General features: G+C 45.3%; 1 protein-coding gene and 2 pseudogenes across 1 annotated transcript; 1 reads left to right on the forward strand and 2 right to left on the reverse strand.

The window, feature by feature from the left end:
* Positions 1–538: 538 nt before the first annotated feature.
* On the forward strand, positions 539–10,163 carry LOC122911831 (class I histocompatibility antigen, Gogo-B*0103 alpha chain-like). The gene is made up of 3 exons (XM_044256906.1): positions 539–1,399; positions 2,161–2,366; positions 9,622–10,163. Exons 1-3 carry the CDS (start codon positions 855–857, stop codon positions 9,969–9,971), a joined length of 1,101 nt encoding a protein of 366 aa, XP_044112841.1. The 5' UTR covers positions 539–854; the 3' UTR covers positions 9,972–10,163.
* Positions 10,164–11,181: 1,018 nt separating this feature from the next.
* Positions 11,182–54,832, reverse strand: LOC122906416 (annotated as a pseudogene).
* A 14,797-nt stretch (positions 54,833–69,629) lies between these two features.
* LOC122906475 lies at positions 69,630–70,153 on the reverse strand (annotated as a pseudogene).
* Between the last annotated feature and the right edge of the window lie 1,936 nt (positions 70,154–72,089).

Below are 72,089 nucleotides of genomic sequence, written 5' to 3' on the forward strand. Positions count from 1 at the left end.
TTTAGATAACCTTGTCTATGTCTATAAAAAAACCTTACTGCGATTTTGGCAAGAAGTGCATTAAACCTATAGATCAATTCGGAGGGAACGGACTTTTTTACTAAATTGAATCTTCTTTTTTTTTTTTTTTTAAAGATTTATTTATTTATTTGACAGAGAGAGATCACAAGCAGGCAGAGAGGCAGACAGAGAGAGAGAGAGGAGGAAGCAGGCTCCCTACTGAGCAGAGAGCCCGATGCGGGACTCGATCCCAGGACCCTGAGATCATGACCCGAGCTGAAGGCAGCGGCTCAACCCACTGAGCCACCCAGGCGCCCTAAATTGAATCTTCTTATTCATGAACATATTATGGCTCTACTTGAGTTCTTTTATTAGCATTTTGTAATTTTCAGCATGCAGATCCTTTATGTGTTTTGTTAAGTGTATACATAGTATTTCATTTTCTTTGTAACAATTTTAGATAGTATTGTGTTTTAAATTTTGGTTTCCATGTAACCTGTGTTAGTATATAAAAACATCCATTTATTTTCAACCTGCCTGTGTCATTAAATGAGGTTAGTTTCTTTTCATTTCAAACACCAAACCAAACCACACCAAACCAAACCGGACAACAGTTTGACGTCACGATTACACTGTCTGACAAAGTACAATTTAGGGGTTTTGTGAGCCTTTACTGCGGTGTTGTTTAGACATTTCTGTAGGAAGGGGCAAAATCACTTTACGGATTAGGTTCTGATGTTCAGGGGTTATCAAGGTTGTGCTACCACTGTAGTTAATTGACAAAAAGGAAACTGCTATCTATGGGAATCTCCAGCTGGGGCTTTCTATGGTGACTTCAAACTTATAGAAAACCCATGTGCCTTCATCTCCATTGCTCACTCTCTGGCATCCAGTTTCTTGGGGGTAAGTTTTCCTTTCGAAGAGTCCGGAGGAGAGGTAAGGAGCTCAAGTTGAGAAATTCCAGAAACGGAAAGGGACAAAAGGGGCTGATCTCTGCCTGGTGTTTCTCCCTGGTGTCTCTTCCAGAAAGACCTTGGGCCAGGCCTGGGAAGCAGGTGGAGAGGAAGCAGGGGTTTCCCGGAAGGCCTGGCTCTGAAAGTCCCAGGTCTGAGATTGGTGTCTGGGGCAGGGAAGCCGAGGCCGTTATTCCCCGGGTTTCTCTTCTCCCTCTCACAACCTGTGTCTTATCCTCCTGCCTGGATACTCATGACGTAGTCCCAGCTCTCACTCCCATTGCGCGCCCGGTTTCTAGAGAAGCCAATCAGCGTCGCCGCGGTTCCCGGCTCGTCGGTTCCAGGGAGCCGCCGGGACTTAGATTCTCGAGACCCCAGGAATGCGGGACGAAATACCGCAAATACTCCTGGTGCTGCTGTCGGTCCCGTGACCGAGACCTGGGCGGGTGAGTGCGGGGTGAGAGGAAAGAGCCTCTGCGGTGGGAGCTAGGGGACCGCCGGGCGGGAACGCGGGATCCCGGGGGAAGGCGCCTCTCGGCTGTCCCCGCCCCCGCCCCCACCCGGGCCTGTGCACCCCCGTCCCTCCCCGCCTCCGCCCTGCTCTCTCCCACTCGGTGCTCCCTCCCCCTGCCCTCCCGTCCCCCTCCACCTGGGCCCCGGCCGGGCGCTGGGAGGAGGGTCGAGCAGGGTCTCAGCCCCTCCGCGCCCGCAGGCTCCCACTCTCTGAGGTATTTCCCGACCCAGCCGCGGGGAGCCCCGGTACTGGGAAGTCGGCTACGTGGACTACACGCAGTTCGCGCGGTTCGACAGCGCTGCGGATAATCCGAGGATGGAGCTGCGAGTGCCGTGGGTGAAGCAGGAGGGGCTGGGGTTTTGGGACCAGGAGACGCGGGGCGCCAAGGACTCCCCACAGACTTTCCGAGTAGCCTGCACACCGTGCGGGGCTACTACAACCAGAGCGAGGCCAGTGAGCGAGCGGGCCCGGGTCCAGGTCGCAGCCCCGATCCGCACTGACCGGGCTGCGGTATCCGTCCGTCTCCCCGCGGATTAGAAGAGCCCGCGGGCACTTTACTTGCCTTTCAGTTTGGGCTTTAAGCCCTGGGGTTCGCGGGCGGGGACCGGGGCTTCAGGGCGGAGGGTCTCACACCACCCAGTGGACATCTGCCTGAGACGTGGGAACCGAAGGGCGCCTCCTCCGCGGGTACAGTCAGGACTCCTACGACAGCGCGAATTACCTCGCCCTGAACGAGGACCTGCGCTCCTGGACCGCGGCGGACGCGGCTGCGCAGACCTCCAGGCGCAAGTCGGGGGCGGCCCGTGTGGCGGAGCCGCAGAGGAACGACCTGGAGTTCACGTGCGTGGAGTGGCTCCGGAGGTACCTGGAGATGGGGAATAAGACGCTGCAGCGCACAGGTACCGGCGGCCGCGGGACTTAACACGATTTCCCTTCAAGCCGAGGCCAAATAACTTACTGGTGAATTCGGCTTAATTAGCTGATTCAGACTCAAGTGGTATGGGTTATGGCTGTATCTGAGAGATCATATTCAAAGGAAAAACTTGCTGCATTTGTTTCTCCACAAAGTACACTGGGAATCAATCCAGAGGGTTAATTTTATTGGAAGCGCTGTCTTACATCATTCACCTTTCTTTTGTGATCCATTTTTACAGATTATAATGAGACCTTAATAAATGTATGTAAGAATTTTTCACATTGGAAATTATACAAACATTTGATACAATAAAACCTTGTTAGCTTGATATTTCAAGGAGATAAAATCAAGTAGTCTTACTGGAGACCTACAAATCGGTCCCCGTCCTATCCCTGCCCCCCACCTTTTGATTGATTTTGATGTGTGAAGCAGAAGCACCTACCTGGAGGGAATGTGCTTTGTCACATGAGAGAGATGAAATTTTTACAAATTACATCTCATTGAGGTTTCAGATTCTTTGCTGTAGGCCAGTTTGTTTTCATCATCTAAAGTCCTCTAGGAGATCCTGGTGACCTAAGCCAAGCTGCATTCAACATACCCAATGTCAAGCTGATAGGGTTTTGTTACAGTTGGGGTTGTTTGTTTTCATTTTGTTTTTCCATTAACCTGAAGGAAAACCTGTTTGGGGCTTCTAAACACTAAAGAAAAAATTTTGGCTTAGACTAGTATTCAGTCTGGTGCCAAACTTCAGTGGAATTTAAATCCACATAATAGCAGTTTTATCCGTAGAGGCTGTCCTAATAAATTAACCCTTCACTTTGAAAAAAAAAAAAAAAAAAAAAGAGGATAGGAAGACATGGGATCCACACCACTATATGGCCCATCCATGGTTCGGGTCTGGAGACTAACTCTGCCTGGGTTTACAGACCCGGTACCAGAGTGGCTCTAAGGGTCCGCCTTTCTCCTAGGGACTATTGAGGGTTACAGTTTCTCCAGGTATGGAGGAGGAGACCATTTCTGAAACAACTGATGAGCGTTTCCTTTGACTCACAGTGCCTTTGGGAACCTTGGGGGATTGTCTTAAGGCTTTGTTCTCTGCCCCATACGCCATGTGTTTGGGGTCTGACTTTACCTATTCTGAGTCACTTGGCCTCCAGCCAGTCTAGTACCAGAAATTCCTTTTCTCACAAAAACCTGCCTTCTACACTGAGCCATCTCACCCTAATTCTAGAACTTTCCAAACAAGAAGAGATTATGTGTTCAGGCTGGTGTCTGGGTTATTGCTGTCTTTCCCCACCCCAGTTATCCTCTTCATTCTCAAGATGGCCACATGAGAGCTGCTTCAGTGGGCCAAGACTGATGTAAAGTTCTTGAATTTTTTTTCTTTTAACAATTTTTTAAAATTTAAATTCAGTTTACTTAACATATACTGTATGATTAGTTTCAGAGATAGAACTTGGTGATTCATCAATTGCATGTAACACTCAGTGCTCATTACCTGACCTGCCCTCCTTTTTTTTTGTTTTTTGAAGATTTTATTTATTTATTTGACACACAGAGAGAAATCACCAGTAGGCAGAGAGACAGGCAGAGAGAGAGAGAGGGAAGCAGGCTCCCTGCTGAGCAGAGAGCCGGTTGCGGAGCTGGATCCCAGGACCCTGGGATCATGACCTGAGCTGAAGACAGAGGCTTTTTTTTTTTTTTAATATTTTATTTATTTATTTGTCAGAGAGAGGGAGAGAGAGCGAGCACATGCAGACAGAGAGGCAGGCAGAGGCAGAGGCAGAGGGAGAAGCAGGCTCCCTGCCGAGCAATGAGCCCAATGTAGGACTTGATCCCAGGACGCTGGGATCATGACCTGAGCCGAAGGCAGTCGCTTAACCAACTGAGCCACCAGGCGTCCCTGAAGACAGAGGCTTTAACCCACTGAGTCACCCAGGCACCCTGACCTGCCCTCCTTAATGCCATCACCTAATTATCCCCCCCCCATCTTCTCTAGCAACCCTGTTTTCTAGACTTAAGAGTCTCTTATGGTGTGTCTCCCTCTCTGATTTCATCCTACTTTAATTTTCCTTTCCTTCCCCTATGTTTATCTGTTTTGTTTCTTAAAACCCACATGTGAGTGAAATCACATGGTATTTATCTTTCGCTGACTGACTTATTTCCCTTAGCATAGCCCTCTAGTTATGTATGTAACCCTCTAGTTACATACACATTGTTGCAAATGGCAAGATTTCATTCTCTTTGATGGCTGAGTAATATTTCATTGTATGTATGTACCACATCTTTATCCATTCATCTGTGGATGGACTCTGGGCTCTTTCCATAGTTTGGCTGTTGTGGACGTTGCTGCTGTTAACACTGGGGTGCATGTGCCCCTTCAGATCACTATGTTGATATCCTTTGGGAGATACCTAGTAGTGCAATTGCTGGGTTGTAGGGTAGCTCTATTTCTACCTTTTTGAGGAACCTCCATACTGTTTCCAGAGTGGCTGTACCAGTCTGCATTTCTTTCTTTCTTTCTTTTTTTTTAAGATTTTATTTATTTTTTTGACAGAGAGAGAACACAAGTAGGCAGAGGGAGAGAGAGAAGCAGGCTATCTGCTGAGCAAGGAGCCCGATACGGGACTCGATCCCAGGACTCTGGGATTGTGATCTGAGCTGAAGGCAGCCACTTAACTGACTGAGTCACCCAGGCGTCCCGAGGATTTCCTTTTCTTTGCATTCTCACCAACATCTCTTGTTTCCTGAATAGTTAATTTTGGCCATTCTGACAGGTGTGAGGTGGTATCTCATTGTGGTTTTGATTTGTATTTCCCTGATGCCAAGTGGCGTTCAGCATTTTTTTCATGTGTCTTTAGCCATCTGGCTCTCTTTGGAAAAATGTCTATTCATGTCTTCTGCCCATTTCTGTTTTTTTTTTTTTTCCCCCAATTTGTTTATTTTCAGAAAAACAGTATTCATTATTTTTTCACCACACCCAGTGCTCCATGCAAGCTGTGCCCTCTATAATACCCACCACCTGGTACCCCAACCTCCCACCCCCCCGCCACTTCAAACCTTCTGCCCATTTCTTGACTGGAGTTTTTGTTTTTTGGTGTTGGGGTTGTTTTTTATAGGTTTTGGATAGTAGCCCTTTATCTTATAAGACATTTGCAAATATCTTCTTCCCTTCTGTAGGTTGCCTTTTAATTTGCCAATTATTTCCTTTGCTCTGCAAAAGCTTTTTATCTTGATGAAGTCCCAGTAGATCATTTTTGCTTTTGTTTCCCTTGCCTTTGGAGACTAGCAAGAAATTGCTGTGACCGAGGTTGAAGAGGTTGCTACTTGTGTTCTCCTCTAGTATTGTGATGGATTCCTGTCTCCATGTTGGTCCTTCATCCATTTTGAGATTATCTTTGTGTATGGTGTAAGAAAGTAGTTCAGTTTCATTTTTCTGCATGTGACTGTCCAGTTTTCCCAACATCATTTTTTGAAGAGACTGTCCTTTTCCCATGATGGCTATTTTTTACTGCTTTGTTGAATATTAGTTGACCATATTGTTGAGGGTCCACTTCTGGGTTCTTTATTCTGTTTGACTGATCTGTGTGTCTGTTTTTATGCCAATACCATACTGTCTTGGTGATTACAGCTTTGACATAGAGCTTGAAGTCTGGAACTGTGATGCCTCCAGCTTTGGTTTTCTTTTTCAACAATTTTTTGGCTATTTGGAGTCTTTTCTGGTTCCATACAAATTTTAGAATTATTTATTACATTTCTGTGAAAAAGGTAGAGGTATTTTGATAGGGATTGCATTGAATGTGTAGATTGCCCTAGGTAGCATAGACATTTTCACAATATTTGTTCTTCCAATCCATGAGCATGGAATGTTTTTCCATTTCTTTGTGTCTTCCTCAGTTTCCCTCATGAGTGTTCTATAGTTTTCTGAGTACAGATCCTTTACCTCTTTGGTTAGGTTTATTCCTAGGTATTGCAGGGTTTTGGTGCAATTGTAAATGGGATCAATTCCTTGATTTCTCTTTTGTCTCCCTCATTGTTGGTGTATAGAAAAGCAACTGACTTCTGTGCATTGATTTTATATCCTGTCACTTTGATGAATTCCTGTATCAGATCTAGCAATTTTTTGGTGGAGTCTTTGGGTTTTCTACATAGAGTACCATGTCATCTGTGAGGAGTGAGAGTTTGACTTTCTTGCTAATTTGGATGCCTTTTATTTCTTTTTGTTGTCTGATTGCTGAGCCTAGGATTTCCAGTACTATGCTGAACAACAGTGGTGAGAGTGGACATCCCTGCTGTGTTCCCGACCTTAGAGGAAACATGCTCATTTTTTCCCCATTGAGGATGATATTCACTGTGGGTCTTTCATATATGACTTTTATGGTATTGACATATGATATTCCCTTGATCCCTACATGGCAGAGAGTTTTTATCAAGAAAGGACCCTGAAAAAAAAAAAGAAGAAAAGACACTGTATTTTGTCAAATGCTTTTTCTGCATCTATTGAGAGGATCATATGGTTCTTTTCTTTTATTGATGTAGCATCTCACACTGATTGATTTGCAGATGTTGAACTACTCTGTAGTCCAGGAATAAATCCTTTTAATGTACAGTTGAATCCTATCAGCTAGTGTCTTGGTGAGAATTTTTGTCAGGGATATTGGTCTGTAATTCTCCTTTAAAATGGGGTCTTCAGGGTGCCTGGATGGCTCAGTCACTGGGGATCTGCCTTCAGCTCAGGTCAGGATCCCAGGATGCATTGAGACCTGCATCCAGGTCCCTGTGCAGCAGGAAGCCTACGTCTTCCTTCCCCACTTCCCCTGCTTGTGTTCCCTCTCTCACTGTGTCTCTCTCTGTGAAATAAATAAATAAAATCTTAAAAGAAATAAAATGGGGTAACAGATATATATATCTGTGAATATATATAGAATATATCTGTGAAGTCTGTCTGGTCCAGTGTGTCATTCAAAGCCCTTGTTTCCTTGGTGTTTCTACCTAGATGATCTGTCCATTGCTGTGAGTGGGGTGTTAAAGTCCCCAAGTATTATTGTATTACTATCAATGAGTTTCCTTCATTTTATTACTAATTGATTTATACATTTGGCTTCTCCCAATTTAGGGGTATAAATATTTACAATTGGTAGATCTTTTTGTTGGATAGATACTTTTATTATGATATAGTGTCCTTCTTCATCTCTCATTAATTTTTGGCTTAAAGCCTGGTTTGTTTGATGTAAGGATGACTACTCCAGCTTTCTTTTGATGTCCATTGTCATAATAAATGGTTCTCTACCCTTTCACTTTCAGTCTGGAGGTGTATTTAGGTCTAAAATGAGTCTCTTGTAAGCAGTATATTGATGGGTTTTGTTATTTTATCCATTCTTATACCCTATGTCTTTTGATTAGAGCATTTAGTCCCTTTACATTCAGAGTAATTAGTGAAAGATATGAATTTAATGCCACTGTATTAACTGTAAAGTCGCTGTTCTTGTAGATTATCTGTGTTCCTCTCTGGTCTGTGTTACTTTTTGACTCTCTCTCTGCTTAAAGAATCCTCCTTTAATAACTCTTGCAATGGGTGATTTAGTGTTCACAAATTAATGTAGTTTTTGTTTTTCCTGGACAATCTTTATCTCTCCTTCTATTCTGAGTGACAGCATTGCTGGATAAAGTACTCTTGGCTGTATATTTTTCCCATTTAGCGCCTTGAATATATCATATAGTCCTTTCTGGCATGCCAGGTCTCTGTGCACACATCTACTGCCAGCCTTATGTGTCTACCCTTGTAGGTTAAGGACCTCTAGTCCTGAGGTGCTTTCAGCATTTTCTCTTAATCTTTTGCTTTCAGCATTTTCTCTTAATCTTTGAAATTTGCAAGCTTCCCTATTATATGTCAAGGTGTTGACCTGTTTTTATTGATTTTGAGGGGAGTTCTCTGTGCCTTCTGGACTTTGGACCTGAATACTGTTTCCATCCCCAGTGTAGGGGCGTTCTCAGTTATAATTTGTTCAACTAAAACTTCTGACCTTTTCTTACACTCCTCATATTCTGGGACTCTTATAATATGGATATTATTTCACTTTATGGGATCACTGCATCCTCTATGTCTCCCTTCATGATCTAATCATTTCTTTTCTCTCTTCAGTTTCCTTTTTTCAAAATATTATCTTCTGTATCACTGACTCACTCTTCTACCTTGTTCACCTTCATTTTTATTGGTTCCATTTGGGACTACATGTCAGTAATAGCATTTTTATTTTTATTTTATTTTATTTTTAAAGATTTTATGTATTTGAGAGAGAGAGAGAGAGAGAGAGAGCACAAGCAGGGGGAGAGGCAGGCTCCCCACTGAGCAGGGAGCCTGATGGTGGGGCTCAATCCCAGGATCCTGGGATCATGAACTGAGCTGAGGACAGATGCTTAACTGACTGAGCCACCCAGGCACCCATTTAATGTAATAGCATTTTAAATGCCTGACTAGATTTACGTTCTTCTATTTTTATTTTTTTTAGTTCTTCTATTTCTACAGTAAGAGATTCTGTAGTGTCTTCTATGCTTTTTTCAAGCCCAGCTAGAATCTTTATAGTCTTTTTAAATTCTAGTTCAAACATCTTATATCCATATTGATTAAATCTCTGGCAGTAAGTACTGCCTCCTGTTCCTTCTTTTGGGGTGAATTTCTCTAGCTCATCATTTTGTCCAGAAAAGAATAGAAGAATGAGAGAAAGAAACAGCAGTAACATCAAAAAATCACAAAACAAACTGTGCAGTGGTTCCCTGTTTATGGCAACCCTGAACATAAAGTGGGCGCCTACCCTCACTGACTGCAGCCGGCTTCCCAAGCCGATGCCTGGGCACTTTGCGCACTCAGGCACCCCGTTCTTTCTGTGACCCTGGGAATCCTGAGACCACGCTCTCCCACCTCAGATTCCGCCCCAGTCTGACAACTGACTATCTTTAAGCCAGGGACCTCTTGCACTGGAGCAGATTTCTAATAGTCCCAATTTTGTGCTCTGCTGTTTATAATACTTGGCATGGCAGCTGCCTTCTGAAGCAAGTCGCTTTCCTTTTTGTAGCCTTGCGGCATTTCTTTCGTCACAGCTCCCATTGATTCCCATGTGTTCAGAATGGTTTGATAACTATCTAGCTGATTTCAGGGACCAGATGAAATTTGGGTCCCCTACTCCTCCACCATCTTAACTTCTCCCTAAATTCCTGAGTTTTCTGGCCCTTCTCTTCAGATGCCCCGAAGACACATGTCACCTACCATCCCATCTCTGATCATGAGGTCATGTTGAGGTGCTGGACCCTGGGCTTCTACCCTGCTGGGATCACCCTGACCTGGCAGCGTGATGAGGAGGACCTGACCCAGGACACAGAGCTTGTGGAGACCAGGCCTGCAGGAGATGGAACCTTCCAGAAGTGGGCAGCTGTGGTGGTACCCTCTGGAGAGGGGCAGAGATACACATGCCATGTGCAGCATGAGGGGCTGCCCGAACCTATCACCTTGAGATGGGATAAGGAGGGAAACCTGGGCACAGAGCCTGCTGTCAGGGACATCAGGAGCTGTTGCGCCTCAGCCTTGCTGTAGGGCTTGTTAAACAGGTGATAACTTGACCTTGTGCCGAATACTCAGAGTCTGTGGGTCTGGGGAGAGGGCCATGTGTTCTGTGAGAGCCCTGCGAGCAAGCCTGGTGCTCTGCCGGACCTGGAGCTGCTGAGGTCAGAGAGGAGAGCAGGCCAGGGTGGAAGGGACATGAAAATCGCATTTACGGGGCCCCTGCATGGCTCAGTGGGTTAAAGCCTCTGCCTTCGGCTCAGGTCATGATCCCAGGGTCCTGGGATCGAGCCCCGCATTGGGCTCTCTGCTCAGCAGGGAGCTTCCCCCTCTCTCTCTGCCTGCCTCTCTGCCTACCTGTGATCTCTGTCTGTTAAATAAATAAACAAAATCTTTAAAAAAAATAAAATAAAATCACATTTACTATGTTTTTTTCCCCTCATCAAGAGAGGGAGGATGTTTGTTGTCATGAGGTGTGATGTGTGAGATTTACAGAATTATTTCATCATGGGGTGTCATCAGGGGGAGGATTAGGGAGCGGTTCACAGCTGGGATGACGAGCATTTCTGAACACTTGCTCTCTGCAGCTGTTCCTCTGAGCAAACCCTGGAACCCAGCCCTGCTCGAACTTGGACAGGAGGTAGTGCACACACACACACGTATGCACACGCATCTTGTGTGGATGTAATGTGTTCCTGGGGGACGGTCATGGAACAGGCTATGCTGTGCAGCCAGGAGCACAGCTGTAGTGGCCGGTCCAGCTGTGTCTCACACGGGAACCCCGGCCTCTGCCACAGTGATCACCACTAGCACCGCTGACTCAGTTGGGTTGGAACAGGGGCCACTGTGGCCGCTCCTGGGCCTGGGCCTGCCACTCATGGCCCCCGTCAAACACACCATGCACAGTGGCAGCCTCTCTCTGTCCCCAGGTCGTGAGTCGGGTCCAGGGTTTGCTCCCCTGTCTGGTAGAGCGTCAGGACGGGTCCCACTGGAAGATTGTGGGGGAACCAGGTCTTCCCCTTCTGTGGAGAGAGGTGGTCTCTTTGGAAGCCCTGATGTCAGAATTCTCATGTCGGAAGGCCACTGGGGTGCTGGTGGTGAGGGATGGAGAGAGAGTGACTAACTGTCGTTCTCAGAGCACGGATCTGAGGCTGAAGCTCGACCTGGTGCTCTGTAGGCTCTCAGGTTTGGCCGAGGGAGCAAGTGGCTAATAAGTGACAGCCGTCCTCTCGTTCCCCTGACATTACGTGAGCAGACCCAGCTGTCGTCCACTGCAGTTCTCGCTCACAAACACGGGCAGTGGCGAGGTGGGCTGGTGGCCTGATGGCTCGGGGCAGATTTGCCCTCTTTTGTTCTTGAAGGACAAGAACCCCGGGTCTGCAAGATGTGAGTGGTCTGTGTGCACCGATGTGTCGTGTGACTGTGTCTATTTCCTGTGTGTGGCGATGTTCTGGGGAGAGACTCTCTAGCATCTGTCAGTGTTTACATGACCGCTGCCCAACTTGAACAACAGTGCCAGGGACATGGGAACCTGAGAGCTGAAGCCGCAGTAGGTTGAGTATGACGTTTTCGGTGGTGTGTGGCATCCATGACTCCATGCTGGGCCGCGGTCTCCTTTCTCAACAGGACCCTGAACAGCTGGTCGCAGACGGATGGACGTGATAGACGGGCTTTCGTTCTGCTTATCCTTTGCTCCTGGACCAGATGAGACACAGGTTACTTGCTTGCTCTAACTCTCAATTTCTCTTTGTGGAGTGGAGAAGGTTTCTTCCCCCAATTGACCAGCTCTCTGATTCCCTGTCACCACCTGGGTGTCCTCTGATTCGTTCATGTCACACCTGACCCTGTCAACCTGGGGTGAGCATGGGAGGCACAGGTGGGAGGACTCATCCTGCAAGCTGCCTTCAGCTCATGGGCAAGTCTCAACTCTCAGGTTCCCACATGCCCAGTACTGTTGTTCAAGTTGGCTACAAAGTTGGGGGTACCCTGGACGTTCAGTAGTTTGCTAGAAGGATTTCTAGGTCTCAGAAGAACTCCATGCTGACTGTTATGGTTTATTACAAGGACCTGCATGAGCAGCCAGATGAAGAGGCTCAGGACCGTGGGAGTGTGCAGGTCCCGGTGCAGGAGCCTCTGTCCCCATGGACTTGGAATGTGCCCCCCTCGGAGCACGTGGACATGTTCACCATTTCAGAAGCTCTGTGAACCCTACTGTGGAGCAGTCTTCGTGGAAGTTTCATGATACAGGCACGCTTGATTCAGTCACTGGCTGTTGGGGACAGAGGGCAGACTCCAGAGCCTCTCCACAGAGGTCGGGGAGTGAGACTGATGGCTCCAACTCTCTAGTCATGGCTTGGTCCTCCTGGTCACCAGCCCCAACCTGAACTGTCTAAGATCCTCGGCCCAGTCATCTCATTAGAGTACCAGTGACAGTCTTAATCACTCAGGAGATCCCAAGGACTGGGGAGCTGGGTGCCAGGAACTGGGGACAAAGACCACATATTTTACTTATCCCGCAGTCACGCTGTGGTCTTTGAGCACAGATCCCTTGTAACAGTGGGACCAGAACTACAGAGATGCTGGCCCAGTACTTGTGTCCCATCCGGTCATTAACAGTCAGCCCATCTTCCTACTGGAGGACAGCATCTCCCAGGGCCACTCAGGTCTGCTGGGTCCATTCAGTGTTGCCAGGTTCCAGAAGCAGGAATGTTCTCAGAACACACGGCTTTCTCTCTCAGGATCTGGGATGACGGAGCTAAGAGACAGTGTCATCTCTTGCTCACACTTCTTCCGAGGCGCTAATGTACCATGGATTTCCCTCATGACATAGCAAATGTATCCCCTCCTTTACCCTCAGCTACTATTTCTACTTCTCTGCATTTATACCTCACTTTCTGCCATTGGAAGGGACATTATGTGTGGCTGCTGTGCTTGTCCAAACTGTGGGCAGCAACACGAGTCTATGCTCTGTTTTTTGCTTGTTTCAATAGCACTCTGACCATTTGCATCTACGACTGGGTGAGCAAAGCACAATCCAGAATATGCATTCCTGTCAAGAGCATTTTTTGCCCCTTGGGGTTACCGTTATGGCTCTGACTTGCCAGCTATGTTCAAGGATTTCCTACTGGGGGGTCAGCCTCCTAGCTCTCTGTGGTGTTTGGTTGGCAGCCAGAGCAGTTCTGTTTGGGCCACAGAAGATGCAAGTGGACTGTAGAGTTTCAGCCTTTCCCTGCATTGCCACCGTCCCCTCAGTCCCCTTATTTCCCTGACCTAGGTGGCTACCATAAGAGAGGACACCAGGAAACACACTCATGCATTCCAATCCACTTCCAAACTCAGAAGGTCGTTCTTGTGATAGGCATCAACATGTCCTCCTTTGATGCACGCCTCAAATTCCCATAATGAGCAAGGGCCCAACCCCATGTGGCTATTCCTTTAATAAACCATGTTTCCATTGTCCTTCTGTCTGACCATGTGGTCTGGCTGTTGGCCACTGGCCATGAGTTGGTAAGTCCAAAACAAGGGGGCTTTTCCCATTGTTCCATTTTTTCACTGCTGTGCATCAACATAAACATTAGAACTACCCTATGAGCAACAGACAAAATAATCCTGAGCCTGATACAGCCATGGGGTTTTGGATAATGTTGGAAAAACACTCTAATGGAGAGGACAGTGCCCAGAAGAATTCTATTAAAAGGTGACAACAGTTAAAAAATACTTCTTAAAAAACAGTATGACAAAATTAATAGCACATCCTATATAGTCTTCTGTAACTTTGACTTTAAAAACACAGAAGTGAACAGCTCAGTGAGCTGACCTGCATGCAGTGATTTAACAGTTCTCCTGTAGTGAAAGCTGTTTTTAGAAAGCTGGTATTAGAATCCTTAATATAATGATTTTACTCAGCAGTGGCTTCACCTTCAGCTGGACCCCTAGTAAGTTTTTGAATTCCTCGTTTTGCTGCAGGACCTTTTCGTTTTGCAAAACTTTGCTGTGTGCCTGCTGCTTTGGGTGTCCTCCTTCATAGGATGCCAACTCATCTCCATTTTCTTTCTTGATCTTTCTTTTCTTTTTAAAAAGATATTATTTATTTGAGAGAAAGGGAGAGAGCACAAGCAGAGGGGAGGGGCAGAGGGAGAGGGAGAAGCAGGCTCCCTGCCAAGCAGGGAGCAAGACGTGGGGCTCAATCCTAGGACCCTGAGATCATGACCTGAGCTGAAGGCAGACACTTAACTGTCTGAGCCACCTAAACACTCTATCTCAATCTTTCTAATGATGTCCATTTGTAGTTGTCTCTCTACAGTTTCTAGCAGAGGAATCTCACAGCTAGAATACATCCGTTCTCATACTGCATGTGTATCCCGGCATTGAATAAATTATAAAAACTATAGACTTCATATTGTCTCCTTCATGGGAATATTTCCACAGGAAGAAATGGTAGCACGCTGAATCCTTGGGACTCCTCCTTGACAGTCTTTCAGTTCTGTCTTTGTTGTGTTGGCCAAAATTATCATTTCATCTTTTATATCTATTTCCAACTGCACGTAGTTGAGCTGTCTGTTACTTTTTCCAAAGTTTGAAAAGCTTCTCAAGAAATAGGAAACGTGGGGCGCCTGGGTGGCTCAGTGGGTTAAAGCCTCTGCCTTCAGCTCAGGTCATGATCCCGGGGTCCTGGGATCGAGCCCCGCATCGGGCTCTCTGCTCAGCGGGGAGCTTGCTTCCTCCTCTCTCTCTGCCAGCCTCTCTGCCTGCTTATGATCTCTGTCTGTCAAATAAATGAATAAAATCTTTAAAAAAAAAAGAAATAGGAAACGTTACACCTTGTAGCATTTGATGCTGCATGTCCACACCCACATCAGTTTGTAACTCATTTATTTTAATCTGTTGTGATTCTTCCTCAGCTGCGGTCAGTGGGAAAGGAGAAGATTATGACAGAAGATTGTGTTTTTTATATCTGTGTAATGATGCATCTTTCTTTACTGTTCCAAACACTTCATCTGTAATGTGGCCCCCTCCAAACTCCCTTTTCAGAGTTGCACTTGTTCCTGCATACAACATATTTTGATGATCATGAGAATGTTCTGGAAACCAGGCAGTGGATATCCAGTCATATACCTGGGTATTCTGAGAGTCTAACCTGAATATTATGTAGCACAGCTGTTTGTCCTCCAGGAGGGGTAAACAAAGGAATCATAATCCTTACCCCAGGAATTGGAAGACTGACTACAGGATCCAATCACAAGTGTCTCATTTTCAATAGATATTTTTAGAACTCAATATTTTTGATTTCTCCTCTGCCAAAAGTAGCTTTAACATCTTCACTTGCTTGGAGGTGGGTCTGATGGGACGTGGGCTCCTGGCTCTGGTGTTAAGTCTGTGCAGAGACATTTTGGCCCAAGTGGCACTTGAGTGTCACCCAGGTGCCAGGAGCAGCAGAGACAGCAGTTCTAACTGAGGCTCAGTTGTTCTGCTTCAGAGGAGTCATGACATCAGCACCTTCAGCTGAAAACTTCCCCTGTTTGCTGTTCAGGGAGACATTGCTTTGGGAAATTTCCCTGGTATTATCCTTAACTAGTCAATAAAACCCTTCCTTTTCCTATTCTTTGGCTTGATTGAGTCTTTTGCTTTGAACCTGCCAAGAGGTGATCCCAATTGTGGGTAACAGAACTGTCAACCTCAGAACCTCAATTGCGTTTCTTTATTTTTTTTTAAAAGATTTTTATTTATTTATTCATGAGAGACAGAGAGAGAGAGGCAGAAGAAGAAGCAGGGAGTCTGATGTAGGATTTGATCCCAGGACCCAGGGTCATGACCTGAGCCAAAGGCAGATGCTTAACCATCTGAGCCACCCAGGCACCCCTCAACCACATTTCTAATAGAAATCTCAGATTGAACATGTCTCTCTCTCTCTCTCTCTTTGAGATAGATAGCATGTGTGCATGCAATCAGGGGGATAGGAGCAGAGAGGATAAGGGAGAGAGAATCTTTTATTTTTAAAGATTTTATTTATTTATTTGACAAAGGGAGAGAGAGCACAAGCAGGCTCGCCACTGAGCAGGGAGCCTGAGGTGGGGCTGGATCCCAGGACCCAGCATCATGACCTGAGCCAGGAAGACTAGAATGGTTTCAGCTCCCAGGCAACCCAAGGGAGAATCTTAAGCACACTCCACCCTCAGTGAGGAGGGCCTCAGTGAGGATGAGCGGCTCAATCTCACAATACTGAGATCATGACCTGAACTGAAATCAAGAGTTCCATGCTTTGCAGGTGGGAGATCGGAAGACTTGTGACCTGCCATCTGCCCAGTGTCACTGGATTGGCCTTGCTCTGGTTGTAGTGGTTCCTGTGTGGCTTCAACCTACGATAGGACTGTACATCCCATTCCTGCCTCTGTAGCCTCAAGCCTGTTTTGTGGCCTTCCAACATAACATCACATTAGAAAAAAGTTAGATTCCATTGTTTGCTCCATAAAATTGATTAGGAGAATAGTTCCAAGGAGTAAGCATTCAGAGATGTTCCTTACACTAAACTGTGAACCACTTCACACCTGACTATATATACCTCAAGGTAAGAAAATGATATGTATCTCACAATATCACATGTCATTTTGAAAACAAACATCCTCCCTTTCTCTCCAAAGGGGAAAAAACCCCCATACTTACATGTGATTTATTTTTTTTTTTAAAGATTTTATTCATTCATTCGACAGAGAGAAATCACAAGTAGATGGAGAGGCAGACAGAGAGAGAGAGAGAGAGGGAAGCAGGCTCCATGCTGAGCAGAGAGCCCGATGCGGGACTCGATCCCAGGACCCTGAGATCATGACCTGAGCCGAAGGCAGCGGCTTAACCCACTGAGCCACCCAGGCGCCCCCTTACATGTGATTTAAAACCTCACCCTGCCTCTGTCCTCTCCGACCTCAGCAGCTCCAGATCCAGATGAACACGAGGCTCACTCATGGAGCTTCTCACAGAATGCACAGGCCTCTCTCCACACCCACAAACTCTGGAGTATTGGGCAGGAGGCCAAGGAATCACCTATTTAACAACCCCTACAGGTAAGGCTGAGGCACAGCCCTGGGGGGAATCCCAATCTACCTTCCTGCTGTTAAAAGTTCAATGAGAAGACCAGCAGCAGCCACATCTTGGTGAAAATACAGAATCCCATACTCTACTCCACACTTTGTGAGCCTTACTAAGATGTCTGAGAGTTCTCTGAACAGGAAAGTTTGGGACTCCTTGGTCTATGTGCCTTTAAATGTGAAGCTCCAGGACTGTGCAGACTGCTGTGAGTGTGTGGTCTGATCAGATCTTTTAGCACTGGGAAGTCCAAAGTTTGGTCCTTCTTCCTTTCTCTTCTATGGCCCTTGCCCCCTTGGTGACTTCATCTATGCTAAAGACTAAGCATCATTCACATGGTGTCACTCCAAAATCTTTTTCTCCAGCTCAGACCTTTCTTCTAAATTCCACCTTCATCCACATTTCTCTGATGGCCAAGCCAACTCCTTCACTTACATTTCGAATAAATATCTCAGCTCATCATATCTTCATGGAATGCTTGTGATCCCCCCCCCCAATATGCTCCCTGCAGAGTCTTCCTCATCTCGGCTGACAGCAGCTCCATCTTTCCGCTTGCAGAGTCCAGAATTTGGGGGGTCCTCCGTTACTCCTATTTTTCAAACTCAAGATTGTGCTGAAAAGTCCGTCTATAAGTTGTATCCAGAATCCCATCAACCTCCCACTTTTTCCACCGCTCACATCCCAGTAGAAGGAACAGACATCTCCAGCCTGGAACACTAACCCTGTTTCCTACTGCTCTCCCTAGTGCCTCACCTGCCTCCTGCCTCCCATTCTGTTCTCAGCACCGCAGACAATATGATCCTTTTAAAGGACGAGTTGTACCATGTCCCTCTTTTGCTCAAACTGTGTTGTAATTCCCATGACACTCAGAGCAAAGGTAATTCCCATCACACTCAGAGCAAAGCACACTCAAGCAAAGCTTGACATCCTCCAAACTTACAGGGTCTGTCCGTACCTGTATCTCATCTCAGTTACTCTCTACTCCAGCCATACTGGCCTCCTTTCTCCTCCCAGAACACACAGACACACCTGCCCTCACGCATTCACACTGGAATTTCCCCTGTCTGGAAAATCTTGTCCCAGACAATCTCATGGATAATTCCATCAAATCTTTTCTTAAAACTCACCTTTTCAGGGATGACCACAGTGAGCCCCCCAATTAAAACAGCCATCTTTCGACAGAAGACATTTTTCCAAAGAATACGAACAGACGGCCAACAGACACATGAAAAGATGCTCAATATCACTCATCATCAGGGAAATACAAATCAAAACCACAATGAGATACCACTTACACCTGTCAGAATGGGCAAAACCAACAACGCAAGAAATAACAAGTGTGAAGGGGATGTGGAGAAAATGGAACTCTCATGCACGGTTGGTGGGAATTAAAATTGGTGCAGCTGCTGTGGAAAACAGTGTGGAGGTTCTCACAGAGTTAAAAAATAGAATTATCATATGACCTAGTAATCCTATTATGGGTATTTACCCAAAGAAAATGAAAACACTAATTTGAAAAGATACATGCACCCTTATGTTTACTGCAGTACTATTTACAATAGCCAGGATATGGAACCAGCCCAAGTGTCCACCAATAGCTGAATGCATAAAGAAGATGTGGCATAATTATTTAGCCATCAAAAAGAATAAAATTTGGCCATTTGCAATAACATGGTTGGAGCTGGACAGTGTTATGCTAAGTAAAATGAGTCAGAGAAAGACAAATACCATATGATTTCACTCATATCTGAAATTTAAGAAAAAAAACCCAGATGAACAAAAGGAAAAGAAGCATCCAAAAAAACAGACTCTTTTTTTAAAAGATTATTTATTGGGCGCCTGGGTGGCTCAGTGGGTTAAGCCGCTGCCTTTGGCTCAGGTCATGATCTCAGGGTCCTGGGATCGAGTCCCGCATCGGGCTCTCTGCTCAGCAGGGAGCCTGCTTCCTCCTCTCTCTCTCTGCCTGCCTCTCTGCCTACTTGTAATCTCTCGCTGTCAAATAAATGAATAAAATCTTAAAAAAAAAGATTATTTATTTGCCAGAGAGAGAGAGAGATCACAAGTAGGCAGGCAGAGAGAGAGGGGGAAGCAGGCTCCCCACTGACAGAGAGCCCAAGTGGGGCTCGATCCCATGACCTGAGCCAAAGGCAGACACTTAACCCATTGAACCACCCAGGTGCCCCTAAAAACAGACTCTTAAATACAGAGAACAAACTGGTGGTTGAGGGGAGGTGGCTGGGGGAGGGATGAAAGGTAGGAAGGGGATTAAAAGGACACTTGTTATAGAGACACTGCCTCTCCCATGGCTCAGGAGACAAGGCATTAATTAAATATATAGCATTGCTGAATGTTGTTTACCTGATATTAATATAACATTCTATGTTGATTATACTTTAATTTAAATAAATGAATAAAAGTTTTAAATTAAAAAACTTTTTTGAAGTTTCTTTGTTCATATACTGCATTCCCATATATATTTTAAAAAACAAAAAGTCACGTTTTCTGTCCCCACACACCAACTCAGGATCACCTTCCCTCTGCATTTTTCCCATAGCACTTAGGACTTCCTGACCTAACCCCTCCCTCATTTTCTGCTGATGGTAGATAGTCTGCCTCTTCCCACTGGAACGTATATTCCACAAGGCCCGGACTGTGGGATCATGAAATGAGCTGTTGGCAGACACTTAACCGACTATGTCACCCAGTCGCCCCCTTGTAGTTTTATAAGAGGTGCTTATGCTTTTGCCATTTTTTCTACATTTTCAATTCTGTGATTTTTTTCTTTATATCATATCCATAATATATATTCAATAATATATATTTCTATATTTAAATGATATCCTAGTTATGTTATAGTTTATGTCTTATGATTCCAATACTGAATTTTATGAGCTTTTTTGGCTACCTATTCTTCCTAAAGTTATTCACTCACAGTATTTTTTTCCATTTTATTTTTATGTTCCACTCTAGGAGTTGCTCTTTTTCTTTACTGTAATTATTGGTGTAAATTGTTGTCACCCAGATTAAATATAGGATCTGATAGAGAAATTTGTTTCTTTCCTTCTTTATAAAGATTGATTTATTTATTTGAGAACGAGAGAGAGAGAGTGGGGAGAGGGACAAGGGGAAAGAATCTCAAGCCAACTTTCTGCTGAGCATAGAGCCCTACATTGGGCTCCATCTCAAGACCCATGAGATCATCACCTGACCTAAACCCAAGAGTCAGATACTTAAATGACTGAGGCACCCAGGTGCCCCTGTTTCTTTCTTTTAAAAATAATTTCTTAAAAAATTTTTTTTATTTACTTATTTTTGCTCATCTGTTTATTTGTTTATTTTTAATAATTTGTTTATTTTGTTCATTTGTTTATATTTAATAAGCTATATGTTCAACATGAGGTTTGAACTCAGGACCTCATATTCAAGAGTCACCTGCTCTACCAACTGAGCCAGCCAGCTGCCCTGAAATTTGTTTCTTTCTTACAATTTTTGGGTCATCACCAATCCAGGACAATTATAAACTAAACTAACTTTAATGACTTAAAGTTATTTTGACCCAAAATGGTAAAGCAAATTTGGACTACAAATCACAAAACAGTTAGTCTGTGATTGCAATTTTTTTTGCAATAGTTGTTTGCTCACTTTCTGCTGTCTCAAAGGTAAATTTCCTTAGAATACTCTTGTACTTGAAAATAGAGAGGATTTTAATATGTTTCAACCTTTTCTGAGGATATGAACTTAGTTTTTCAAATTTTCAGAGAGGCAGTGTTTCTCATGCTCCTCACATGAATAAGCTCTGGACATCATTTCCTGTCTATTAAGGTCATGAAACTGAGAAACCAAGTGAAGATATTCTAAATTTGAAAAATGTCCTAAGGACCACCTAGCTTGCTGGAGATCTGTTCTCAGTAGGGACCTTCCTCTCCGTCCTATGACTGCTGGGCATCAGGTCCCCATCACCAGAATTACCAAGATGAAAATGTGTCCTTCATTTCCACAAGCATTTGCCACAGACTAAGTGTTAGTGATCAGCTCCAGAGTGGGCAAGTCCATGTGTGAGGATGGTATTTCCCAGTAACAAGGCAGGACAGTCTCCAACCTAGTAAACCTTCCAGAGGGACAAGAAATCTCACATCTCCCCACTCCATTCCCTACCTGAGCGCTTCTTCCTCCAGATGACAGCTCCAGTCACCACAGTAACTGCCAGGAGAGCCCAACCAGCAATGATCCATGTGATGGAGAGGGTGGGAGGAGGCAGCTCTGGAAAGGGAAGGGAAGGGAAGGGCCCCAGACCTCTGGTTTGAATCCTGAAATTCTCCAGAAGGCCTTCTGCTTTCCCTGAGAAAAGGCTCTACCACAAACCGTCCTTACCCTATCTCAAGGTAATGGGCTCGGGCAGCCCCTCATGCTCCATATGAAACATGTATCTCTGTTTCTGTCCAGAAAACACTACCACAGCCACCCACTTCTGGAAGTTAACAACCCCTGCAGGCCTGGTCTCCACAAGCTCTGTGTCTGGGTCCGTTCCTCCCCCATGATGTTGCCAGGTCAGGGTGATCTCCACAGAGTAGAAGTCCAGGGCCCAGCACCTCAGGGTGACATCATGGTCAGATGTGGGGTGGTGTGTCACATGTATGTTGGGGGTTCTGAGGAAAAGAATCCACACTTGGGTTTATATTTACAAGCCACTGAAAGGGCATTCATGTGACCATCTTGAGGTGGACAAGGCCATTGGTTCAGATGGAAGAAGCAAAAGACCAGTCACCAACCTAGCCTTTTGGGATCTTCTAATCCTGGAAAGTTCTCGGGTAGGAAAATCCAGGGTGTCAGGCTGCAGGTCTTAGGGTAAGATCACACTAAATGATCCTGATTGAGGTGGAGGGTGAATGAGGCAGAAAACCAGAAGTCAGACCTACAAAGGTGTTCACGGGTGGAGAAAAAGGCCTTGAGAGGTTAAGTCATGGTTTCCAAGGTGGCTGCCAGGATCAAAGTGAACCGCTGATGGGTTATTGCAGGGATGGTCTCCACTTGCCTCCTGGGAGAGACTGGATTCCTCCATTGTCCTTCAGAGAAAAGTGGCTCTCTGGGTGAGTCACTCTCTAGTAGGAACATGAATACCCAGGCGGACCTCCCTCTCCCCGGTGTTCTGACTTGAGACCATTTCCCCTTCCTAGTGGGAAGCCAGAGCCAGGGGAGGGGAGATCAGGGAGGCCCCACGGCCACTTGTACCTGAGCGCAGTAGCGTCTCCTTCCCGTTCTCCAGGTGGCTCCGGAGCCACTGCACGCACCTGCCCTCCAGGTAGTTCCTCTCATGCTCCGCCACAGCCGCTGCCTCCCACTTGCGTCTGGAGATCTGAGCCGCAGTGTCCGCCGGTCCAGGAGCGCAGGTCCTCGTTCAGGGCGAGGTGATCTGCGCCATGGTAGGAGCCCTGATAGTACCCTGATAGTACTCGCGAAGGAGGCGCCCATCGGGCCCCACGTCACAGCCGTACATGCTCTGGATGGAGTGAGACCCTGGTCCTGCCCGGACAGATAGGGGGTTAAGGTGAAAGAGAAAGGAAAACCGCCAAAAGTTCCTGCGGGTCTTCGGGCTTAAGATTGCGGGGCGGCGGAGGGGTAGGGGGAGGGTCCCTCAGACTCGGGTGACACTGAGACCTGGATATCGGAGAATGGGGGTCGTGACCTGGACCCGGGCCCTGTCGCTCACCGGCCTCGATCTGGTTGTAGTAGCTCCGCAGGGTGTTCAGGTTCACTCGGTAAGTCTGTGCGGTGTCCTTGGCGCCCCGCGTCTGCCGCTCCCAATACTCCCGCCCCTCCTGCTGCACCCACTGCGCCCGCGGCTCCATCCTCCGACTGGCAGAGTCGCTGTCGAACCGCACGAACTGCGTGTCGTCCACGTAGCCGACTCCCCAGTACGGGGGTTCCCCGCGGCCGGGCCGGGACACGGCGGTGGAGAAATACCTCAGGTACTGGGAGCCTGCGGGCGCGGAGGGGCTGAGACGCCGCCCGACCCTCCTCCCGGCGGGGGACCCGGGCCCAGGTGCAGGCGGCCTGGAGGGCAGAGGGAGGGGCACCAAGTTGGGGAGAGCAGGGCGCAGGCGGGGAGGGACGGGGGAGCACAGGCCGGGGCGGGGATGGGAGCGGCGGAGAGACGCCTTCCCCGGGGGGTCCCGGGTTCCCGCCCGGGGGACCCCTCGCTCCCAAGACGCAGAGGCCCTTTCCTCCCGCCCCGCACTCACCCGCTCAGATCTTGATCACGGCCAGGGCGCCCCCCCCCCCCCCACAGCAGCAGGAGGAGGGTTCGGGGCTTCACAACCTGATTGTTCAGTGTCTGCTGAGTCCCTGAGCCGCAGCTAAACTCGGAGGCGGGTGAGAAGACTTTATAATCCGGAACCGGGGTGCGGCTGATTGGTTTCTCCAGAAACCTGACCCCAAGGGGAGTGGGAACCTGGATCCGGTCTGGAGTACCCAGGCAGGAGAACCTCACACAGGTTGGGAGAGGGAGAAGTGAATCCTGGAGAGATCCAGACTCCCCAACACTGGGCTTCCCCACCGCAGACACCGCCCTGGGGCATGAGAGGCGACCCAGGGACCTGGGACTTTGCCAGGACCCCTCACCTGCACAGAGCTCTCTTTGTCACACTGTCCCCCTGAGTCCTGGCCCCGGAGCTCCATGAGTCAGTGATTCTCAAGCACTCTGTTCACAGGGTATCTACACAGTCTCACAGATGACTGAGGATCCCAAGGATCATTTTGTGTCTCTGGGTTATCTCTGTCAGTATTTACCATAGTAGGAATAAAACAGGTTAAAGGTTGATATCCAGGATCTATAATGAACTCCTCAAACTCAACACACACGAAACAGGCAAACACATCAAAAAATGGGCAGAAGATATGAACAGACACTTCTCCAATCAAGACATACAAATGGCTATCAGACACATGAAAAAATGCTCATCATCATTAGCCCTCAGGGAGATTCAAATTAAAACCACATTGAGATATCACCTTACACCAGTTAGAATGGCCAAAATTAACAAAACAGGAAACAACATGTGTTGGAGAGGATGTGGAGAAAGGGGAACCCTCTTCCACTGTTGGTGGGAATGCAAGTTGGTGCAGCCTCTTTGGAGAACAGTGTGGAGATTCCTCAAGAAATTAAAAATAGAGCTTCCCTATGACCCTGCCATTGCACTCCTGGGTATTTACCCCAAAGATACAGATGTCGTGAAAAGAAGGGCCATCTGTACCCCAATGTTTATAGCAGCAATGGCCACAGTCGCCAAACTATGGAAAGAACCAAGATGCCCTTCAATGGATGAATGGATAAGGAAGATGTGGTCCATATACACTATGGAGTATTATGCCTCCATCAGAAAGGACGAATACCCAACTTTTGTAGCAACATGGACGGGACTGGAAGAGATTATGCTGAGTGAAATAAGTCAAGTAGAGAGAGTCAATTATCCTATGGTTTCACTTATTTGTGGAGTATAACAAATAGCATGGAGGACAAGGGGAGTTAGAGAGGAGTAGGGAATTTGGGTAAATTGGAAGGGGAGGTGAACCATGAGAGACTATGGACTCTGAAAAACAATCTAAGGGGTTTGAAGTGGCGGGGAGGTGGGAGGTTGGGGTACCAGGTGGTGGGTATTATAGAGGGCACGGCTTCCATGGAGCACTGGGTGTGGTGAAAAAATAATGAATAATGTTTTTCTGAAAATAAATAAATTGAAAAAAAAATTACCCATGAGAACTTTGAAACAATTAACCATCAGTTTAGTCATCTTTTTGCTAACAAATTGCACGAGGTAAGATGAGGTTATTTGACCTTCAGTAAACCTTGATAGAATAAAAGCTTCACATTTACTGCTGTTATTCAAAGACATGTCTATCTTAATTAAACCAACAAACTTAACTTAGTTTAAATACTGATTTATGTTCCACTTGGGACCACCCCATTTTCAGTGTTTACCTGAGACACAGGTGGGGAAATCTGGAGTGGGGGGTGTTAGTCCAGGGGTTGCTCTTCTTGCTCCCTGACAGTGAAGAGAGGAGGAGCCTTGGTCCATGGTCTAGAGGCCAGTCATGCAGCAGTACCCACATTGGTGCAGAAACAGGAGAAGGGGGAGACAGAAGAACAAAGTGCTGCCAGAAGGCAGTGAAAGAATTCCCGGTTTTAGAGCTCATCAGCTCCAACAGAGGAGCAGATGCCATGCTTTCCAGCCAGCAAGGGGGAGGGGTCAGGCAGTCCAGGTCCGGCCAGAGGAAACAGGGAATTTCCCCCAAACCAAGGGAGTTTCGGCAGCTGCTTGGGAATATTCCTTAAAGTCTCTGTCTCAAGTTAGACTAACCCCATTTGGCTGCAGTTATAGCCTTTAACATGGGAAATGAGGGAGGGAGAAGACCCCACATCTATTAGGAACATAGAGAGATAAAGTCAGAGTCCCCTTAGCTAGGGATGGCCTGTGTATCCTCCAGCAACGTGGGTTTACTAGGAGAAGGCTTATTTACATAATTATCATCCAGTATGTCAGGAGGGAATTTATTGGCTGACTCATTCAGGCAAACACATTCTGTAAAAGGCCCTTAGGTCGGGGTCCTGTTGTACAACAATGAAGGCCTCAGTATGAGCAAGGAAGGTGTCCTAGGTCCATTTGCCCTGTTTCCTGCAGAGGAGATCTAACTGATAGATCCCACTGAGGCCATGCAGTTACAGGAGCTCAGTCCTTTCCTAAGTTTTGCAATGCAAATTATTTCCAGTGGGTTAAAAGGCACCCCAAGGTAGAGTCCTTGGGAACTGAAGAAACCTACTAAGGCCATGCTCCCAGAAAAGTAAAGAAGGTCCATTACCAAATCCCCCCTGACACGTGGGTGGTGTCTCACGCAGGTTGTGTCAGAGGTTCCCAGGTGTCAAAAGCGACCAGAGGTGTCCCTCAACAAGACATCACTAATGATCATGACCCTGCCTTCCCCCAGGAAGGCATTCATGCCGTAAAAGCCCTGGAGGGGTGCCGGCGCCCCTTCCCTTCCCCATCGCATCCTAGACTGCTGATGGGTGGCTGGTGAATAGTCCAAAATACTGTGTAGTGCCATGCCATCATCTGTCCTGAAGATTGCAGACTGTTTTGCCATTTTAACCCATGGCAATACTAGAAAAGTTTGTCAAGGGTAAATTACCCAATTTCGTACCTTTAAGTAGTTTGTAGAAGACACTGACAAGAAACAGTAAAGACTGAAATCCATCATGGTCTATGTGACATTCCAACACATGTGGTCCTCATAGCCAACTTTCCTAGTAAATGGTCCCCAGTTGCGTTTTAATTCAGTTGGGTACTGGTTTTGGCCAGCTCCCATTGGAGGTCCCGTGACCAGAAGTGGCTAGACCAGGGATGTGAAGGGGATCACATTAGATCCATCAGGAGGAAACCTCACATGGGAGTCTTAAAGATTGGCAACCGTTCTGGTGACTTAGGTGGCTGTCTTGTGCCCAAGGGAAACAACTTTATATAAGAACAGGAATAAAGAGAGAGCATCAAGTTTCTGAGTCTTATTACCATTTGGGCCAGGGTACTAACTTCCAGCCAAAAGGAAGACATTCTCCTCCCCATAGAGCAGCCACGGGCTAGAGGATTGCAGCCTGAGCAATCAACATGAAAGTGTTCCTGAAAGACCACACTCCTTGAAAAGCCCCTGAAATGAGACTAAAGAAAAGGAGAGAAAGTACTCACCAATTTTGCACCGAAACACAGAGTCCAAATGTAAAGACTCACAACCCCACGTTGGGTGCCAAATGATGAAGTTCTAGAACATAGGTGAGGTTTGGTGGGGTGAGGTCTGGTGCTGATGACCAAGAAACAATTCTTGAGACATCTCGGATGCAAAATCGTGGTTTATTAAAAGCACGGGGACAGGACCCGTGGGCAGAAAGAGCTGCTGCTCTGGGTTGTGAGGGGTGGCAGGTCCTGTACCATGGGGGTGGGGAAAGTAAGGGAAAGGGAGGTTTCAATAGAACTTTCATATGCTGAAGAGGACCTCCAAGATACCGGACACCAGAGGCCTTGCCATTGCCAAGATTCATTTTGCCTTCTAGCAAGGTATTCACATTAAGATGGGGGGGGGAGATTCCTAAAGAATGTCACCTATGTCCCACCCAGGAGTGGGGGGGAGGGGAGGTTGCAAGGTGTCAACTTTTGTTTTGTCCTCAGTCAGCCTTCTGTTCCCTCATCAATCAGGTATGTAGAAGAATGGATGTTCAGGCACTTTGACGCTGAAAATAAACCAAAACACTTAATTGGGTTTTTGTTTCTCAGAGCCTTGAGTGCAAACAAAATAAATAAGGAATTCCTAGGAGGACTCTGGAGAGACATGTGACAGAATTCCCCCTGACCCATTTCAGGCCTCATCTGGGGAGCCCACAGGACTGGTCACTTGGCATTCTGAGACTATCCCTGGACATCATAAATGACCTTGGGGTTTCTGAGACATGTAAAAAGATGGAGATTAGTCCTGGAGGTCAGAGTCCCAAAGTAGCACACAGCTGCCCACAAATCCCTGGATACCAGTTTGCAACCTTGACTGTGGCTGAGCTGCCTAAATGTTATTTCACTGGGTGATAGTCCAGGGGAGGGGAAGGATTAGGTGCCGGGTGCAGGTCAGAGTAGCTATTTCTGCTGGCATGAGTTTCCACGTCCTACGGTGTTAGGCCAATCTCACTCTAGGATGGGTCATCAAGGGACACCTTGGTTAGGGGACAGAGAGCTGATATGCAGGGATACCCTCATAGGCACCTGTCTATGACAGGTAGGAGAAAGTACCAGATTCACGAGATGGGAAATGGACCATTTTTGCAGGGACTCCTCTGGACTATGTCCTGCAAATTTGGGTAATTTCCCCTTGTGAACCTTTTCTAGTGTTGTTTCCCATGGGTCAAACACAGTGGGTACTTCAAGGCATGATAAAATAAGGTGTGACCTTCATAACAAGGCAAGGTTTCTTCTTAAGTTCCCAAGGATTCTCTCCCTTGGGGTGCCTTCTGACCCACTGGAACAATTTCGATTACAAAATTTAGGAAAGGACTGATCTCCTATAACATTGCATGACCTTAGTGGGATCAAACAGTTAAATATCTTCTGCAGAAAACAGGGCTCTTCATCAGGACCCCGACCTGAAGGCCTCTTGCAGAATGTGTTTGCCCCAATGTGTCTGGCTAGTCAACTCCCTCTTGACATACCAGATGATAATTATCGAAGTAAACCTCTTCAGAAGAAACCCAGGTTGCTAGAAAAAACACAGGCCCTCCCTGGCAAAGACTCTTACTCTCTCCGTACCTCCTAATGGATATGGGGCTTCTCCCTCATTTCCCAGGTTAATGGGTATCATTGGAACCCACTGTCTCTGGTTAGTCTACCGCAGGAGGGGGACTTTAGGAAATGTTCCCAAGCAGCTGCTGAAACTCCCTTTTTTTTCAGGGAAGTTCCCGGTTTTCTCTGGCCTGACATGGATTGCCTACTTCCGCTTTGGTGGAAAAACAAACAAAAAATCTGTGTCTTTTCATCTGTCTGAACTGTCAGGCTTTAGAACGGGAACCTTCTTTCTCTGCTTTCTGGGGACACTTTGCCTCTTCTGCCTCCCCCTCCTCCTGCTTCTGAACAACCTGGATTGCAGATTGAACACACTGCTCATTTCAGATTTCCCAGGTAAAACTTGACAATGGGAACACACTGATTGATTTCTAAAGGAGAATCCAAGTGAAATATAATGGGTATTTAAACTAATTTATGTTTGTTGGTTTAATTAAGGTAAACATGTCTTTAAAGCTATCAGCATTAACTTTTCATTTAATTTATTTTATTTTATTCTACCAAGATTTACTGAAGGTCAAATAAGCTTTTGTGATCTCTGTTATAATTTTTTAACAGAAAGATAACTTAAAATGAGAGTTAATTTTATGCCTTGGCGTTTTCATGGATAATTGTTAAGATAGCTTTAAAAGTCTTTGCTAAGCTGAAACTTTAAAGCTTTGCTTGCATAGTAATTGAGATTAAATTCATTGGACATGTAGGTCTTTTTCAAGCAAGATAAAGTACTGGGCATAGACTTGTGCTTTTGACTTCTTATTACAAAGAAACTAAGAATATTTGAGTTTGTTGTTAAACATGTTTTGTGCTTAAGTGATTCATAAATTTGCTGTCTATAAACTTCTGGTGTAACAGTTTTATTGGGTCAGCAGGCTCCTGGAATGCAGGAGGAACAATAGAAATGACAGCCGCCGGGGAGCCATCTTCCCCGCCCCCATTCCTTAACCCTTGACTCTCTTGCCAAAAGGATGTATGCCCGGGTCATGTCTCCATAGGTAACCCAATACCTATGCAGGAAACAGAAGTATCAGGACCCCCCACCCCATATCCTCTGATCACCAAATACCCTACCATATATGGATGTGAGCCCCTGCCCAGCCTTGGCCCCATAAAAGACCCCTGCCGACTCTCTCCCAGTGCAACTTTCCTGACTCTGCTTTCCAGAGTCATAGAACCTCGCCCGAGGGTGCCCACCTCCTCCCAGTGTGACTTTCCTGGCTCCCCTTCTCCTGAGCCCTGAAACTTCACTGGAGAGTGCCTTTAATAAATCTTGCCTTGTGCCTACCTCGCCTGGTGTCATGTTTATCTCGCCTATAAAACCTTACAAGTTTACTATTGGTTACTACTTAATTTTCACTAAAGATGAAGGTTTCTAAGAGTGCAGAATTCTGCTAAGTATAATTAATACTGATGAAAAGAAGGGAAGGAACTCTGTATGTAGAAAAGTAGGAGATAGGTAAAAAAGTTATAAAAAATGGGAATACAGTTTTGTTAAAGATAAAAAAAGGTAATTTTGTGCTAAATAAGACTGATTATTTCAAAAGAAACAGCTTGGGACAACATCTAAATGAAAAAAGAAGTTATAGAGGGTTTGTAAAGAAAACTCTTTGGAAAAGAATTGTCATATGTGGTCAGAATGGACTAAGATTGAAATAATGTGGTTTTTTGGGGCGCCTGGGTGGTTCAGTGGGTTAAAGCCTCTGCTTTCAGCTCGGGTCATGATCCCAGAGTCCTGGGATTGAGCCCCGCATTCGGCTCTCTGCTCAGCGGGAGGCCTGTATCCTTAACCATCTCAGTCACGCGGGCTCCCCTTAAATAAATGGGTTTTAAAAGTGCACTGGTAGAAGGTTGAAATTCCACTTTCTTTCACTTAAAAAAGACAAAGGTTTCCTTTCTTCTTCTTCTCCTTTTTTTTTTTTTTTGATTTTCTTTATTTATTTGAGAAAGAGAGTGAGAGAGAACATGAGAGCAAGGAAGGTCAGAGGGAGGAAGCAGACTCCCCATTGAGCTGGGAGCCCAACAGGGGGAGTCCTGGGATTCCAGGACTGTGACCTGAGCCAAAGGCAGTTGTTTAACCAATTGAACCATTCAGGTGCCCCAAAGCTTTCTTCAATTAATGGTCTCTTCTTGGTAAAAAAAAATGTAAAAAAGTTGTTTCTCTTTTCTATCTGCCCAAGAAAACCAGTTTCAGTATTTTGTCTTTTCGGGCCTTTGATTTCTTAGTTAAAACTTCTCAGTATTAAAGGAGGTAAGTTTTGCTAACAAATTTATGACACTGCTTATTTGCCTTTGGAATCTTACTGTTACTTTGGTCAAGTAAATGATTAAGTTTTGGATTTTACAATAATTTGTAGTCCCACTTACGCATATGCTTTATAACTGAAGTTTTTCATAAAATTCCACAAGATTTACATTGTAAATTATGTCTTTTTGACCAATTAGGCTTGTTTACTTGGTATGTTAAGTTACCTGGAAAGCACCGTCAACAAATAATGATAAACCATAGGTTATGTTATCTGGACAAATGCCAGATAAAAAACTCTTCTAAAGATGATTCCTAAAGTTTTAATATGTTTTGGGATTAAGTGATAACAACATTCAAATTATTAAAATGTTGTATGTCACAGAAATAATTGAATTTCCTCGTCAATTGCATTTCAGTCTTTTGTCCTTTATAAAACGAGTTTCATCTTCAAGAAGATTCATAAAAAGGACTTTAGGGGGTGCCTGGTGGCTCAGTTGGTTAAGTGTCTGCCTTCAGCTCAGGTCATGATCCCAGGGTCCTGGGATGGAGCCCTGCTTTGGGCCCTCTGCTCAGCAGGGAGCCTGTTTCTTCCTGTCCCTCTGTCTGCTGCTCACCCTGCTTGTACTCTCTCTTTCTCTCTGTGAAATAGATTGTTTTAAAAAAGGACTATAGGGGCGCCTGGGTGGCTCAGTGGGTTAAGCCGCTGCCTTTGGCTCAAATCATGATCTCAGGGTCCTGGAATCGAGTCCCGCATTGGGCTCTCTGCTCAGCAGGGAGCCTGCTTCCCTCTCTCTCTCTCTGCCTGCCTCTCCATCTACTTGTGATTTCTCTCTGCCAAATAAATAAAATCTTAAAAAAAATAAAAAATAAAAAAGGACTATAGAAGAAATACAGGTTTTTCATATTTTCAAAATCCTAAACTAAAATGGGTAAGAATTTCTTGAACTACATAAAAGCTGCATTTAAACTAAACAAGAATCAGTAACATGAGACTAAATAAACGAAGAAAATGATTATAGTTTAGTGACTCTTGTTTAAAAACATAGCTGGTTCACCAGTGTTTGGTCTTCAGGGTTAAGAAAACTTTCTCTTAAGATAACATAAACAAATACAAACAGATTTAAAAAAAAAGAAGATAACAAATATTCTTTCTTCCATGGCAACTATAGGCATTTGCATAAGCTCAACAAGAATCTGTTCTCCTTGTGATGGGACACCATTGCAAACAGGGCTTATTTTATGAATGTTTTGACTGGAATGTCATATTTGAGAGAGACATGCATGGACTCAGATATGACCAAAGAGCTTTAAGGAACTGAGGTTGACTTTATGAAACCTGGAGCCCTAAAGCCCCTTGGAACTGCTGGCCTGATACCTTGCTTACAGAGTTCCCAGCAGCCTCAGCAGTGAGTAAATAATGCCACTTCCTGGCGGGCACAGGAACCTCAGACACTCTGGGAGCTCGTGAAGAGGAATTCAGCTGCCCTCATCCAAAACTATTGCAGACCTGTCTGATGGCACGTTCTTGGCTTGGCTTCTGGCCTGGAGAGGCTACTGAGAGTTCCACCTAGATATTCCTTGCAAAAAGTTCCAACAAAGCAAATTTTAAAAGATCTACACAGCTAATTGCTGTTCTTGCTGAGCTTACAAAAATAATTAAAACAAGCTCATTAAAATTGGGCTTTTTTTCGAAACAGATTAGTCTTGATTTGGGTCATCTCTGAAAATGAGGGTTATTATGATAGAGAGAAATTATGTTTTAGTAACATCTTTACGTATGTTAAATTCCAGGTCTGATCATCTTTAAACATTTGTTGTTTGCCTAATCTAGACAGCCTGAGGTAAACTTCAGAGAAATTGCCACAATAGCTCATGTATAGGTAATCCTCTTGCTTGCTACTCTGTGGGGATAATAATTTAAACCAGAATTATTATTATTAAATTTATAATAATATAATGATTATAATATTATATATTATAATATAACCTGTATTATATGTCATAATATATTATAATAAATATAATAATAATAAATTATTATTATTAAATTTAATAATTTAAACCAGAAAATGGGATTAATTCCTCAACAATTGTATTACTCAACTAGCACCTTGACCAGTTCTGTGTGGCTGGAATGAACAGAATCACTCCTTTAAAGCCAAAGCGTGCCCTGCTACATGGGATTAACTATAGGCTTATGGAGATCATGATGACCCCACTTTCTTTATGACTGGATTGAGTGATACATTTGAGGATGCCCTTATCTTTTGAGTCAAGTTTTCTCCCACTTACCAATGATTCCTTGTGGTTGGGCTATTGTGAAGGTGGGAACTCAAACAAAGAGTTTCTTGATGGTTTTTATCACTTTGTCATATTTGTCCTAGAAGCCTCCTCTCCTGGAGTCCAATTACAAAGGCTTTATCCAAGTGTACAACAGCCCCCCCCCCCGGTAGAAGGGCCTCCAAGCTCACTATGGGACTTCTAGGACTTACCACAGGAGCTACAACATGAAATAAGCAAAACAGTATGCTTGCTCAGCAGAACTCTAAATATCCGTCCCAGGAACTACATACACTTAGCCAAGAATTAAGTGAAGTCGGAGAGGGACTTCTCAGGAACGGGCCACTGTGGATTGTCTACTATTGCCAAACCATTTAGGATATGAGGAGTTTCCTCACATGTGGTGTTTTTTTTTTTTTGTTGTTGTTGTTTTGTTTTGTTTTGTTTTCCCTCACATGTGTTGTATTAACATTACAGATAACTCTCACAAAGTGTCCCATTTCATAGGGGACATTCATGATCAATTCAAAAAGATCAAAATTATTCACTGGTCTATTTGATGGAATCTGTAATTGGGGATCTTACCTAAGAGATGTGATCACAATTTTGAGCTTGATATTTGTGTTATGCTTATTCTTTTGCATGTGCTGCTGCATGTGTTGTCTGATGGCCATCATGACCGCCTGAGCCATACCATGGGCCCCCTAGGTGGATCCTGGATGGATTCTAACTGCCTTACAGCCCGCCACCCCATTTCTGCAGGAAGCATCAGAGCAGTCATCGTCCCATTCCCTAAGGGCAGTTTGAGGCCATTCTCCAGGGGAGAATGAGTGAGGATATAGGGGGTACAGGGTACAGGGAGGGAGAGGTAGGAGGCCTCTCGCTGGGCTCTGGTGGATCAATACTAGGAGAGTTCATCCTGAACACAACAGGGGACACAGTGAGGACAGAAGGGCGGGGGCGGGGTGGGGGGAAGACAATCTGGGTTTTGCCTGTGATCCTTTCCCTGCTACAACAGGAGGGCTTAGCCTGAGAGAAGGGAGATTTCTCACCTCCCTCCACTGGGAGCTGCCGGGGACTGAGGTGTTCTTGACCTCTGCCCACAGGGGTGCAGCCCTGCAGCAGAGCAAGTGGTGGCCACAGAGGTCCACAAACAAAGCTTGGGCTTCAGGAACGAACAGACGGAGAAGCCCAGCTCTGCTGCGCTCCGGCTGGGGTGAACACGTGGAGATGCTCTGGTGCCTGAGTCCGCAGGTTCCCATGCGAGGGGAGGGGCGGGAGAAGCCCCAGCAGGGCTGCGATTGTGTTCCTGTGTGTGCCTGTTCTTTCTGGTTCTAGATGGCTCTGCTAACACACCGTCTGCCCTGCACACTCTGAAGCTCTGTGAACACTTGACTCTGACCCGTCTGGGGTGCCCCCTTGTTCCGCTCCATGTACCTGTCATGTTGGACATGCCCTCAGTTAAATATGAAAAATAGTATGAGCTCATTTTCCTCCTTGATTTCCTTATTACTTTTGTGTGCTAATTAATTCTTCTTTTCTCAAATTAATCCAGATTCCCTAATGAGTAACATATCTCTCTGCTAAAGCTAAAGACAGTATTGACATCACTGTTTGTAGACAAGTCACTAAAGCCAATTCTCTGAACAAAAGTTTATTTCCCAAACATTTTTCTCCTCCAATTGCATGATTTCTTATTAAGTGACTCAAACAGGTTTGACACCACGTTCAGGGGCTTTTGCCATCTTAGCGCTGGGAGGACCAGGCCTGCCCAGTGTCATGCTTTCCATCCAAATATTCACATACAGTATCGAATCTTCTCAGATGTTTAGTTATTTATATTTTTAATTTGTTTGCAACTTACTTTGTGTAAGTTAAATATACATTTATACATTTTATCAATTCTCATATCCAATATTAGAATTTGCCACTTATATTCATTTAGTGTAAAATGTTAAAACAGATGAAATTGTAAGAAAATAATTTTAAAAAGTATTTAAATTTGGGGCATAGTTGACACATAATGTTCTAGTAGTCTCAGGTGTACAAAGTAATGATGTGACAAGTTCACACATCACGCTCTATTCCTCACAGGTGTAGCTCCCACCTGCCCAACGTAGCCCTATAACAGTGTCATCATCTGTCTTCCTCGTGCTGTGCCTTTTATTCCCATCACCTATTCATTCTGGAACTGGAAGCCTGTGTCCCCACTGCCCCTCCCCCCTGTCCCCAGTCTCCACTTCCTCTCTTCTGGCAACCATCTCAGATGTTCACTTACTGGAAGAGTAATGCCTGTGAACAAGAGAATCCTGTGAACAGAAAGTGCACTGTGTAATATTTGATGCTGGCTTCACAGCTCAGAGGGCAGCGCAAGCTTCTGATGACACCGTTTCAATGTTTGCTGCTCTTACCACCTGTCACTACTACTATAGAAGGTTCTACTGTACCCAGGACGTTCCTGCGTGCAGCTCATTTATAATGTTCTTCAAATGGTTCTTTTTGACAATGGCTGATGATTTCTGTTGCGTCCTGAGTGCGGACAGCATGTGCTCACACGTTCAGCTCTCACACAGCTTTGGGGTGTGATCTGCATGTCATCTAAACGTAGTTGGCAAGAGCAAGACACCAGTGAGTTTTGACAAAAGTAGCACAGATTTTTTCTTTATTTTAAATCTGGATGTGCCAAATAGTGTTTGCTTTGTAGGAAATGACACACAATCTGTGCATTCTATGGGGGCACCATGGATATGGGATTGGAATATGACTGTCCCAGGGGGCCGGGGACAGGGAGGGTTGTTCTGTCATTGTCTCCCATTGTGTTATGTTGTGTCCCTGTCGCTCCTGTCACACGACACACATGTGCACAAACACAGACATACATATGCATTGCCCACACGTGCATCACTAGGTCCTCACTCAGTAAATCCTGAAGCCTCCTCTGAACTCCCCCCTTCCACTCCCTTCCCCCCTCAGGACAGCGCTCTCTGCAGTATTCCCCCTCAGCGGGGTTGGAGTCGCTCCAGGAGGCCCTGCATTTCCTGCCTTAGGCTTCATGGACCGACCACCTTTCCCTGTCATAACTATGAGGACATAGAGACAGAGTCTGGAGTCGAGTGGTGCACGCAGGAGCCAAGTTCTTCAGATGACCAGACCAAGATCTGGCTTAGATGAAGAATAACCCCCAAACCTGAGGAATGTGTAGCAATCCTACCGCCGAACCCCATGACGCCAGAAGTTTGGGGCCTGGGAGAAAGCAGAGAGTTGAGCACACCTCCCACCCCAGGGACATGCGACCCTCTTGTCAGGTGCCCCCCCCCCCCCCCCCCCCGGTCAGGCTGGAACACACAGGTGAATATAAGCTGTCACATGAGAAGGAATGCCAGGACAGTCTGCTCAGGGGGACGGGGTCCTTGTGTCATTTAGTGGTTAACAAACCAGACTCAGTGGGTCATGGACACAGTTTAGGTCCCTGCAGTTGGGAAACCAGAAGGTATAAGCTAGTGGTTGTCCTCACAGAGCCCACAGTGAAGATGGGGAGGCGCCCACACTTCTGAGAGCACGTGACTGAGGGTGTGGGGCAGACTGAGAGCTATTGAAGACAGACGCCTCCTTAAATGTCACATGAGAAGCAGAGACACAGTTTACGGGGTTCATAGGCCAGACCTCCAGTGATTGGGGAAAGGTTCATGAATGAGCTGGAACTCTGTGTAGACCTTGATGTGTGTGTACGATCTGGGTTGATGGGGGGTGAGGTCCCAAGCAGTCAGCAGTTAGGATGGCCAAGTTATGGGTGACGTTGGACACAGGGGGGTCAGGATGTAGGTGTAGCTAGTCATTTCTAGTTAAGGTCTTGACGGTTTAGCATATGAAACAGTTGTGGAGGGCCTTGCATGTGGGATCCAGGCATAAACCAGTGAGAGGCACGATTAGGGCTCAGACTTTCCCAGCTGATCTGCACAGGAGCAGGAACTCCACAGTTTGCCAGATGGTTCCGTTTCAGACCCTGACAGAGTCCTGCCTTCTCAGGGCTCACAGCATCAGAGGAGAGAGACATTATGCAGTTAGGTTTGGTACAGTGTGTAAGGATGGGACCAGGATCTTTCCAGCACTTTTTCAGGATCTGGGAACAAAATCTTAGAAGAGGTGCTCCTATGACTCCCACCATTCAATCAGTTACAAAGGTGTTAAAGGCTGTGCAGGAGGGGGAAGACCAAGTACGTCCTTCTTACTGTGTCACACTAGCACAGTTTAGACAGTGACTGTTCCCTACAGAGAAGCTGGTGGGGGTGGGTTGCAGAGAGAAACGCTGGGGGCCTCTGGAGATGTGCCCTGCCCTGACTGACACTGCCTGGTCCTGGGGAGGAGGTGGACAGCACCCCCCTTCAGGTCACCGAGGCTGGGGACTCCAGAGGATAATGGGACACTGGGATGGTGACAGGATGACTAGGACAATGACAGTGACTGAGTTTTGACATGGAGCCTCTGCCATCCATGGTAGTCTCATCATTGCTGCTACCCCAGCAGCGATGGGAGGCCAGTGGGCACATCATGGAGGGATGAGATGGACTCAAGAAGTCGCATTTCTTGTTACTTCAGAGACACTTGGGGTTTGGGACAAGAACATGAGCCGCACTGGTAAGGACTCCCCACAGCCCAGCCCTGCAGCTCTTCCCAGCCCAGCCTGGGGCCACCCTCTCTCCAGAGCTACTCACACATGGGGATGGAGGACATCTAGTGTGGGATGGGGGCCATGCGCTGAGGACAGTGGCCCATCCTGAGTCCCCTGGGCAGTGGCATGGCACACACTTCTTAAGCCCATGCGGCCCCTGACTGTGGGGTAACCCTGAGGGGCTATGCACCCTGGGCTTCTGCCCTGCAGAGATGACCATGACCTGTAGTGGGCCAGCGAGCACCAGATCTAGTACAAGGAGCTTGTGGAGATGAGGCAGAAGGGGATGGAATCATCCAGAAGCGGGTGGCCATTGTGCTGCCTTCTGGAGATAAAGGGAGATACATGTGCTGTGTGTAGGATGAGGGGCTGCCTGAGCCCATCACCATGAGACAGGGGGTTGGGGGATGAGGAGTGGAGCCCTATATCAGGGATCCACGAGCCTTCTAGAGACTTCCAGCAGAGTCAGGGCACAGGGGCACCCCTTAGTTTTCCTTTTCACCTCAGATCTGCTTGCCCAGCTTACCATGCTCCTCAAGGGGACATTTGCTGGCCAGGTTCTCCTTGATGTTCTCATCATTGGGGTTGTTTTAGCAGGAATTTAGATGGTTTGAACTATAATTGCTAGAGCTGTGTTCTAGAACAACAAGAACTCAGGTGGACAGGAGATGTAGTCTCCTCATTCTGATCTATACCTGTCTCACCCCAAGGGTTCAACTGAAACTCCTGTTCCTTGTATTCTGAAAGAGATATGGAAGCATCTTGCTGTGCTCAAGCCTGGGGGTGGGGGTCGGGGGGTATCCCTGGCTAGTGGGAGGGCAGGCTAGGAGAAGGTGGGAGGCACGAGACCTGCTGGACCCCAGAGACCCAACATCACCTGGGGCAATGCACACGGTTGCCTCTGGATTCCAGGATCTCCATCTAAGATCACATCTCCTGCTCCTATAGGAGGGTTCCAGGAGCAGGCATGCATGAGATCCAGAGTGTACCAGAGTTCTGGGGAGGGGGTCAAAAATTTTGGTGGTAAAAAATTCTCGGGTCCTTCTCCCTCAAGATCCTAAATTTAAAAAAAATGTTTTGTATTTAAACTCAATTTAGTTAACATATACTTTATTATTAGGTTCAGGGGAAGAATTTGCAATTAATCAGTTGCATATAACACCCAGTGCTCCTATCATCATGTACCCTTCTTAACGCGCATTACCCAATTATTCCTTCCCCCCACTCATCTCCCTTTCAGCAACCCTCATTAAAATTCTCTTATAGTTTACCTCCATCTCTGTTTTTATTTTATTTTTTCTTTCCTTCCCCTATGTTCATCTGTTTTGTTTCTTAAAGTCCACATATGAATGAAATCAAAAGGTATTTATCTTTCTCTGACTGACTTATTTCAATTTGCATAATACCTTATGGTTCCATCTAGGTCATTGCAAATGGCAGGGTTCCTTCCTTTTTGATGGTCGAGTAATATTCCATTGTGTCTGTCTTTCTATTCATCTGTCCACCACCTCTTCTTTATCAATTCAGCAGTCGGTGGACAACTGCCATCAGATCCTTAGATTTCCTAGAAAGAGGAAGTAAGAGTAAGCCAGATTCCAAATAATGTAGGAAATGTAATGCAAGTCTGTCATGTACATATGTCTGTCTGGGGGCAGGTTCACAATCCTGTAGAAATGTGTACAGGAATTTGTGTGGAGGTTTGTATATATGGATATGAGTGAGCACGTGCAAGCATGTATGAGTGTTTGTATGTATAGGCATGAATATGGTTGTATGCATGCACCCTGCTCTGAGAATTTTTCATCCTTGTGTCCATACTGGCTAGTTCATGGTTGCCCCACCCCCCACCCCCATCACATGGGTTACAAGTTCCATCTGCAGCAAGTGAGAAAGCCAGAGCGGCTCAGGGTGATGAGTGAGGGAGTGAACTGTTACACATCATGGTAGGAAGAAGAGAACAGGAGCTACGTTGGTGGGACTCTCTTCCTCCCCAAGGTTCTGCTTGAGAAAAGCATCAGACACAGTTTTAAGGGGTTTATATGAATTGAATCATTTAAAAGTCCTAATAACCCAGTGAGATAGGGAAAGGTACCAACTCCAATTTATAGGGAAGGAAACCAAGGTCACTATGAGGTTAGCTGAGTCAATTGGCTGAGCCATGACTCTAACAAAATGGTCAGGTGCTGAGTCCAAGTGCCCACCATTTTTTTTTTGGCACCTGGACACTGTTCACCTGCCTCAGTAAGGGTCACCACCTTCTGTGTCTCTGACAACTTCTCCTTCTCCAGCACTGAGTCTTGTCAGGTGTATGCATTTCTCACTGTCCCTGTAAGGGAATCCCTGGGGTTTGAGGGGACAGGAGAGCTGGTTGTACGTTGGCAGATGGAGTGTGTTTGCTGGAGGTGGAGGGGAGGTAGGTCACATCTGGGCTGTAGGGAATCATTGGAGTCTGCACCTGGGGTGTGAGGTTGCCTGGCCAGCATGCAGAAGTGGGGAGACCAGCCGTGGTGGGCAGAGTTCACTTATTGTTTTGTTCACAGCACAGCCTGAGTGAGCCTGAGAGACATGGGGGTGAGCACTCATGACCTACCAATCCTGCTATCTGTGACCTGTCTTCTTCCAGGTGACTTCCTGGTGATACCTGCTCTCCAGGTGAGAAGTGACGTGAAGGCGGCACTTCCTGATAGCCTGACAGTAGCTCCCTCATTAGCCTTCCCAGATAGAGTGAGAGGAATTCAAGTGGGTTGGTAAGAACTTGACATTCATGTTGGAAAGAGAAAATGGGATGTTAGTCTTCAAGAAAGGGGAGGGCTGCCCTCTGGGGAGGACTGAGTAGTTCCTTATGGGCTGGTGGACTGGGAGCCTCAGCATCTTGCTGGATGTGGGCAGCAGGCTGACCTCAGTTTCTGGTCTTTCCAACACAGCTGCTTGCTTCAGCAAAGCTTGCAAGGGGAGAAGATGGTAGAAACTCAGCAGGCAAAAAGGAATTCATGATCGTATATATTCCAAGGTCACCACTGCCACATTTTATTCGTTAGAAGATATTCTAGGTTTCTGCCCTCCCCCCCATACTCAGTAGGAGGAGATTCCACAAGGCCATGTGGACCAGGAGGTGGGGACCATTGGGCCTTATTATAGAATCTGCACAGGGATGTTCCAGATGACAGATGAAAGGAATGGAAGGTAGCAAGGTCTCTACTGGATGTGTTCACACACTGGATGTGTTCATAGATCTGTACTTACCAGGCTGTTACCCTGCACAGGCACTGAGCCACATAATTATCACTCTGGGTCCCCTGCTGGAGATGACCTGCAGGCTGAGTTGTGTTATCCAATCAGGGTCTTAGCTATAAGAATCACGCTGTATTTGGAAAGGGCTGTCTCAACTTTGTGGAACCTGAGAGGTTATCCTCTCTGAATATATTCCCCCTCATTTGTCAGACCTTCTAAATCTCTAGGAAAGCACCATCACTACACTCAGCCATTGTGTTTCTTTCCTCTAGGCAGAAATAGTGGGAGACCAGAATTACCCAGGCAGCATGACGGGATTCCACCAAGACATTTCCTGTGATTCCACTCTGTCAGTTTCATTCCCTTCATCCAGATCATTTCTTTTTGGTTTTCTCTTGTATTGATGCATCAGTTACATTAGGAAGTCACTATTCTCTAATTAAGTCTTCCCAATAACGTTTGGACCAGATGGGCAAATGTTCTTCCCAAGTCTCAGCTCCTTCCCACACAGGGACAAGACAGTAGTAGGGTCTCTGGAGAGTCAGGAGTTGCTATAGAACCTCATGAGCATGAGACAGGTAGGTCACAAATGTGTGTACCTGTGTTTTCTTTCTGTGCTTGGAACAGGAACACCTGGCCCAGTAGTACAGTACAACAATAGTACAGTACACCTGGCCCACAGTAGGCATGCAGGTAGTTTCTGCATGGTGGCTGTTTCTCCAAACCTCATCAGGATAGTTATATTTACTAGGTTATTCACCCCACTCTGAATTCCTTCATGTTTCTCTCACTGAGCCTGGCAGAGAGCCTGACATCTGCTACTGCCTATTATGTGTCTCCTAAATGGAGGTGGGGCTTTCTTAGGCAATTCAGAATGTAATTCAACAGACTGATACATGCACAAGGTTGAAAACATTTACATAACAGAAAAGAGTATACAGTGAAAAGTCAATTTCCTCCTCTATTCCCTCCATAATGCTTCCAAACTCACTCCTGGGACAAAAGAGCTGTTACCAGTTTCCTCAATATTATTATAGGAGAGATTTCCATTTTAGGGGGTGGCATTTTACCAAATAATCTACCTCTAACTTTGTTTTCAATTAACAATATATTCTGAGGGCGCCTGGGTGGCTCAGTGGGTTAAGCCGCTGCCTTCGGCTCGGGTCATGATCTCAGGGTCCTGGGATGGAGTCCGGCATCGGGCTCTCTGCTCAGCAGGGGGCCTGCTTCCCTTCCTCTCTCTCTGCTTCCCTCTCTGCCTACTGTGATCTCTCTCTGTCAAATAAATAAATAAAATCTTAAAAAAAAAACAACCCACAACATATTCTGAGAAGATCCCGGTTTTTACATTCAAAACTCATTAAGGATTAGATACTGATATTAAGGTATTGGTAATGACAATTCTGCCACAGGTGATTTTTAAAAAATTTATGTAAAGCAGAAATCATCCTCATTCCAGAGTGACACAATTTCATGGAGTACATTTTCCCTCAGATTAAAGACAGCCTCATTCACCAGCCTCCCTGGAGGCTACTTCTGTCTGTGTGACTACATTCTGGCCATTATGGGGACACAGAATGTGGTAGCAGGTTTTGTCCTAAAAGGAGGGAAACATCCACTTTTTCTGCTTTCCCTTCCCTGCTCACAGACCATGGACATGGTCTTAGGTGCCCTGGTCATGCTAATAAGGAAACTTCCCAGGGTCATAGTCACCAGCGTGTCTGGGTAGCCCCATGGTGCAGACTGACCCTACAGTCCCAGACGGCTTACCTCACTCATGGGACACACACAAGCTGCTGTCCCGTGGACAACCACTGTTAGCTGGGTTTCTGTGGCACACAACTGAACTAATGCATATGGAGAGGGGACGGGTTCCTGGAGCGGGTGGCCATGGTGGTCTGTTCTGGAGATGAGCAGAGACAGATCCACAGGGGGCAGCACTGGGGGCTCCCTGGGACACTGTCTGTGTTGGAGGAAGGGAGAGCTGGGCCCCAGGGGCAGCACAGGGAGACTGGAGACTGTTCTCCCCTCATCTTTGTAGCCTGGGGCTGTTCTGGGGGCGTGCATGGACTCACCAGCTGTTACACTGGGGCCCTGTGTTTCTTCTCTTCCCTTCCTGTACTTTTTACAGAATTCCCTGGTTGACTGCAGCCAGGACGAGAATCCCTGCTGGTGACCTTTCCTCCTCCTCCTCCTGTCTGAGGGCAGTGGCTGTGGGCATTGAGATTTGTGGGGGTTGAGAGACCCCTCAGAGGGAAGAGGAATGCAGGGTGTTTGTCATGAGGTTCCACCAGAAATCTGCACTTATCCAGGCTGGCTTGGACGGCCCACCTTGAGAATGTGGACCCCTCCTATCTTGTGTCCTGATGATTCCAGATACTCACTGCATGACTTCACTCTATTCTGTGTGTCACCAGCAAGTCACTATGTCCAGCTTCTGTTCCCAAAGTGGGTATTATTACACAAGGGCATGAATACCGGAGGATGGGAACACTGGAGCCATCTTGGGATCTGCCTACAGCAGGGGTGACTTTGGGAACCAGCTGAATGCGTGGCCTCTCACAGGCCTGTGGCCAGGAATGCAGAGACCAGACTAAATGGAGAGCTCAAGTCCAAGGATGTTGGCAGTCACTGCGCAGGAATCCAGGTCAGAGTTGGGATGTCACACATTGTTGCAGGGGGAAAGGGCCTGAGGCTCCACCAGTCAGGTAGGTGACCACATGCCAGACTCTGACTCAGGATGTGTGACACAGATGCTGGGACAGTGCTGCAGGCATTTGGCACAGGTGGTGTGACTGGCCGTCGTGTCATCCCGCTGCCAGGAGCAGCAGTGACAGCTGTCCTGGCCTCAGGGTGCAGTGGTATGAACAGTAGGACCTGTGCCCTGCACTGGGGGCAGTGGTTCCTCTTTGGGCCTTGACCTGGGGTGCGATAGTGAATTCTGCTCCTGGCTCTGCAGCCTTGGGCCTCTTCTGTGGCTTTCCCTGAAATAAAATGAGGCCCAGTTCTCTAACGTTATCTACACATAATACATATATTTCCCTATAAATAAATGTATTCATAATATAGGAGTTTAACTTATGATTAATATCTCATATTTCATTCTTCTTAAAATAGATTTTAATAATTATTTATATTATTACATATATTTATATTATATGTTAAATTATATATATATAATTCTCCATAATAATACATATATACACATATAGCTCTTTTAAATTTATATAGTTTCAATTAAAACAACCTGGACTCTGTTTTGAAAACAAGGAGTGAAGAATGCATGAAGGAATTCTTTTAGACAGCATGGATTCAGAAATCTTTTCCAGTAGTATTGAGATATAATTGACAGAATAGCTTATAAATTTAAGGGCACAAACTTTGGATTTAATTTATTTACATACTGCAAACTGATTAATTACCACGATAGCATTAGCTAACATGTGCGTCCTGTCACAGTTACTGGTGTGAGTGTGTGTGTGTGTGGTGGAACATTTTAGACCTAGTCTTTCAGCAATCAGACTTTTTCTTTATTTTGAGCTGATAACCACTTTCTCAGTCTGCCACCTGGCTGGGCTCCATGAGAGAAAAAACATGTATCTCCCGGCATGCCTTGCATTATTCTTCCTATGAAGAAAACAATATAAATGTGTATGCAAGACTCTTCTGCACACTGGACGCTCTCCTCAAGGACTTCAGTGCTTCCTCCCTCTCTGGCAGAGTCCCAGGATTGCTTGTGGCTTTGTTACCAAATACTCAGGCCTTTCCCCAGACCCACCATCTTAGAATGTAGGCGAGGGCCCGGGAATCACTTACTTAAGCAGCCCTGCAGGAGAGGCTGATGCACGGCCATGGGGGATCCTGCTTCATGTGCTCGCTACTCAGTGTCGGATTTGAAGACCAGCAGCAGCAGCACCAACCTTGTTATCAACCCAGCATCTTATCTCTACCCCAGACTGTTTAGATCTTCATAGTCCAGGAAATTCCTGTGCACACTGAGGACTGGGCCTCCCTGGTCTCTGTGCCTTCTAGACCCAGAAGCAGACTGTGCCGTGCGCTCTGGGTGTGCGCTCTGATCAGCCTGCTTAGTGCTGAGGAGTCCAGGGTTTGGTCTTGTTCCTTTCTCTTCTATGGCCCTCACCCCCTGGTGACTTCATCTCTGCTGAAGGCTCTAATCATCATGTATTTGCTGTCACCTCCCACATCTATTTCTCCAAACCAGATACTTCTCCTCCCCTGCACTATCCAACTGCCACCTTGTTTGCATTACTTTCTTTCTTTCCTTTTTTAAAAAAAATATTTACATTTATTTATTTACTTAAAGAGAGAGCATGATCAGGGAAAAGACAGAGGGAGAAGGAAAGACAGATTCCCCAGCAAACTCTAACCTGGGTGGGTAGCCTGACGCAGGGCTCAATTTCAGGACCGTGATATCATGACCTGAGCTGAGACCACGAATCACATGCTCTGTGTACTGAGCCATCCATGACCTCCTCACTTGCACTTCTAGTAGACATCTCAGATTTAATATTCTTAAATTGGATGCTTTTGTTGCTGTTTCCCCAAATGTCCTGCTTGCAGAATCTTCCCCATATCCAAGGAAGGCACTGCACATTTCTACCTGCAGTCTGAAATACTGGATCTCCTCCTTGATTCCTCCTTCTTACCCCCTAGAATGAATCCATTAGGAAATCCTGCAAAGTCCATCTGGGAATATCTCAAGCACCCAATCACGTCCTATTACTTTCCCTCCTTATTCCACACCTCACATCTCCCACATTTTTTCCCAAAGATTCTATTTATTTATTTATTTATTTGAGCGAGAGAGAAAGAACAGAGCAAGAGAGCATGAGCAGGGGCAGGGGAGGAGCAGAGGGAGAAAGAGAAGAAGGCTCCCCTCTGAGCAGGGAGCCAGATGCAGGGCTCGATCCCAGGACCTTGAGATCATGACCTGAGCTGAAGGAAATGCTTAACAACCTGAGCCACCCAGGCCCCCGACACTGCACTGGTTTCCTACACTTTCCCTACTGGTGCTTGCCCTATACCTCTCAATTCTGCACAGAAGCAAACAGGTGCTTCTAAAACAAGCCCTACAGGTGGATCATTTGTTCAAAACCATCTTTAACTCCATCTCACTCAGAGAAAACTCAAAACTCATCTAATCCTGGACATCTGGCCTCATGTCACCTGCTCTCAGCCACAGTGGCCTCCTCTCCCTTTCTTGAACAAGGACACACCCCTGCCCTAGTGAGTGTGCACCGGAGGTTCCCTGCCTGGAAAGAACTAACCCCCCCAGACCTCCTCTTACACAATTCCTTCATGTCCTTCAATTCCCTCAGAGGTCACCTTCTCACTGAGGCTCACACTTACCACTCCAGTAAAGTAACCATCTTCCTTGTTCCCACACAGATGGTCTGTCCCTCACTACTAGCACATATGCCCCACCAGGCAGGCCCATTTTGTCTGTTTTCACCTCAGTGAGGTGTCCTAGATGCTACAGTAGTGTTCCTGTGTCTGATGTTCAATTATCACTTGGAGAAATGATCCGCAAAGAGCACTTCTCTCTTCTACATGACCCTCAGGCCACAGCTGTGTGTGGCAGCTGCCACTTTTCTCACCTGTTGAGGTCTCCTCCACATCCTCATGTCCTCCTTCCCACCCCACCACTACTGCACAGCACAGGAAACAATGACAGTTCTTCCTTCAGAAAAGTTGTGCATAGTCTATGGGTCATATACTCCAGACAAATGTGGATTCAGATTAGACACTGCTTCATCACTCTATGAATCAGGAGCAGAACCAGAAAAAGGATCACTAGGGCCAAGGGCAGGGGGGCAGGTAGGTGAGCACAAGAGATAGAAACTAAGCAAAGATAGGAACTAAGCAAACTAAGCAAAGAAACTACCAGATCCTGTCTCTAACTTCAGAGTCTGTTTTCTAGAAGATATGGGGGGGAAGGATGGAAATAATGATCCAGGACTGTCCTAGAATGAGAAGAGATGGGATGGGTCTGAAAACTCATCTCTCAATTTCACAGAGATTCCTGTGTACAGGAGCTCACTGGGCCTTGGGACAATGAAAGGCCAAAGGAGCCCTGGGGCTGTCACAGACTTAGGGACACCAGAGGAACATGAGATCAGAAGTCTTACAGGAGAAGAACAGCCTAAGTCTCCAAAGAAAAAGAAAAAAAATGGGAGGGAGACTAGGAGAAGGAGGGGGATGGGGTGGAGGTGGAGGAGGAGGAGAAAAGACACACAAAACTTGGGTCTGAGTCCTGACCCAGTTCTGAGTCTAGTCTGTCCTGCTCACAGGAAGCTCTTGCTGCACAAGGTTCTGGAGACAGGCGAGATCTGAGTCCCTGTGACCCCAGGGCCAGGTGGGACAAAGTTACACTGAAGGGACAGGGACAAGGGAGCAGTGATGATGACCCAGCAGTGGAGGGACCATGTCAAAGCCCAGGATGCACCTAGCACAGGCTGGACACAGTCCCTCCATGCTGGCTCCTCACAGCCTCTCCTGTCCCCACCCCAAGAGGAAGCCCAGCTAACTTGTGGAACCTGGAAGGCTCTCAGTGCTTCTGTTTATTTCCTCTCTGGAACATCAGGAATCCTCTGTTTTTTTAAGTAACCCATCAACCCCTCCAGGCAAGCACTGAAGAAAACAAACTGCATCCAGAACTTTAAATTTCAACCAGAGATTAAGAGCGGCAGCTCCCTGGGAAGAGAAGCGCAGACAGGGATGGAGAGGTTCCCTCTGCTGGAACGGGGAGCAGATGAGGGAGAAGAATGCAGGGCAGTGGGGGGCGGAAGGCAGGAGGGCAGTGGGGGACAGAGCGGGGGTCCTTGGACATAGCGGGACACGCCGGTGTAGAAATACCGGAGCAGGAGCCTGCGGGCGCGGAGGGGCAGAGAAACCGCCGGACCCTCCTCTGGGCACCCTGGGTCAGGTGGTGGGAGTCCTGAGGGAAGAGGGAGCGGGCACCGAGTGGGGGAGAGCAGGGCGGAGACCGGGGAAGACCAGGGAGCACAGGCCCTGGCAGAGCGGGCCTGGGGGCGGCTGGGGGTCTGGGGCGGGGGCGGCGGCGAGGCGTCTTCTCCGGGGGTCCCGCATTCCCTCAGTGAGGTCCCCTCCCTCCCGACCCGCAGCTGCCTTTTCCTACAGCTCCCGCCCTCAGCCGCCCAGGTCTCAGTCACGGCCAGGGCACAAGCCAGCGGCAGGACTATGTTTCGGGACCTCAAGTCCCAGAACTGCATGGTCCAAGAAGTAGCTGCGTCCTGGTGGCCCCGCGAGGACTTTAGAACGCAAAACCCCGGTGCCGCTGATTGGCTTCTCCAGAAACCTGACACCCAATGGGAGTGCGAAGAGTTTGCGCGTCATGGGTATCTGGGCTGGAGAAGCAGACACAGGCTGTGAAAGGGGGAAATGAAACCTGGGGAGATGGGGACTCCCTGGCGCTGGGCTTCCTTACACCACTGCTGCCCTTGCTCCTGAGACTCTGAAGACCAGTCCCTCCTGGGGATCTGAAACTTTGCCTTGACCCATCTCCTCCTGCACGGTGATCAGATAATCATTTTGTCACCCTGTCTTCTGAGAAGAGGCCCGGCAGAGACCCTCAGGCTGGACTCAGCCGCTTTTCTCCGCAGTCCTTTCCGGAATATCTGCTGAACTGGACTTTCTTACCTCTAAGCCCTCACCTCTGTCTCTCTCTCTGGACTCTTCTAGAGAAAACTCACCCCAGGGCATTTGCTACCAGAGAGCACGCAGCCTTGGGAACAGAGATGGAGGATCAGGGCTTTCTCTTTACACCTGGAGAAGCTGGGTCTGGTGCACCAGCTGCAGATTCTTACTGAGCCCAGTCTCCTTTTTGTGGATCCACTGTCGTGGTAGCACAGTCTTGATAACCCCTGAACATCAGCAGTCTAGTCCATGAAAGTGATTTTGGCCCCTTCCCACAGAAATGGGACCATACAGCACAGCAGTCAGACTCACAAAGTTCTTCAGTTTCCCCAAACAGTATCAGTCACTGCTGTATTCTGAAATAATCTTCATTCCCTAGCCTGGAGATTGTCTGTGACTGTCCTGGACATACCCTCAGTGCAGGGATGCACAATTGTTATCGTGTATTTCAGCTGGGAGCCTGTCCACGCTTGGATCACCTGGAAGTGGCAAGTGTTCAGAGCAGTAGAAATGCACTTCCCCCGTGTCTGTGCATTCCCTGTGTGTGAATCCAGACCTAAGGCATGGGCGTTGTTATTGGGGCTCTAGGTATTATCTGATTACCATGAGGAGGCAACTGTTTTTCAGGCAGCCCCACAGAGTGCAGTTAATACCAGATGCACAGAATATCTTGCTAATCCCTTTACATATCTATGAATTAAAAATCTATATACCAACATATTTAAGTCTGAGAATTCCACTGTTTTAGAATTTGTTACCTTTGCTTCTCTCCCTCAGCCTGCGTCTGCAGCCCTTCTCTCTGTCTCTCTCATCTCTTAGGTCCTCCCCTCCCCTTGGTCTCCACCATCTCTCACTCCTGAACTAAGGCCCTGGTGCCTCCCCATCATCTGCCTCCCAGGGCCCTTGTCCCCACAGGGGTCAGCGATCCGGCTGACATGAGTCAGCTCATATCATGTTTTCACTGAAAATGCTCCAATGGCTCCATCTCACTCCGGAAGCCTCTAGAATGTAGAGAACACTAGCACAGGTGCTTTGGACTATTTTGGTGAAAACTGTATCTACAGAACAGAAAGCTATTTCTGGTACATAGTAGGCACTAAATTAATTGTTGAATGAATGAATGAATGAATGAAATATGACTGTATTAGAACTTAATTCATTCCATAAAAATCACAAAGGGGAATATACTAAAAAATCGAGAAAGATTTTGTTGCATGCAACTAGTGTGCACAGTAGTTCATAAATTCATTTTGGGGGAAAAAGTGCTATGTGTTTATCTGTTACACAGTGAGCCTGGGTATTCATGATCTATTACTGCACAGCAGATTACCACAACTTCGTGGCTCAAAACAACACCAGGTTTTTGCCTACTGTTTTTTAGTCAGAAATCCAGGCATGGGGGCTCTTGGCTGGCTCCATTGGTAGAGTGTGTGACTCTTGGTCCCAGGGTCATGAGTTTGACCCATGTTGGCTATTAACCCTACTTAAAAAAATAGAAAAAGAAAAAGAAAAAGAAATTCAGGCATGGTGTAGATGGGCTCTTATTCAGGATCTCACAAAGCTGTGTTCTCATCTTGAGGTGGGCTGCTCCTTCAAGTTCATACAGAAATGTTGGCAGAATTTTGTTTCCTACAGTTATAAGGCTGAGGTCCCCATTTCCTTGCCAACTGGAATGGTCCCCATGCCCACAAGTGTCTTTGCCATTTTGCCCTCCATTTTCAAAGCCAACAATAGAGAAAATACTTCACATTGAATCCTTTTCACATTTAGGCTCTTTTTTTTTTTTTTTTTGCTCAGGATGAGCCCAGCCCTTTAAAGACTCACCTGATAAGAACAGTCTAACCTAAGGGAATCTCCCTGTCTTAAGTCAGCTGATTTGAGACCTTACTTATATAAACAAAGTCCCTGCCCAGCAGCACCTACATGAGTGTTTGATTAACTAACTGGGGGGAAGGGGAAGGGGAATAACCAGGGGTACTTACTGCACGTCCTTCATCCAATCTGCCGGTCATGAAGCTCCCACTTGTCTCTTCAGGCTCCTTTCATCCCCACTGATACTAACGAGCTAACTCTAGGACCTCCATTCCTGACATGATCCCTGCCCTGTAGAGGAAAATACCCTCAAATTTCTTAGTGATGCAGTTTCCTCTTGCCAGCACCTTGGCTTTGGGGAAAGGTGAGTCTTCTGGATCTTCTTGAAGAACATAATACTTTGGTGGGTGTTCTGGCCTCATATAATGCCTGCATTCCACATGTCCACTTCCTTCAGCTTCTTTATCCCATCCTTTACTGTCTGTCTACTGGGGTAACTACCAGGTCTACCTGTGGAGAGTTGGACGCTTTTTCCAGTCTAGATAGAGTGACCCCAACAGTGAGATTGCCCCATGTCCTGGGGTTCTGGATAAACCCACATCCTGAAAAGTGCCCCCAGTCAATGCATTTTTCCTTTGCCAGCCTGACATTCTGGTTCCTTGTTCAAGCACCCACAGAATCCAGTCCCAGAGCTGCTGCTAATACTCCTACACATGCATGCTTGGTAGTTCTTGCAATGCTTCTGAGTGGACACCACATGCATCTAAGGATGAGACTTCTGCACCATCTTCCAGCACAGGAGGTGTTAACCATTACTAGAGAAGGGCGAGCCTCCTCTGTGTGTCCAGAGGGTACTGAAGGATATCCACCAGAAGGAACTTGATCAAGTTTGCAGGATCTTAGGTTTATCCCTTGAGGGCACTGACTGTCACATCACTAGGTCTGCCATGGCTAAGTGTCCAAACCTCTCTGGAGTTCTTCCACTCTCCCATTATGATTCAGCTGTCATTCAGCTCTGTGCACCTTCCTCTATAGGACATGGCTCCCTCTGTAAGATACTGTAGAGGCTCTCTTGTCTAGCTACTCACTGCTTATTAATAGCCCTCAGATTCCCAGGATCTTTCTATGATACATCAGTAGAGATCACCAGTAACAGGCCACCTCCACTGATTCTGCAGCGCCCCCCCCCCCATTACTTTCCACCAGCTTCTGTCATCCCACCTGCCATAGCTTTCCCCCAGACCAGGACAGTTTCTCAGCTCACCTCCAGCAACAACTGCAATAGTTTAGCTGCCCTTTGGGTCCCACCTTCCAGCCTGGTCAGTGGACTCCTGGTCTGCCAGGCAGTGAGCTTGTCCGCTATCCCCACCTATCTGTCTGAATTCTTGGACCATTCCTGATGCCACTTGTGTTTCAGTGTTTGTGGGGAGCAGACCCCAGTATAGCACGGTAATGCCAGGAATGTGTTAGGAGAAAGCCTTCTAAGAAAACATGGGGAAGGAGCCAGAAAGGCTGGGAGAACCAAATTTTGTAGTGAGTCTGAATCCGAGAGAAGGAGACAGAGAAGGAAAGTTGGCTGGAAGTGTCCTAGACCCAGTGCAGAGTCAGGCAAGTTCATCAGGGTGTCGAGGAGCCCTGGAGCCTCAGTCAGCCTGCAGAAGAGGAAGAGTCCTGCTTCAGTTTCCTTGCTGTTCTCAAGCACTGGCTGGAGGAATTGCATAGGAAGTGGCATCTTAGAGCGCACATGGCATCAGAGTTGAGAGCACACAGCCGGGGCCAGGAATCTGTTGCACTCCCTCAAGCTGGCGGTCAGGGATGTGTCTTCTCACAGCCAGCACCATAATCTAGTTGAGATCAAACACCGATGATGAAAAAGAGAACAGAGGAAGAATTGCCGGACCAGTACCTGTAAGTAGAAAGGAAGGGATGTGGTCTAGGGCAGAAGCAGAGGGAATGCCTTTGCTGGCACCAGCACAGATGGGTCACCTGTCGTAAAGGCCTGGAAGGCCCATTACATGGGGACAGATGCGAGGACATGAGTGGATGGTGGGAGAAATCTGTACATTTGTCCCCAATGTGTTCAGTGTGCTTGGTGACATAGAAACAAGATCATTAGCAGAAAGAAGAACAGGGAAGTGTGTGCCTGGGTGGCTCAGTCGGTTAAGGAGAGCTGCCTTCAACTCAGGTCATGATCCCAGGGTCCTGGGATCAAGTCCCACATGGGTCTCCCTGCTCAGCCTAGAGCTTGCTTCTCCTTCTCCCTCTGCCTGCTGCTCTGCCTGCTTGTTTTCTCTCTGTCGCTATCTATCAAAAAAATAAATAAAATCTTAAAAAAATGAAGAAATGAAGAACAGGGAAGGGATGTTGGGTGAACTGAGAGCCCAGATACCTCCAGGGCAGGCGTGCCAGGTCAATGGGAGATGAGACACCCCATGGGAGAGGACTGTGCAGGGAGCCAGGTCCTCAGGGGGACCTGATTTCTGTCGGAGCTGCGAGGTGAAGAGTACACCCTGAAAGGATGTGGACATTTGCCAATCATGGGCTGAGCATTCCAGAAGGGTCTCCCTCAGCTCTGGGCACCTGGGAAGGGCCCCAGACACCAGGGGGCGCCCTCATCCCAGATGACGTTCAGAATGTGAACTCTTTTTCAAAAACCACACTGATGCACCCCCTGTGTCGACTCAGAGTCACATAGACAGGGAGGATGTGGTACACACATGCACACCCCACCCACACACCCACATACCCCCACACAAATAGAATATTATGCAGCCATAATTCAGGATGAGATCTTGTTATTTTGACAATGGATGGAACTACAGTGTGGTATGTCTGCTAAGTGAAGGAACCCAGACTGAGAAAGACAATACCATACAATTTCACTCATACATGGAATGTAAACAACAAAACAAATGGATAAAGAAACACACAAAAAACCGAATCAGACCTGCAACTATAGGAACCCACTGATGGTTGCTAGAGGCAAGGGGGTGGGGGATGGGCACAATGGGAGTAGGGGAGCAGGAGACACAGGCTCCAGTTCTGGAATGAAGAGTGATAGGAGTGAAAGGCACAGCACAGGGAATCACTGTCACATCATGTGTGGTGACAGACGGCAGCTACACTGTGGTGAGCATAGCGTGATCACAGAAGTGATCAGTGTGTTTTACACTTGAAGCTAATGTAACCTTGTGTGTTCACTATGTTCAAATAAAAAAATTTAAAGAAATTAGTTAGAAAGAATAAAATAGAAAACATACCAATTTTTATGTATGGGTCATGGATGTTTTAGTTATCCTACATTCTTTGAAAAACTTCTCCTAATTTCACAACTTCTAAGTATTCTATATTTTGTAAAGTAAGAGTTTAACAATTAAAAACCAGCAGTTAATGAACAGGGAAAAGCCATACTGAAATAAAAAGAATACATGAAAACACTGGAAACTCTAGATGAAATGGACAAATTCATAGAAACAGAGAACTGATGAAGAATAATCATGAAGAAACAGCCAACCTGACAAGACCCATAACTAGTAAGAAGATCGAATCAGTAATCAAATCACAGAGATGTGCTGGATCAGGTGGCTTCACTGGTGAAGTCTACCAAACATTGGAGGAAGAATCAACACCAGTCCTTCTCAAAGTCTTCCAATGATGAAAAGGAGAGAACTCTTCCTGACTCATCCATGGCACCAGTGGGTCCAACATCCCAAAGCAGGCAGAGGCACTACAGGAGAAGGAAAGCACCTGACTCTGACTAGCCTGTCACCTGGGCTCCGCAGTATGGTACATGAGTCTCAAGCCCTTATAGACATCCTCCATGAATCCTTCCCTAAAAGATCCTCAGCCCAGACTCTGAAACTTACAGATACTACAGATGTGTGTATATTTCATTTTAATATTGTTTGAAAAAGTCTGATAAATGAGGGAATGGGGGGTTCAAGAGGAGTGGTGATGCAGAAGGGGGAAGTCATGGAGTAGCATGGGGATGCAGGTGGGAGTAGTGTCCCCCCCACCTTCATGCCTGCTGTCATCTCCTGAATAGAGTGTCACATTCCAGAAGGGATGGGTGAGCCCTCTCCAGTGGCCGTACACCTGCTGAGAAAAGATGGCGGTTACAGTAAGTCATGGAGAGGTCATGTGTTGTTGGCAGAAACTCAGATGCCTATACATGCAAGGGTTTGTGTGGGATGTGGGGTGAGAGGGTAGACTGGGGATGCATAAAGAGAAATAATTGGATGAGAGAGGAGAGGGACTCCACACAGAAATAAACAAATATCCCAACATGGAAACAAGGTCGGGGGCATAAAGTTGTTATGCAGCCATCATGCACTGGGCACCCCCTTCGACTCTGTATGGTTCAGGACACATACACTAAGGAACAAGGAGACTGAAGGGTTGGAGAAGCCATTTCCTGAGATCCAGACTCGCTGTAGGAGATGTGCATCTCATTGGGCAGCTCACTGCTACTGACCTCAAAGTGACCATGCACATCAGTGAGGATCTTGGCATCATTTTCATCTGACACAAACGTGATGGCCATGCCTTGGGGCCAAGCTGGCCTGCTCGGGCCACCTGGAAGGAGGCAGAGGTTAGCCCTGAGAAGAGCCCATGGCAGGAAGACACCCAAAAGGAGGGATGAGGATGTAAGGTGAGAAGACATAGAAAATCAGGGGGTGGGAGGGGCACTAGGATGCTCCATGGGTGTAGAGCTGACCCCATGCCTGTAGGTGTGGGAAGCCTCTGGCATGTGGTAAGTTGGTGACAATGTTCACCCGCTCAGTGTTCATGCCTTGGCGAAATAGGTTGGTAGTTGCAAGAAATCCTTTTTGAAGATCTTTAAATGGCTGATACCAAGAAAGTCCTTATGAGAAAGGAAATTAGAGAAATGTTGACAGTCCCTTCTCCCAACAGTCTGATTTCCTCCCATGGGCAGAAAACTTCTCTCATCTCTGAATCATCGCTCCTCCTGGGGCATCCCTCGGTGGATAAGGGCTGGGGAGCTCTCCATCAGGAGCTGGGCCACCACAATGCAATGCTGCACAGACTTCGCAGAGGTCTCTGCCTGTGTGTGGAGAGAAGGGGGATGTGGGTCCATGTGTGTAGGGGAGAGAGAATATGCACTAGAGCGGGAGGGTTCAGTAAGTACACTCCTCTCCATGATTCCCTCTAAGCCTCTCTTACTCCCTGATATATGCTTCCTTTTCTGCTCTCCATATAACTCTTTCCCCCTTTCCTTTGGTTCTGATTTTCTTGAGCAGATTGGCCTCTGAGAAGATACATAGAACAGTAGTGAAATTTGGCAAGCATGTTGAGAGGCAGGAATGAGGTACTCCATGAAAAAGCACTTAATATTGGATGTAGGGTCTGGAAAGTCCACGACCAATATTCCTGCTTATGAAACAGACCTACCCTAATTCAGGGAAGTAGTTTTACTTGATCGATAGTTTACACCATTGATAAGCTGAAAGAATCCTTCTCCTCAGGGAGTGATACAAGAAGAAATAAATTCAAGAACCCTAGCAGGTCCAATGTAGATTGGGATTTTTTTTTAAGGATTTTTTTTAAAGATTTTATTTATTTATTTGATAGAGAGAAATCACAAGCAGATGGAAAGGCAGGCAGAGAGAGAGAGAGAGAGGGAAGCAGGCTCCCTGCTGAGCAGAGAGCCCGATGCGGGACTTGATCCCAGGACCCTGAGATCATGACCTGAGCCGAAGGCAGCGGCTTAACCCACTGAGCCACCCAGGCGCCCCTAGATTGGGCTTTTTAAGAATTAAAAACCCTTCACAGTTTTTATGTTTTAGGTTTGCTTTGCTTATTGGGATTAACATTTACTGACTATCTGACCGTGAGAGCCATGGCACAGAAGAGCAGCCCCCACCTCGCTCCTGCTCAGCCCCTTGCATCCATCAGAAACACCACCAGTTTGGCCAAAAATTACATTTTTAGTCAATCCTCATCATTCTCAGATTCTGTATTTGCAAATTCTCTTAGTTGCTAAGAATTGTTTTAACCCTACTATCAATACTCATGGGACTTTCACTGTCATTTGGGGACTCACACAGAGCAACAAATACAATTAGTCACCTGACATGCATGTTCCCAGCTGAGGTGAAACATTTTTGTAGAACCTGGAAATGTGCTTCTCAAACTTAAAAAGTTGCAAAGACACTCTGGTGTCTTTATGGTCTTACTTTACCTAAAGCAACACAAAGTATAAAGCTAGGATAATCAGAATAAAATTGTCACAGAGATGAAAAAGGAGACCAGTGTACAAAACAAGGAGTTTAGAAATGATCCCAACTATATGGGAATCCTGGATTGTTGACACAAGTAGGACTCTAGGAGAGAGGAGAAAGGATGGAGTTTTCAATAAAAAGTGAATCGACTACTGGCTATTCAAAAAGAAAAACCCTAGATTTGAACCTTTTCTTCACACCATACACATGGAAAAACAAACGAAATAAAATCCATAAAATTTCAGAAAAGTTTACAAAAAAACTTTATGATTCTGATTTAAGAAAGAACTTGTTATGCAGAACATAGAACACATTTGTGATAGAGAAAAAAATTCATGTATGTTATTAGCTTAAAACTGAAAACTGCTGATCACAAAAGACATCATTAGGAAAGTGAAAAGATAAGGCACAAATGAGGAGAAATTCTTTGCCACACATGTTAGCAACCAAACACTAGTCCACAGGCTATGTAAGCACTGCTCCGGTCAGTGAGCATCAGACAGACTACGTATAGAGTAAATGCCCCAAAGCTTCCCATTTGCCAAACTCAAGTGGCAGCCAGAAGGCACTGGAACATTTGGAGAGCTCAGTCCATACGTGGTCCATGGAGGATGGTCTCCCACGAGACAGAGCACAGTGAACCCTGGGAAAGGGGATAATAAATGGGAAAGGGACAAAGAAGAAATCTAAAAGATAAACATGCATATGGAAATGTGCTTTCTCTCCTTCACTGAGGGAAATGCAAATTAACACCCTAATGACAGCATGAATGCGCCTGCCAACATACCATGTGTAAGAGCCAGTCACAAAGGACCGTGTGTTGTATGATTCCAGTTTTTTTTTTAAAGATTTTATTTATTTATTTGACAGACAGAGATTACAAGCAGGCAGAGAGGCAATCAGAGAGAGGAGGAAGCAGGCTCCCTGCTGAGCAGAGAGCCAGATGCGGGGCTTGATCCCAGGACCCTGGGATCATGACCTGAGCCGAAAGCAGAGGCTTTAACCCACTGAGCCACCCAGGCGCCCCTATGATTCCAGTTTTTTTTTTCCAATTTATTTATTTTCAGAAAAACAGTATTCATTATTTTTTCACCACACTCAGTGCTCCATGCAAGCCGTGCCCTCTATAATACCCACCACCTGGTACCCCCAACCTCCCACCCCCCCGCCACTTCAAACCCCTCAGACTGTTTTTCAGAGTCCATAGTCTCTCATGGTTCACCTCCCCTCCTATGATCCAGTTTTAACAAATGTCCATAAAAGGCAAATCACAGAGACAGAAGGTAGATGAGTGGTTTCCTAGGGCTGGGGAGAAGCAATGGGAGAAAAGGGGGAGTGACACAAGGTTTCTTTTAGGGCTGATGAAAATGTTCTGAAGTTTGTTATATGGTTGTTGCATAACTCTGTGAATATACTGAAAACAACTAAACTGCACCATTAAATCAGTGAATGATATGTGAATAAGATCTTAGTAAAGCTGTAATAAAAAAAAAAAAACCAACCCCATAGTGAGATAGTATGCTGAATCCACTGGAAGCTCTGAGTTGCGCTGACAGGCTGAGAAGAAGAGCTGTCAGGGCAGATGGAGAAGCAGGAAGCATCTGTGATCCATCTCCTTCTGGACAGCAGGTGCACTGGGGATCTGTCTGGTGTGACTGTCGTGGATACCTAGAGTCTATTGAAGGCTTGCAGCTTGCACGGGGAAGGCTTGGAGGGTAAACTGCCTTTTATTTCAGTCATTTTCAGCCTGGCCCCAGACAAGAGGCTACCATCTCCCTGCCCCCAGTCTGTTGCGGAGAGCCAGAGGAAGTCCCGCAGTTTGAACACAGTTTGTGGAAGCTAAGGTGAGCAATTAGGACACTGTCTTCTAAACATCAGGAATGAGTGTTCTGACTGCTGCTTGCGGTTTTGGTCAAGGGCATGCATCGAAGATGCAGGCTATCAGGGTAAAGAAGACTGTCAGGATATTGGAGGCCTGGTTATTATCAAGCCAAGGTCGTTTTTCCCTCTAGTGAGGCACTAACATGAAGACAGTTGGGAGTTTCCTGGTGGAATGTCACATTCCTCCTATCAAGCATCCTTGTTAGTGAGATTTAGCACTGGGACATTTGTAAACTAAGGGAGACTCCTGTCTTGCAGGATTGTGATTTCTGCAAGTTAACTATTTGTTCACACATATCATCGAGGGGAGGGGGTGGGTGGAGAGGGAGTGCAATGTGCCAGGTTTTACTTTGTCAAGATAACTAGATTCAAGGTGGGTACAGCCTTGTTTTTCTTGGCCTCCACACTGCTAATGCCCTCTGCTCCACCTAAGGGACCAAAGCTGGTCTTACTCCACCATTACTGAAGCATGCTGCTTCTGTGCCGTGCCCGTGGTTCCCAGCCACTGCTGTCCCCTGTCATCCCCGGACCCCTGCCACAGCTTGAGTCACTACCGTAAGCCACAGAGTATCTGGTTCTATGAGTGATCTGCACAGGCCCAGACCTCAGGCATTGGTGCCATTGCCACAGAAATTGCTCCTGTGTCCAGGCTCCAAGTGCTCAGTTAGGTCTGTGTACCTCTAAGACTTAGACTCCAGCTCCACTGCCAATGTGAGGTCCAGCACGCCAGACCTGCTACTAAAAGGAATCCCTTTGACTACATATTCTCCCCACAAGCAAGAAGAAGAGGATCCTAGCAGCCTTTGCTACTGAGGACTCCCAACAACCCCAGCCTCCACTACCATCATAGACAGGTGACAACTTGGCAATAAAGGAGACCCCAGGGTCTTTGCAGATCTTGACCTCAGCTGATGGAGGTGCACAGAGACAAAACCATTGCTCCTTTCCCAGAACTGGAGATACTGAACCCACCCAGACAGTGTTTTTGTACCACCCTCATGTGAAAGTCTTTCCTCACATTCCTTTCAGAGGGCAGTCTGAAAAGACTGGGAGAGGTGACTAACACTGCAGTGCATAGACATCAACAACACAAAGCCAGGAAACACTGAACACCAAGCAAGTATGACACCCCCAAAGGAACACAATCATTGTCTGGCACCGACCACAAGGAAATGGAAATCTGTGTTTCTTGAAAAGGAATTCAAAATAATTTTTTAAAAAGATTTTATTCATTTATTTGACAGAGAGAGATCACAAGTAGGCAGAGAGACAGGCAGAGAGAGAGGAGAAAGCAGGCTCCCCGCTGAGCAGAGAGCCCGATGTGGGGCTTGATCCCAGGACCCTGAGACCATGACCTGAGCTGAAGGCAAAGGCCTAACCCACTGAGCCACCCAGGTGCCCCTCAAAATGATTATTCTAATGAGGCTCAGCAAGATTGAAGAGATTAACACAGATACCTTAGAGGCCATAAGAATGGGGTTGATTTATTTGAAGTGTTCAGAGAAAAACCTGCTAACCAAGAATATTGACCCAGCAAAGCTGTCCTCAAGAAATGAAGGAGAGATAAAGACTCTCCCAAACAAAACCTGAGGGAGTTGATCTCCACTAGACCTGCCTTATAAAATAATTCTAAATGGAGTTCTTCAAATGGAAATGAAAAGACACCAATGAATGATGTGAAACATATGTGCCACTTCCTAATGGTGCACGGGAGGAGAACCAGGTACAAAGAAGTCAGTTGTAAGAGAAAGGGAGCAGGGGATGACAGCTGAAAGAACTGTGGCCCGAAACAACTCCTCAGTCCTGTATCTATTAGATACAAGGTAACAGCCACCAAAGGAGAAGAAAGTTATACGTTAGTCAAGGTCTTGTAGGTAAACAAGAAGGAATGTGAGTCATATGTTGATCATAAGTCTTTTTTTTTTTAATTTAAACTTTATTTTTTCATGGTTTCAAGATTCATTGTTGATGCATCACACCCAGTGCTCCATGCGATATGTGCCCTTCTTAATACCCACCGCCAGGCTCAGCCAATCCTCCACGCCCCTCCCCTCCAAAACCCTCAGTTTGTTTTGCAGAGTCCACAGTTTCTCATCGTTCCTCTCCCCCTCCAATTTCATCCAGCTCACTTCTCTGCATCTCCCCCAAGTCCTCTGTGTTGTTCCTTGTGCTCCACAAGTAAGTAAAACCATATTATAACTGACTCTCTCTGCTTGACATATTTCACTCAACATAATCTCCTTTACTCCTGTCCATGTTGATATAAAAGTTGGGTATTCATCCTCTCTGATGGAGTCATAATAGTCCATAGTATATATGGACCATATCTTCTTTATCCATTCGTCTGTTGAAGGACATCTTGGCTCTTTCCACAGTTTGATGCCTGTGGCCATTGCTGCTATGAACATTGGGGTACAGATGACCCTTCTTCTCACGACATCTGTATCTTTAGGGTCAATACCCAGTAGTGCAATTGCAGGGTCATAGGGTAGCTCTATTTTTTAATTTCTTAAGGAATCTCCACACTGTTTTCCAACATGGCTGCACCAACTTGCATTCCCACCAACACTGTAAGAGGGTTCCCCTTTCTCCACATCCTCTCCAACACTTCTTGTTTTCTGTCTTGTTAATTTGGGCCACTCTAACTGGTGTAAGGTGATATCTCACAGTGGTTTTGATTTGAATCCCCATGATGGATAATGATCACGAACATTTTTTCATGTGTCTGTTAGCCATTTGTATTTCTTCTCTGTTCATGTCTTCTGCCCTTTTTTGACGTGATTATCTGGTTTTGGGTGTTGAATTTGAGGAGTTCATTATAGATTTTGGATATCAGCCCTTTGTCTGTAGTGTCAGTTGAGAATATCTTCTCCCTTTCCGTGTGTTGCCTCTTTGTTTTGTTGAGTGTTTCCTTTGCTGTGCAGAAGCTTTTGATCTTGATGAAGTCCCAAATGTTCATTTTTGCATTTGTTTCCTCTGCCTTTGGAGACATGTCTTGAAAGTAGTTGCTGTGGCCAGTGTTGAAGAGGTTACTGCCTATGTTTTCCTCCTAGATTTTGATAGATTCCTGCCTCATGTTCAGGTTTTTTATCCATTTAGAGTTTATGTTTATGTATGCTGTAAAAGAATGGTCAAGCTTCATTCTTCTATGCATAGGTGTCCAATTTTTCCAGCAGGATTTATTGAAGAGACTGTCTTTTTCCCACTGTATATTTTTTCCTACTTTGTAGATTATTTGGCCATAGAGTTGCGGATCTATATCTGGGTTCTCTACTCTGTTCCATTGGTCTATGAGTCTGTTTTTGTGCCAGTACCATGCTGTCTTGGTGATCACAGCTTTGTAGTAAAGCTTGAAATCAGGCAACGTGGCACTGCCAGAAAAAGCATTTCTTTTTCGATATTTCCTTAGCAATTCGGGGTCTCTCCTGGTTTCATTCAAATTTTGGGATTGTTTTTTTCCAGCACTTTGAAAAATGTCAGTGGAAGTTTCGTTGGGATGGTATTGGAAGTATAGATGGCTCTAGGCAGTATAGACAGTTTAACAATGTTTATTCTTCTGATCCATGAGCATGGAATGCTTTTCCATCATTTTGTGTCTTCTTCAATTTCTTTCATGACAGTTCTGTAGTTCCTGGAGTACAGATCCTTTACCTCTTTGGTTAGGTTTATTCCCAAGTATCTTATGTTGTTCAACATAGTACTAGAAGTCCTAGCAACAGCAATCAGACAACAAAAAGAAATAAAAGGCATTCAAATTGGCAAAGAAGAAGTCAAACTCTCTCTCTTTGCAGATGACATGATCCTTTACAGGGAAAGCCCCAAAGACTCCACCTACAAACTGCTAGAACTCCTAGAGCAATTCCGTAATGTGGCAGGATACAAAATCAATGTCCAGAAGTCAGTTGTTTTCTTATACACTAACAATGAAAATATAAAATGGAATTTAGAGAATTGATTCCATTTACTGTAGCACCAAGAATCATAATGGGAACTTTAAAGGAGCAATCATCTTTAATGCTTTTATTTGCTTTATTTTCATTGGTTATGTCCTTACTTACAATGATAGGCTTATACTATTGTATTCTTATTAATCAAGTTGAAAGAATCCTTACTGACTTCCTGTTTTGACTGGTGGGGATTTATCAATTTTAGAACACTCACCTCCTCTCCTCCACTCTTCCCAATATAGATATATTGCTAATTTAAGTGATCAGAAACCAGGACTTCTATGAATACACTCATTATTGTATACTTGAACTTTTTTCTAGGTGCTCTTTTTCTTCGGCCCCAATTCCATCCACATAACTTCAGTTCCTTTAAGTGTTCTACCATATTTTGTCTTCTAGTTGTCTTCCTCCCCTTTATTCCTTGAGGGCCTTGGAGTTGACTTGAGGTCTTGTATTCCTTTGCTCTTGACAGCTGGCCTGACTATTTAGCTGTCATTTTGGAACACTCCTTCACCATTTTTTTTAGGTTGAATCTACCAAATTATGTTACCTTAACTTTCTTTTTCATGGTTAGCTTATTATTTTGTTGGTGCATATTGTTAAGTAGAATTCTTAGAAAAGATGGGTCTGAGGAGAATTTATTTGAATTCATGCATTTACAAAAGTATCTTCATTTTTCCTCATACTTGCCAGGTTATTTTTCAGAGTGGATAATTAATTGCTGACAATCATTTTCTGTCATATTTTTGAAGGTTTTGGTCTGCTGTCCTCTAGCATACAGGGTTACCAAGAGAAACTTGATGTTATTCCTATTCTTTGGTAGATAACCTGTATTTTCTCCTTTTTGTTATTCAGATTTGGTTTTACAGAATTTCTAATAATGCTCCCTACATCTTCTTGTTTTGTTTTGTCTTTCTTCAGTACATTGGACATTCAGTGGGAATTTTCAATATAAAAAATTGTGTTTTGGGATGCCTGGGTAGCTCAGTAGCTCAGAAAGCTGCCTTCAGATCAGGTCATTATCCTAGGGTCCTGGGATGGAGTCCCACAAGGGGCTCCTTGCTTAGCAGGGTGACTGCTTCTCTCTCTTCCTCTGCCCCTCCCCCTGCTTGTGAGCGTGCTCTCCCTCTCTGACAAACAAACAAAAAAATAAATAAATAAAGTTGTATTTTAAATTCTGGAAATTTCTCTAGGATTATTTCTCTGATAATTTTCATCTTCCAGTTCTTTTTCACTTCTGAAACTCCTAATAGCAGGGAAAGCCAGTGTGTAATTCTTGTTTTATAGATGCCAAACTTCTCAGCTATCTCTAAGGTTTTTATCTATGGTCTCAGAGATCATTTCTTCTCGGGAACCCCTCAGTTTTCCTAGAAAAGAGATCCTCTGGAGAATGGGCATCCAGGTTTCCAATACTTTACATCTAGGGTGTGGAACACAATGGAGGATGTAAGTATTTTACATACAAACTTTTAAGTAAAGCCTTGTGTCAGCCCTGTCTTTCAACTCTACCCATTTTGCATCTGATATCTTCAGGACTGAGCATCTTCAGGATTTCACAGAGGAAATCGTCACTCTTTCTGTTTCTGTTCTTTCTAAGAGTGATGTGACCTATGTCTCCATCTTTGTTAATCCACTGCCAGAGTCTTCTGACTGCCTTCCTTTTACTGGATTTTTGTGTGTGTCGGGGTGGGAGGATATTTGTTGCTTATATCCACTCTCTTTTTCAGCCATTTCTTTATTTATTAAAACTTTAGTTATTAAAAACTTAGTGTAATCTCATATTTATATTGTATTTAAGCTATGATCCTGTACTATGTTATTTATTTTGTTGCTCAAATTGTTCCAGATCTGGTTACTAAAAGTTCTTTTATGTTTCCTTGTGGGTCCAAGACCAGGAACTAGATATGCTGACTGCTACTGGGATGTTACTGTTTTTAGGCCCTCCCTGCAGACCAAGCTAGGTAACACATTTAGCATACAAACCCATGTATACACACACGTCTATACTTGTTTTTGTATCTATTTGTAGTTACATGAAGTTAAATTTGAGTTCATAATGATGATCCTGATTCTAATCTAGTACTACAGGTTCATTCAAGGTGGGGCATTTTTAATATTTTATTTTATTTTTTAAAGATTTATTCATTTATTTTAGAGAGAGACAGAGAACATGAAGTGGAGAAGGGCAGCGGGAGAGAGAGAGAAAATCTCAGGGAGACTCCCAGCTGGGCTTGGAGCTGGATATGAAGTTGATCTCATGATCCTGAGAGGATGAGCAGACCCTGAGCTGAAATTGAGTGTCAGAAACTTAACCAAATGAGCCACCCAGGCATTCTTATTTTAAGTATTCCAGTTTTTTTTAATTTTGAAATTTGTTGAGTTCATTAATCCATTCTACTCAAAGTTCCTCTAAATTCCAAGTAAATACCAAAATTATTACTAATGAGCAGTTTAAAATTAATCCTAAATCTATTTTATTACATGGTAGACTTATTAACATGTTTACTTTGTTATGAGCATTTGTTATGAGTATTTGAGCACAAAAAAATGCCCATTTGGGGACTCAGAGCATGTTGACTTTTTTCGAATTATCACAGAAGTTTATTGTTTACAGTTCTTTGTTTTGAGTGAAACACATGTTCTTAGCTTCTTCATTTAAGCAAGAAATATTGCAACCACAACTTTCAAATCTTCCTGCTTGAGGAAAAACTACATGCCAACAATATTCTTCTGACTTTACAAAGAACATTGGCTTGCATTTGTACCTTCAAGAACACGGAGATGTTGATTACATTGACCAACCATCTGGGTTTGCCTGGAACTGAGATTTTTCCTGGGGTGTGTGACATTCAGTGCTAAAACTGGAAAACTCCTGGGAAAACAGGGAAGAGTCTGTTTAAATATTAATATCTAGAAAAGAATTCTTAGACAATGAAGTACAGTTAATAGTTTTTAATAGATTTTTTGGATGATAGAGGTTACTTTTATAGGGCATAGCAATGATCTTTGAAGGCTAGGTGTTTTAGGAGATGTATTTGTCAGAAATTACATATTTAAGCTCATTTTTGTGTCACAAAACTAAATCTGCTTTTCTGCAACTGTAGAAGGAGAGAGAATATTTTCTTCCTATCATTTGAAAAATTTTCTTAGTGGGAATTCAAATGACCTACAGTTTCAAGGCCAAGTGCTGGAATTGCATTAAATGCACTATTATTTGCATTAATAAACATTAAGGGGAAAAAAGGCTGGCCTGAGAGGCTCAGACAGGCAATAAAGAAAATGCTGCAAGGCAACACTTTGTACCAACATTACCCCTTACTTACATCCAGTTGGTGATGTATATGATTGGTTCAATTATAATTCTTTGACAAACACGGAATGACTAATTGTTACTTTGTTTCTGAGATTACAACTTCCTTTTTGAGCTGGCTTAATAATGCCTTTGCCATGACCACAGCCTAGCAATAGTGGCAAATACTGCTATATAGTGTATTACAATAACTCTTCAAATTGTATTTTAATTAAAAATCATTGATTTGTATCCATCCTAGACACAATAGTGAGGAAATTCTGTCATGGTAAAATGATTGCATCTCAGAAGTTTGAAAGAAAAAGAAAAGCCAGGTACAAGATAGAGCTGAAGGAAGTAAACGTGGGAACAGTAGTTCCATCGTCTATCCAGAAGTACATGGGGATGGCGCAGTGCCGCAGAGTCCTGATGAGCTGTTATTTAGTTAGTTTTATGTGATATTCTTTGCTTTTAAAAAAGATTTATTTATTTGAGAGAGAGAGAGAGAGAGCAGGGGGAGGGACAGAGGGAGATAATCTCCAAATAGACTCCCTGCTGAGTGCAGACCCCCCCCCCCAAAGGACGTGCTCCATTTCATAACCCATGAGATCACGACTTGAGACAAACTCAGCATTTGGACACTCAACAATCTGACCCACCCAGGCACCTCATGTGATACTCTTTTTACTTCCTTGATATTCTAGTCTTTAATAAAGCCTTGGCAAATTTTCAGGTTTTGTTTTTCTTTTTCTTTCTGTGCTTTTGGTTACTAATGGTGGTCAATACTTGAAGCCAATAAGGTGGTAGCAGGAATGCTCAAGGGTAATTTTGAGGTAAGAGCTGGAGCTCCCCTCCCAAGAGTAGATTGTTTTCTCTTTTCTTAAAATGATTTCTACAATATTTTTTTTTTTAGTCACCATATAGTACATGATTATTTCTTGATGTAGTGTTCCATGATTCACAGTTTGTGTATAACACCCAGTGCTCCTTGCAATCCATGCCCTCCTTAATACCCATCACCGGGCTAACACATCCCCTAACCCCATCCCTCTAAAACCCTCAGTTTGATTTCTGGAGTCCATAGTCTCTCATGGTTCATCTCTCGCTCTAATTCCTGCCCTCCTTCATTTTTCCCTTCCTTCTCCTAATGTCCTCCATGCTATTCTTTATGTTCCATATATGAGTGAAACTATATGATAACTGTCTTTCTCTGTTGATTTATTTCACTTAGCATAATCTCCTCCAGTTCCATCCATGTTGATGCAAATGTTGGGTACTCATCCTTTCTGATGGCTGAGTAATAGTCCATTGTATATATACACCACATTTTTTGGAGTTATTTTATTAAGTTTTATTTTTTTTCAGTGTTCCAAGAGTCATTGTTTATGCACCACACCCAGTGCTCCATGCAATAAATGCCCTCTTTGATACCTACCACCAGGCTCACCCATCCCTCTATTCCCCTCCCTTCCAAAAGGCTCAGTTTGGTTCTCAGAGCCCACAGTCTCTCATGATCCATCTCCCCGTCTGTTTTCCCCCAATTACTTTTTATTTCCTTCTCCTAATGTCCTCTGTGTTATTTCTTATGCTCCACAAGTAAGTGAAACCATATGATAACTGATTTTCTCTGCTTGACTTATTTCACTCAGCATAATCTCCTCCAATCCCATTCATGTTGATACAAAAGGAAGGTATTCATCCTTTCCATTGTATATATGAATGGTATCTTTCTTTTTTAAGATTATTTATTTATTTATTTGACAGAGAGAGAGAGAGAGATACAGCAAGGGTCTGTTCAAATCTTCTGCCCACTTTTTAACATGACTATCTGTTTCTTGGGTGTTGACTTTGAGGAGTTCTTTCAAGACACATTTCCAAAGGCAAAAGAAACAGTCAATAAAACTAAGAGGTAACCTACAGGATGGAAGAAGATATTTGCAAATGACACTACAGATAAAGGGCTGATAGCCACAGTCTATAAAGAACTCCTCAAACTCAACACTCAAAAAACAGGTAATCATGTCCAAAAATGGGCAGAAGATATGTACAGGCACTTCTCCAAAGAAGACATACAAATGGCTAACAGACGCATGAAAAAATGTTCATCATCATTATCCATCAGGGAGATTCAAATCGAAACCACAGTGAGATATCACCTTATAATGGCCAAAATCAACAAGACAGGAAACAAGAAGTGTTGGAGAGGATGTGGAGAAAGGGGAACCCTCTCATGGTGTTGGTGGGAAAGCAAGTTGGTGAAGCCACATTGGAAAACAGTGTGGAGATTCCTTAAGAAATTACCACTAGAGCTACCCTATGACCCTGCAATTGCACCACTGGGTATTCATCCCAAAGATACAAATGTAGTGAAAAGAAGGGCCATCCATACACCAATGTTCATAGTGGAAATGGCCACAGTCATCAAACTATGGAAAGAACCAAGATGCCCTTCAACGGACGAATGGTCCTTTGAAGGAGATATGGTTCATATATATCCAATGGAGTATTATGGCTCCATCAGAGAGGATGAATACCGAACTTTTGTATCAACATGAATGGGAATGACTGGAGGAGATTATGCTGAGTGAAGTAAGTGAAGCAGAGAGAGTCAATTATATGGTTTCACTTACTTGTGGAACATTAGGAATAGTACAGAGGACACTGAGAGAAGGAGAGGAGAAGGGAGTTCCTGGAAATCGGAGGGGGAAATGAACTAGGAGAGCCTGTGGACTCTGAGAAACAAACTGAGGGTTTTGGAGGGGAGGGAAATGGGGGGTTGGGAAAGCCTGGTTGTGGGTATTAAGGAGGGCACGTATTGCATGGAATACTGGGTGATGATGCCTAAAAAATGAATCTTGGAACACTGAACAAATTAAATTTTTAAAAAAGAGCTCAACATCACTTGGGATCAGAGAAATACAAATCAAAAGCACAATGAGATACCACACCTGTCAGAATGACTAAAATGAAGAAGCCTGGAAATAAGCGATGCTGGCAAGGATGTTGAGATAGTGGAGCCCTCCTACACTTTTGATGGGAATGCAAGCTGGTGCAGTCGCTCTGAAAAACTGAACGGAGGTTCCCGAAAAAGTTGAAAATAGAGCTGCCCTACAATCCAACAATTGCACTGCTAGGTATATATTCTAAAGATACAAATACAGTGATCCCAAGGGGCATGTGCACCCCAATGTTTATGGCAACAATGTCCACAATAGTCAGACTATGGAAAGAGCCCAGATGTCTATCAGCAGATGAATGGATAAAGAATATGTGGTATATATAGATATATACCATGGATGTAACCTAGAGAGTATTATGATAAGTGAAATAATTCAATCAGAGAAAGACAAGTATCATATGATCTCACTCACATGTGGAATTTAAGAAACAAAACAGATTGGAAACATCTAGAGTGTCCATCTCTACAATATGAATCTGTCTAAAACCAGACAATGCAAGATTTTTCAGGAGCTCACATCCTAAGCCACCAGCTCCATTGACTAGAACTTTACAAGTATCTGACAAAAACTGGAGAGATTCAGTGCTCGGTTCAGGGTGTGTGAAGGGTCCAGATTGTTTGAGGAACTTCTTTACATGGTTCCAGCGACCTTCCTAGTCTCCAGAACTTTACATGTATCTAACAAAAACTGGAGAGATTCAGTGCTTGGTTCACGGTGTGTGAAGGGTCCAGATTGTTTGAGGAACTTCTTTACATGGTTCCAGCGACCTTCCCAGTCTCCAGTGTCCCCACATGCACCATCAACAGCCATTTTTTCAGCCAGCAGCTCCTCTAGTCTCCTTATTTTCTTCTCTGGCCCTTTACCTTCTGCCGTATTGTTCTCTCCACATGTGAGTTTTCTGTGAGCCTGGTTACATAGCTCCCTATGTGAGCTTAGTCACATCACCCCCTACCCATCTTCCTACCTAGACTTGCCTGTCCTTTATTCAGTCTCATGAGGTACTGACCCTGACGAAGTTGTCTTAGAGATTTTGTCCATGTTTAGGAATAGGTCTTCTGGTATCAGGAAGAGTGACTGGCATTCCTGAGGTCAAAGGAGAATGTAGAGTAAAAACAGCACTCTCAAACCGAGAAGCAAGATCTGCAAATGGAGCTGTACATCTACTCTGGCCATATATGATCACATTTTCAGGGTGAATGTCATATCTTGTCCTAAGAGCAAGCTAAGCAGCTCCTCTACCTGCATAGAGATTCCTCTCTTTTGGTTTCCCAGAACTCGATCCATACCCAGAATAAGCATACGAGAATATACTACAATTAATCCATGATCTCAGTGATAATTAAAAGCTGATCATCTGATCAAAATCAACAGCCTTTCCATGAGAGAAGAGTAAAGCATACAAGGCATTGGGTGACCAACACACAAAATACAGGCAATTCTGTTGCCTTGACTGGTTCGAGTTCTGGAAACACTCTCAATAGCACGCTTTTCTCTGGAAGAGTACTGTCGGTCTGCTCCTTCTGACCGGTGTAAGTCCAGCAGTTTTCAAATTCATCACACATTGGCATGTAAGTTGGATCAGGTGGCAAAGAGGGTAGTTTCTTTTCTTTAAAGATTTTATTTATTTATTTGACAGAGAGATCACAAGCAGGCAGAGAGGCAGGCATAGAGGCAGGCAGAGAGAGAGGGGAAGTAGGCTCCCCACTGAGCAGAGAGCCCAATGCGGGGTTTGATCTCAGGACCCTGAGACCATGACCTGAGTTGAAGGCAGAGGTTTTAACCCACTGAGCCACCCAGGTACCCCAAAAAGGGTAATTTCAAAGCCAGTTTTCCAGGGCAAGGTGGACAGAAGAAGAGGGCACATGGGTGACAAAAGGAGAGATTATTCATCTTCTGCACCTGGTTCCTCCAGACACCAGCCCAGGTGTCTGGAGGAAAGTGTGGGGAGAGAGCCAACACCCCCCGCCCCCAACACACTTTCACAGGGTGCAACCCACACTGCCAACACTGCCGCTCCCTCCCCTGCTAGCACTGCAGACACCACCCAGATGTGGCCAGATCTTCCTTTTCTTGGTCTTCCTTTCTCTCTTCCTCCTTAGCCTGTCACCACTCAGCCAGCACTTCTGGAGGAAGGAAGGCAGGCAGAGTATGAAGGAGACAAGCAGAACCCTCATGAATCTGTCTAAAACCAGACAATGCAAGATTTTTCAGGAGCTCACATCCTAAGTCACCAGCTCCATTGACTAGAGCTTTACAAGTATCTGACAAAAACTGGAGAGATTCAGTGCTTGGTTCAGGGTGTGTGAAGGGTCCAGATTGTTTGAGGAACTTCTTTACATGGTTCCAGCGACCTTGGCTCCATCAGAGAGCCAGAGTCAATTATATGGTCACTGACTTAAATATTTTGTAAATATTCTACTTGTGATTTCCTTCAGCCCTTTTGTTAAGAGTGTTTAATTTCTACCAATTTGTGAATTTTCCAGTTTTCCTTTTGTTGTTGATTTTTAACTGCATCCCATTGTGCTTGGATAGTTTGTGTGATATCTCTCTTTTTGATTCTGTTGAGTCTTAATTTGTGTTCTGACATTTGGTGCATCCTGGGAATGGTCCCATGTACCCTGGAGAAGAAAGTATATTCTGTTATTTGTGGGTAGAGTGTTCTGTATATGGGAGTCAGATCTAGTTGGTTTTTTTGTTTTGTTTTAGTTTCTCAAGCCCTCTGTTTCCTTAATTTTCTGCTTGTTGCTCTATCCAATTTTGAGAATGGGATATTGAATTCTCCAACTATTATTGTGGGTCTCTCTACTTCTGCATTTCATTCTATGAAGCTTAGCTTCATAGATTTTGTTGATCTGTGATTAAATGCTACTCATTTATAATAGTTACATCTTCATGTTCTATTGAAACTTGGAATCACAGATACTGTTCTTTTTGTCTCTTCTACATTTTTTTAAATTTTAAGTCTATTTTGACTGATATTAGTAGAAATACTCCAGTTTTCCTTTGGTTATTTTGTGCACAGAATACCTTTTCCCATCCTTTCACTGTCAAACTATTTGTGTTTTTTGATAAAGTGAGTCTCTTTTAACTAATGTATAGTTGGATCATCCCTCTGTCACTATTCTGCCAAGCTCTATGCTTTGACTGGAGTATGTTTATGTTCATGTCTTTCTTGAATTTGGGTGAGTTTTCAGCCATTATTTCTTCAAATAATCTCTCTTACTTTTTTCTTTCTCTTCTGTCTGCAACTCCCAAAATGCTTTATGTTATGTCAGTGCTCCAGTAGGCTCTCTTCCCTTTTCTTTAGTTGTGTTCATTTTGCTCCTCAGACTTGATCATTTCAATGGTCCTACCTTCAAGTTCAGCGATTCTTTCTTCTATGTGCTAAAATCTGCTCTTGAACACTTCTAGTAAAATTTTCATTTGTGTTATTGTGCATATCAGCACTGGAATTTCCTTTTAGCTTCTTTTTGTGTTTTGT

This window comes from Neovison vison, chromosome 1 (assembly GCF_020171115.1).
Source record: "Neovison vison isolate M4711 chromosome 1, ASM_NN_V1, whole genome shotgun sequence".
Lineage (NCBI taxonomy): Eukaryota > Metazoa > Chordata > Mammalia > Carnivora > Mustelidae > Neogale > Neogale vison.

Coding starts and splice junctions, on each gene's coding strand:
- LOC122911831 (XM_044256906.1), top strand. CDS start 855: ATGTGCCTTCATCTCCATTGCTCACTCTCTGGCATCCAGTTTCTTGGG. Junction 1,400..2,160: donor CGTGACCGAGACCTGGGCGG/GTGAGTGCGGGG, acceptor CCGCGGGTACAG/TCAGGACTCCTACGACAGCG. Junction 2,367..9,621: donor TAAGACGCTGCAGCGCACAG/GTACCGGCGGCC, acceptor CCTTCTCTTCAG/ATGCCCCGAAGACACATGTC.